This window comes from Somniosus microcephalus, chromosome 8 (assembly GCF_052327205.1).
Source record: "Somniosus microcephalus isolate GS21.2 chromosome 8, FLI_Smic_1.0, whole genome shotgun sequence".
Lineage (NCBI taxonomy): Eukaryota > Metazoa > Chordata > Chondrichthyes > Squaliformes > Somniosidae > Somniosus > Somniosus microcephalus.
In genome coordinates, this window is record NC_140994.1 from 97,796,339 (window position 1) to 97,868,427 (window position 72,089).

A 72,089-nucleotide genomic window follows, 5' to 3' on the forward strand; every position below is an offset into this window, starting at 1 on the left:
CAAACACTCCCAGCCCAGGTTGAACACAGGTTAGATACAGAGTGAAGCTCCCTCTACACTGTTCTATCAAAAATATCCCACAACAGGTACAAAACTGATGAGATACTGTGAAGCTCCCTCAACACTCTTCCATCAAGCACTCCCAGGTCAGGCACAACACTGGTTAGATGCAGTGAAGCTCCCTATACACTGCTCCATCAAACACTCCCAGGACAGGTACAGCACGGATAAGATACAAAGTAAGGCTCTCTCTAGACTGCCCTATCAAACACTCCCAAGGTAGGTACAGCATGGGTTAGATGCAAAGTAAAAGTCTCTCTACACTGTCGCATCCAACTCTTCCAGCCCAGGTACAGCACGGGTTAGATACACAGTAAATCTCCCTCTGCACTGTCCCATCAAACACTCCCAGGGCAGCTGGAGCACGGATTAGATGCAGAGTGAAGCTTCCTCTGCAATGACCCATCAAACACGCACAGGGCAGGTACAGCACGGTTTAGATACACAGTAATGTTCCCTCAACACTGTCCCATCAAACACTCCCAGGGCAGGTACAGCACGGGTTAGATACAGAGTAAAGCTCCCTCTAAGCTGTCAAATTCAAATTCAAATTCAAATCGCTTTATTGGCATGATAAGGTACATCTTATGTTGCCAAAGCATCAAAATACATTTATGGTTGAACACATAAACGCAGTTCTATTCATACAGTGTATAAACAGGTATATCCCTGAGTGTATAAATATACATTCGCCTTGTTTATATATACTCTTTTCTTAGTTTACTGGTTGTCCCTCTGTTCATGGCAAGCTGTAACATAGTGTCCCATCAAACACTCCCAGGGCAGGTACAGCATGGTTTAGATAAAAATTAAACCTACCTCTACACTGTCCCATCAAGCACACCCAGGGCAGGTACAGCACGGGTTAGATACAGAGTAAAGCACCCTCTACACTGTCCCATCAAACACACCCAGCGCAAGTATATCACGGGTTAGATAAAGAGTAAAGCTAGCTCTACACTGTCCAATCAAACGCTCCCAGGACAATTACAACATGGTTTAGATGCAGAGTGAAGCTTCTTCTATAATGCCCCATCAAACACTCACAGGGCAGGTACAGCACAGGTTAGATACAGAGTAAAGTTCCCTCTACACAGTCCCATCAAACATTCCCAGGGCAGGTACAGCACGGTTTAGATACAAATTAAAGATCCCTCTACACTGTGCAATGAAACACTCCCAGGGCAGGTACTGCATGGGTTAGATACAGAGTAAAGCTCCCTCTACACTGTCCCATCAAACACACCCAGTGCCAGTAAATCATGGGTTAGATAAAGAGTAAAGCTACCTCTACACTGTCCAATCAAACACTCCCAGGGCAGCTGCAGCACAGATTAGATGCAGAGTGAAGCTTCCTCTGCAATGCCTCATCAAACACTCACAGGGCAGGTACAGCACGGTTTAGATAGAGAGTAATATTCCCTCAACACTGCCCCATCAAAGACTCCCAGGGCAGGTACAGCATGATTTAGATTAAAGTTAAAGCTACCTCTACACTGTCCCATCAAACACTCCCAGGGCAAGTGCAGCACGGGTCAGAAACAGTGAAGCTCCCTCTGCACTATTCCATCAAACACTCCCAGGGAAGATAAAACACTGCTTAGATACAGTGAAGCTCCATATACACTGCTCCATCAAACACTCCCAGTACAGGTACATGTTGAGTCTGTGTGTCCTAGTTATGCTTATTATAAATCACTGGACACAGACAACAAGAATAACTTTAACAGGTCTTTACTATTCGGAGGTCAGGGCTGAACTGCCCAGCAAATCACTACACTGTGGCGACACGCCACCACTGGATATAATCCGCTCACGACGGCACGGACAGTCTAAGCAGAAGCCCCCAGCCGGGGGCCCTTTCCTCCAGCAACTTGTTTCCCGCAGGGACAGGCTGCCGGGAGCACTTCCTGTCTGGGAAGTATTTAAGTGGATGCGCGGGCTTTTCTAGTTCCTGTTTGCCATGTGGTTAGAATAAAACAGTTGTGTTTTCAATAGCTCTGGTCTCGACTCCCACGTTTGCCGCGGTATCTCAACACTGGTGACCCCGACGCTCAGGACGAATCCTAAGCTAGCATGGCGGATACAAACGTAGTCACGGTTAAATTACCTGACTTTTGGGAGAACCTCGCCGAAGCCTGGTTCGTTCAAGCTGAGTCCAGATTCCGGCTGAAAGGCATTACAGTCGACGCCACGAAGTACGACTACCTCGTCGCCTCGCTCACCTATGCTACAGTCCCCGAGGTTTGGGCAGCGCTGCAGGATCCACCAACGGATGGCAAGTACGAACATCTGAAGGCTGCGCTACTTAAAAAATTTCAAACGTCCTCTTACCAGCGCCACTGCCAACTCCTGGACCTCCCCGGCCTTGGTGACGCTTCACCATCAGACCTGCTCTCCCACATGCTGTCCCTCTCAGACGACAAAAATCCCGGCGCCCTTTTTCGCACGCTTTTCATTCGGCAGCTCCCCGCCAGCATCCGCCCGCTCATTGTGGAGTCTGGCTCCACGGACCTGAATGATATAGCCGAAAAGGCCGACCGGCTGCTCTCTGCACAGGCCGCTCGCGACGTCGCGCCCGACCTCACGGCAATGACCACGCGGTCTTCCCGGCCCGTTAGGCCCGACCGCCCTACCACTCCAGGTCACTGCTACTACCACACCCGTTTTGGCGCTAGGGCTCAATGCTGCACGCCGCCGTGTACCTTCAAAACCCCCCCCGCACCAGCCCCCGCGATGGCCGCGGGGCAGAAGGAGCCCCTACTGTACGTCACTGACGACAGAACCAACCGCCGATTTCTGTGCGACACAGGGGCCCAGCACAGCATCACCCCCGCCTCCGCCCTCGAGATCCAACACGGCACACGGGGTATCACACTGGCTGCAGCCAATGGCTCTGCCATCCGCACATATGGCACCCGCATGGTCACGCTCGACCTCGCGGGCCGCCGCTACCGCTGGGAGTTCCTCACAGCCAAGGTCCTCTGCCCACTCATCGGCGCCGACTTCCTACGCGCCCACGGCCTCCTCATCGACATTCCGAGGCACCGCCTCGTCGACATCAACACTATGGCCCCCATCCCCGGCGCCTTTACCCCGGCCCGTTCGGCCGGCCTGACGACATACTGCCTCGCCAACGCCACGGACGACTACTCGGCACTCCTAGCTGAGTTTCCCGCCCTCACTAACCCGACCTTTTCGGCCAAAGCCGCAAAGCACGGTGTGGAACACTATATCCCCACCACCGGCCCCCCAGTTTCTGCCCATGCCCGCAGACTCAACCCGGCCAAGCTGGAAATCGCGCGGGCTGAGTTCGCCACCATGGAACAACTCGGCATCATCCGCCGCTCCAGCAGCCCTTGGGCCTCGCCCCTCCACATCGCCCCCAAGCCCGGCGGAGGCTGGCGCCCTTGCGGGGACTACCGCCGCCTCAACGACGCCACCACCCCCGATCGATACCCGGTGCCACACATCCAGGACTTCTCGGCCCGACTGGCCGGACGAACCGTCTTTTCCAAAGTCGACCTGGTGCGCGGTTACCACCAAGTCCCCGTACACCCCGCGGACATCCCCAAAACGGCCGTCATCACCCCATTCGGCCTGTTCGAGTTCCTGAGGATGCCCTTCGGCCTCAAGAATGCAGCACAGGCTTTCCAGCGCCTTATGGACTCAGTCCTCCAGGACCTGAACTTCCTATTCGTCTATCTAGACGACATTCTCGTGGCCAGCTCCTCCAAACAGGAACACCTCGAACACCTTCGCATCCTGTTCGGGCGCCTAGCCCAACACGGGCTCATCCTCAGCCCGGCGAAGTGCCAATTCGGCCTCACCGAGATCGATTTTCTCGGTCACCACATCACCCCTGCTGGGGCCGTCCCCCTGCCCAACAAGGTGCAGGCCGTCCAGCAATTTCCCCGCCCCACAACAATCAAGGGCCTCCAAGAGTTCCTCGGGATGGTGAACTTCTACAACAGGTTCATCCCCAGAGCTGCAGCCCTCATGAAGCCCCTATACGACTCCCTCCGAGGAAAATCCAGCAAGATGGACGTAGCCTGGACCACTGACACGGCAGCCGCCTTTGACGCCACCAAAAACGCGCTCGCCGACGCCACTCTGCTCGCGCACCCGAAGGCCGATGCCCGGGTCGCGCTCACCACCGATGCCTCCGACCACGCAGTCGGGGCCGTGTTCGAGCAGTGGGTCAATGGCGCGTGGCAGCCACTTGCCTTCTACAGCCGCCAACTGCGCCCCCCGGAGGTCAAATACTCCACTTTCGACCGCGAGCTTCTCGCGTTCCACCTGTCGGTCCGCCATTTCAGGTTCCTCCTGGAAGGCCGCCACTTCACCGCGTATGTGGACCACAAGCCACTCACGTACGCGATGGCCAAGCACACCGAACCCTGGTCCGCTAGGCAGCAACGCCAGCTCGCGGCCGTGTCCGAGTTTACTACGGACATCCAGCACATCTCCGGTAGAGACAACGTGGTCGCCGACTGCCTTTCCCATCCCACCGTCTGTGCGAATCACCTCGCGGTCGACTACGCACAACTAGCAGTGGCCCAGCTCACAGACCCAGACCTCCTCTCGGCGGCTACCAGCCTGCCAGGGCTACGCCTAGCCAAGGTCGCGCACGGGCCCGAAGCCACGGCAGTCACTTGCGACGTCTCACTCGGCCAACCCAGGCCGGTCGTCCCTGAGACCTGGCGCTGCCGCGTTTTCGACGCGCTCCACGGGCTCTCTCACCCGGGTTCCCGCGCATCCGTGAAACTCCTCTCCAAGCGCTTCGTCTGGCGCGGCCTCAGCAGAGATGTTCGGACTTGGGCCACCTCCTGCCTCGCCTGCCAACGGGCTAAGGTACAGCTGCACACCAAAGCACCCCTGGGAGACTTCGAGGTACCCAGCCGCCGCTTCGACCACGTACACGTCGACATCGTCGGTCCCCTGCCGCCATCGCAAGGCCAAACTTATCTCCTCACGATGGTCGACCGCTACACACGCTGGCCTGAGGCAGTGCCGCTGACCTCCACCACCACAGCCGAAATCGCCAGGGCGTTCGTTAACACCTGGGTTGCGAGGTTCGGCGTACCGGCCGACATAACCTCCGACAGAGGCGCCCAGTTCACCTCCGAACTCTGGACGGCCACAGCACGCAACCTCGGGGTGACGCTCCACCGCACCACGGCGTACCACCCGCAGGCCAACGGGCTTTGTGAACGCTTCCACAGGTCACTCAAGGCCTCACTCCGCGCCGGCCTGCAGGACAGTACCTGGACTGACCGCCTACCGTGGGTGCTACTCGGCCTACGCACCGCGGTGAAGGAAGACCTCCAGTCCTCGGCAGCGGAGTTAGTCTACGGGCAACCGCTGCGCGTCCCAGGCGAATTCCTCCCGGAGCCTAACAAGCCTTGGTCGGCCGAACAGCAGCGGCTCAACTCTTTCTCTTCCGCTCAGCAGTTCGCCCCACTTCCGGTCAACCGACACGGTGAACTCGCACCTCACGTCCCGCCAAATTTACAGCAGGCGCGCTTCGTCTTCGTGCGACACGACGCGCACCGCGGGCCCCTGCGACCCCCGTACGACGGACCGTACGAGGTACTACAAACCGGGGACAAGGTCTTCAAGCTGCGACTCGGCGACAGGGTCGACACAGTCTCCATCGACCGGCTGAAACCAGCACACACAGAACCAAGGGAACAGGTCCCCGTGGCCCAGCCTCCAACTAGAGGCCATCCCCCCGGCAAGCCAGCACAGCCGGCGGCAAACCGCCCGACCCAACCGACTAGACCGGCGACCACTCAGAGCCGCTGCGGCAGAACCATTAGACCACCGTCACGACTCGTCCACTCCTCCTAAGCGGATTCTGGGGGGAGCTCTGTGGCGACACGCCACCACTGGACATAATCCGCTCACGGCGGCACGGACAGTCTAAGCAGAAGCCCCCAGCCGGGGGCCCTTTCCTCCAGCAACTTGTTTCCCGCAGGGACAGGCTGCCGGGAGCACTTCCTGTCTGGGAAGTATTTAAGTGGATGCGCGGGCTTTTCTAGTTCCTGTTTGCCATGTGGTTAGAATAAAACAGTTGTGTTTTCAATAGCTCTGGTCTCGACTCCCACGTTTGCCGCGGTATCTCAACAACACAACGTTTTTATACCGGTGTGGTCACCACCGGTATTACAGTATACAGCAGCCAAGAGAAAGTAGTACATCTCTTAAGGTAGTTCTCTTAAGGTGGAACAGGTTACATACGCCACAATCCTCCCTTTTTAGCTTAACAGTGTATATCCCCATTTAACATAACATAATAACATATATATATACAACTTCATGCAAAACAGTTCAAAGTTTCAGTCTCTGAGGAGGCCTCCTGATCCGAGTTGGATAACGCCTTTCAGGGGTCTCTGATTCTCGTTGCTGGGGTGACTCATCTAGTTGATCTCTTATGGATTGGACATCATCATCAGGTACATTCACTTCTGAGGTAGATGCTTCAGGTTCACTAACTTCTTCCACGGTTGTCTCTGCCGCAACCATGGGTTCGACCCTTGTTCTCGATTCTACCAGTTGGTCAGCATGACGTCGTATTACATTTTCACCAATATCTACCGTGTACATCGGGGTCCTTGCCTGGCCCGAATTGTTCCAGATTGCCATTTCTCATTTTTATAGTCCCGGGCAAACACTGGTTGTCCTATTTTGAAACTCCGAGTGGTCTTGTTATTTATATGCTGGAACTGTTTGTTTTCAACTTCCCTCCGCACATTTGGTTTTAACAAGTCCAACCTGGACCGCAACCTCCTGTTATAGAACATCATGGCAGGACTTTGGTTTGTCACTGCATGAGTGGCGTTTTGATATGCCAGTAGGAAATTGTCCACCTTGTGTTGTAGTGGAATCTGATCTTCGCTCATGGCCTTTATTGCTTTTTTGAACGTTTGTACAAATCTCTCGGCCAACCCGTTTGTAGCCGGATGATACGGGGCAGAGGTATAATGTTTCACCCCATTCTTCTTCATGAATTTCTGGAATTCTTCTGACACGAACTGCGGTCCGTTGTCTGAACATATTTGTTCTGGCAATCCATTTCTTGCAAATATCGTTCTTAGCACCGCGATCGTCTTTTCCGAGGTAGTGGTAGTCATCTTAATCACTTCTGGCCATTTAGAATGTGCGTCCACCGCAATTAAAAACATGGAGTCCATGAATGGACCAGCAAAGTCAATATGTACACGTTGCCATGGGGTTGAAGGCCATTCCCATGGATGCAGCGGTGCAATCGGAGGTGAATTTTGAACTTTTTGGCACCCTGAGCAGCTTTTCGTCAGATCCTCTATCTGTTGGTCGATACCCAGCCACCACACATAAGCCCTAGCAAGGCTTTTCATCTTGACTCCCCCCAGATGACCTTCATGCAGTTCCTTTAGAACTCTCTCTCTTAACTTAGGAGGAATAATCACCCTTGTTCCATACATCAATGTTCCTTGACAGACGGACAGCTGTTCTCGTCTTGCTGAGAATGCCGGTAACAGTGGATCACCATGTGCTGGCCATCCCTTCACTGTCAATTCGTAGACCCGGGACAGTGTCGGGTCGTTCCTGGTTTCTCTTTCAATACTTGCATTGGTGACTGGTAAACATTCAATGATGGTCGAGTGAAATAACTCAACAGGGTCAACCGTCGGTGCCTCCTCCGCTGTAGGTAGTGGCAGGCGCGACAGCCCATCAGCATTACCATGCTGTTTTGTACCTTTGAATTCAATCTGATATTGATGTGCCCCTAGGAAAAGGGACCATCTCTGGAGCCTCTGTGCTGTCATCACCGAAACACCCTTCTTAGGGTTAAAAATGGATACCAACGGCTGGTGGTCTGTCAGTAGCGTAAACTTTTGGCCCTGCAGGTAATGATTAAACTTCTTTACTCCCCACACAAGGCTGAGAGCCTCCCTATCTATCTGAGCATAGTTGCGCTCAGCGGAGGTCAATGATCTGGATGCGAATGCGACTGGTCTTTCCAAGCCATTTGGCAACTTATGTGAGAGCACTGCCCCAATACCATATGGAGAAGCATCACAAGCTAACCGAATAGGCAGCGTTGGGTTGAAGTGAGCCAACACTTCCTTAGAGGTGATCAATGCCTTGCCTTTGTGAAAGGCTCGCTTACAGTCCTCGCTCCACTTCCATGGCACTCCCTTCTGCAAAAGAGCGTTCAGCGGGTGTAGCACCGTGGATAAATTTGGCAGAAACTTATGGTAATAGTTAATCAACCCTAGGAACGACCTCAACTGGGATACATTTTCCGGAGCGGGAGCCTTCACAACAGCTTCGATCTTGTCAGGTGACTTGTGAAGCCCCTCCTGGTCAATGACGTGACCACAGTACGAGATTTGCTTCTGAAAGAACTCACATTTCTGGTGATTAACTCGAAGTCCATATTCTTTCAATCTGTTGAGCACCTGTTCCAAATTTGCAAGGTGTTCCTCATCATCATTTCCTGTAATCAGAATGTCGTCCAGGTAACATTGTGTGCCTGGAATTCCCTGTAATACCTGCTCCATGGCCCTTTGCCAAATCGCTGGAGCCGATGCCACTCCAAAAGCCAGTCTATTATACCGATATAAGCCCTTATGCGTGTTGATCATGAGATACTGGCGTGACGCTTCATCAACTTCCATCTGTAAATACGCCTGCGCCAGGTCTATCTTGGTGAAGTGTTTCCCGCCAGCCAACGAAGCGAAGATATCCTCAATCCGTGGAAGCGGATATTGCACCGTGTGAAGCACCGGATTAACAGTGATCTTGAAATCGCCACAGATGCGAACCTTCCCCGGTTCCCCCGGTTTGTTACTCGATGAACGCTTCATGACGGGAACAATGGGCGTGGTCCATTCACTCTAATCCACCTTTGACAGTACTCCGGACCGTTCTAGTCCTTCCAGCTCAGCTTCCACAGCAGGTCGTATCGCATAAGGTACCGGTCTGGCTTTGAAAAATTTCGGGTTTGCATGTTCTTCAACTTTGATGTTTGCCGTGATTCCTTTCAGTGTTCCCAGTCCCTGCTGGGACACCTCTTTAGCATCGTCCAATATTCTGGACAGTCGTTTAGGTTTGACATCTTTCTTTTTGCCGGAATCTACAGTTAGTGCTTTTAAGGAATGCCAGTCCATATTTATTCTCCTGATCCATTCCCGTCCCAGTAATGGTGGACCTCCCTCAGGTAACACATATAAGTCCATTCCTTGGCTTTCTTTATCCTTGTGGACCACCTTTACCTTTATCTTTCCAATGGGGTATACTCTTTGCCCCGTGTATCTTTTCAATACAATCTCCGTATCCCTTAAGGGAATGTGTGGAAATAACCTTTTGTAATCTTGCTTATTCATGACTGTCAATGCCGATCCAGTGTCCAATTCCATCTTCACTTGGACTCCTGCTATCTGAAGTGTGACCCAGATAGTTTGGTGGTCTGCTGTGTTACCCACATTATGTATTCTTAGACAACCCAGTTCTTTACTGCTGGAGTCTGAATCCGTCTTCTGTTCATCCGAACTGTTCTCTGTCACCTTGTGTACCTTTTTGCACTTTTCCTACGGTGACTTTTTGCTGCTGGTCTTCTTACCTGACCGGCATACTTTAGCTATGTGACCGAGCTTGCCACATTTTCTGCATTCCTGATTTTTGAACCAGCACTGATTCTGATCGTGCGTTGTCCTTCCGCAACGATAACACTTTACTGCACCCAATGCCATTTGATTGGTGCTGAGTTCCGATGACCTTAGTTGCATTTCCGCGGTGCCTCTTGCTGCGGCCTCGTGCGATGCTGCAATGGTGACAGCTTTCTCAAGCGTAAGGTCCTTTTCTTCTAGCAGACGCTTTTGTGTTCCTTCTTTTAATAATCCACACACGAATTTATCTCTCAGAGCATCTACTAGTCCTGTACCAAACTGACAGTACTTTGATAGCTTACGCAGTTCAATTAAGAATTCAGCGTTGCTTTCCTCTTTCAGTTGCGTTCTGCTGTAAAATTTAAATCGTTCCGCTATCATCAGCGGTGTGGGGTTTAAATGTTCTTGCAGGATCGTAACAATTTTCGCGAAAGTCTGATCCGCCGGTTTATCTGGTGTTGTCAGATGCTTCAATAACCCGTACGTCTTCGCCCCCATTGAGTTTAATAATGTTATTGCTTTCTTATCATCTGGTACTTCATTTGCTGTACAATAAACTCCAATGCGTTCTACATACGTGGCCCAATCTTCGACATCGCTATCAAAAGCATTGATGTTACCATGTTTAGGCATCCTTGCAAGTTTCTTTAAATTTTCTTTTTCCCAAAATGGCGGCTTCCCGCGCTTGCCTTCTTCCCCCGCCTACTAAAATGGCGGCTTCCCGCGTTTGGTGGTTTTTCCCGCGCTCGTCTTCTTCCCCCGCCGACTACAATGGCGGCTTCCCGCGTTTGCCTTCTTCCCCCGCTGGCTGCAATGGCGATTGCCGTGCTGCTGCCGTTCTCGCCTCCCCAACGGTTCTCAATTCCCCGACGCTGCTTTTTGCTCCCCCGCGGTTCCCGTGGGCATTCACGCTTCCCCTGCTGTTGCGCCTCTCAGCCCCGCTTGCAGGCCAGTCCTTTACACCGGCTGCGGTTGAGTTCTCCGCGGTTCTCGTGGCCTTAACGCTGCCCCAGTCGCTGCGCCTTTCGGCCCCGATTGCAGCCCGGCCCTTTTCACTGGCCGCGGTCGAGTTCTCCGCCCTTTTTCCTCCGTTTTCCCTCCCCTACTCCACAGCCAATGCAGCCGACTTTCTGCTCGTGTCGCTGATCGGCTTACCCACCACCGTGGTAGAAGGGATGATCACTGCCTGTCGCTGATGGAGGGCTTCGTGGTCAGAATTTTTCTTTTTAACCCGGATTCTCGATGCCTCCCATGCGATGTGGTGCTCAGCAGGATGATGAGGGCGGATGCCTCTTCTCGACGCCCGTTCTGAGGACAAAGCTGCCTTGGATGTAAAACTGCCGCAGGGTAAGATCGGACTCGTCGCCACTGTTTAGTCTGTGTGTCCCAGTTATGCTTATTATAAATCACTGGACACAGACAACAAGAATAACTTTAACAGGTCTTTACTATTCGGAGGTCAGGGCTGAACTGCCCAGCAAATCACTACACAACGTTTTTATAACGGTGTGGTCACCACCGGTATTACAGTATACAGCAGCCAAGAGAAAGTAGTACATCTCTTAAGGTAGTTCTCTTAAGGTGGAACAGGTTACATACACCACAGTACAGCATGTATAATATACAAAGTAAAGCTCTCTCAAACACTCCTAAGGTAAGTACAGCACGGGTTAGATGCAGAGGGAGCTTTAATTTTTATCTAAACCATGCTGTACCTGCCCTGGGAGTGGTTAATGGGACAGTGTAGATGGAGCTTTACTCTGTATCTAACCCATGCAGCACCTGCCCTGGGAGTGTTTCATTGGACAGTGTAGAGGGATCTTTAATTTGTATCTAAACCATGCTGTACCTGCCCTGGGATTGTTTGATGGGACAGTGTAGAGGGAGTTTTACTTGGGATCTGACCCATGCTGTACCTGCCCTGTGAGTGTTTGATGGGGCATTATAGAAGAAGCTTTACTGTGTATCTAACCCGTGCTATACCTGCCCTGGGAGTGTTTGATGGGACAGTGTTGAGGGAACATTACTCTGTATCTAAACCATGCTGTACCTGCCCTGGGAGTGTTTAATGGGACAGTGTAGAAGGAGCTTTACTCTGTGTCTAACCTGTGCTATACCAGCCCTGGGAGTGTTTGATGGGACAGTGTAGAGGGAGCTTTACTCTGTATCTGACCCATGCTGTATCTGCCCTGTGAGTGTTTGATGGGAAATTGTAGAGGCAGCTTCACTCTGCTTCTAAACCGTGCTGTACCTGGCCTGGGAGTGTTTGATGCGACAGTGTAGAGAGTGCTTTTCTTTGTATCTTATACATGCTGTACCTGTCCTGGGGGTGTTTGATGGAGCAGTGTATAGGGAGCTTCACAGTATCTAACCAGTGTGTTATCTTCACTGGGAGTGTTTGATGGAACAGTGTAGAGGGAGCTTTACTCTGTATCTGACCCGTGCTGTACTTGCCCTGGGATTATTTGATGTGACACTGTAGAGGGAGCTTTGCTCTTTATGTAACCTGTGATTTACTTGTGCTGGGCGTGTTTGATGGGACAGTGTAGAGGGAGCTTTAATTTGTATCTAAACCATGCTGTACCTGCCCTGGGAGTGATTGATGGGACAGTGTAGAGGGAGCGTTACTCTGTATCTGACCCATGCTGTACCTGCCCTGGGAGTGGTTAATGGGACAGTGTAGACGGAGCTTTACTCTGTATCTAATCCATGCAGTACCTGCCCTGGGAGTTTTTCATTGGACAGTGTAAAGGGAGCTTTTATTTGGATCTAAACCGTGCTGTACCTGCCCTGGGATTGTTTGATGAGACAGTATAGAGGGAACAATACTCTGTATGTAACCTGTGCTGTACCTGCCCTGTGAGTGTTTGATGGGGCATTATAGAAGAAGCTTCACTCTGCATCTAAACCATGTTGTACCTGCCCTGGGAGTGTTTGATTGGACAGTGTAGAGGTAGCTTTACTCTTTATCTAACCCGTGATCTACTTGCGCTGGGTGTGTTTGATGAGACAGTGTAGAGGGTGCTTTACTCTGTATCTAACCTATGCTGTACCTGCCCTGGGAGTGTTTGATGGGGCAGTGTAGAGGTAGCTTTAATTTTTATCTAAACCGCGCTGTACCTGCCCTGGGAGTGTTTGATGGGATAGCTTAGAGGGAGCTTTACTCTGTATCTAACCCGTGCTGTACCTGCCCTGGGAGTGTTTGATGGGACAGTGTTGAGGGAACATTACTCTGTAATAAAAAATGTCCTAGTAAAGGATCCCCTTGGAATGAGTGACCATAATATGGTTGAATTCCAAATTCAGTTTGAGGGTGAGAGAGTTGGATCTCAAACCAGCGTACTGAACTTAAATAAAGGAGACTATGAAGGTATGAGAGTAGAATTGACTAAAGTGGACTGGGAAAACAGATTAAAGTGTAAAATGGTACAAGAGCAGTGGTCTACATTCAAGGAGATATTTCACATCTTTCAAGATAAATATATTCCACTGAGGAAAAAGGGGAGTAAAAGAAAAGCCAGCCATCCGTGGCTTAGTAAAGTAATAAAGGATAGTATCCGACTGAAAACAAGGGCATATAAAGTAGCCAAATCTAGTGGGAGGATAGTAGATTGGAAGCATTTAAAAGCCAGCAAACAATAACTAAAAGATTAATTAAGAAAGGGAAGATAGATTATGAAAGTAAACTAGCAAAAAATATAAAAACAGATAGCAAGAGTTTCTACAGCTATATAAAAAGAAAAAGGGTGGCTAAAGTGAACGTTGGTCCCTTAGAGGATGAGACCGGGAAACTAGTGGTGGGGAACATGGAGATGGCAAAGACGCTGAACAAATATTTTGTATCAGTCTTTACAGTAGAGGACACTAAAAATATCCCAACACTGGACAAACAGGGGGCAATGGGGGGGGGGGGGAGGAGCTAAAGATGATTAAAATCACTAAGGAGATGGTACTCGGTAAAATAATGGGACTTAAGGCGGATAAATCCCCCGGACCTGATGGCCTACATCCTAGGGTCTTGAGAGAAGTGGCGGTAGGGATTGTGGATGCATTGGTGATTATTTTCCAAAACTCCCTGGACTCAGGAAAGGTCCCGGCAGATTGGAAAACTGCTAATGTAACACCCTTATTTAAGAAGGGAAGTAGACAAAAAGCTGGAAACTATAGACCAGTTAGCCTAACATCTGTGGTTGGCAAAATGTTGGAGTCCATTATTAAGGAAACAGTAACAGAGCATTTGGATAAACATAATTTAATAGGACAGAGTCAGCATGGTTTTATGAAGGGGAAGTCATGTTTGACAAATTTGCTCGAATTCTTTGAGGACATAACATACAGGGTGGATAAAGGGGAACCAGTGGATGTAGTGTATCTGGACTTCCAAAAGGCATTTGACAAGGTTCCACACAAAAGATTACTGATCAAGATAAAAAATCACGGGATTGGGGGTCATATACTGGCATGGGTGGAAGATTGGCTATCTAACAGAAAACAAAGAGTTGAGATAAATGGTTCATTCTCAGGATGGCAATCAGTAACTAGTGGTGTTCCGCAGGGGTCAGTGCTGGGACCCCACCTCTTTACAACCTATATTAACGATTTGGAGGAAGGGACCGAGTGCAACGTATCCAAGTTTGCCGACGATACAAAGATGGGAGGGAAAGCAGTGAGTGAGGAGGACATAAAAAACCTGCAAAAGGACATAGACAGGCTAAATGAGTGGGCAGCGATTTGGCAGATGGAATATAATATTGGAAAGTGTGAGGTTATGCACTTTGGCAGAAAAAATCAAAGAGCAAGTTATTATCTAAATGGAGAGAAACTGCAAAGCGCTACATTACAAAGGGGTCTGGGGGTCCTGGTGCATGAAACACAAAAAGTTAGTATGCAGGTGCAGCAGGTGATCAGGAAGGCCAATGGAATCTTGGCTTTTATTGCAAGGGGGATGGAGTATAAAAACAGGGAGGTCTTGCTGCAGTTATACAGGGTATTGGTGAGGCCACACCTGGAATACTGCGTGCAGTTTTGGTTTCCATATTTAAGAAAAGATATACTTGCTCTCGAGGCGGTTCAGAGAAGGTTCACTCGGTAGATTCCAGAGATGAGGGGGTTGACGTATGAGGAAAGGTTGAGTAGGTTGGGCCTCTACTCATTGGAGTTCAGAAGAATGAGAGGCGATCTTATCGAAACATATAAGATTGTGAGGGGTCTTGATCGGGTGGATGCGGTGAGGATGTTTCCACTGACGGGTGAGACTAGAACTAGGGGGCATAATCTTAGAATAAGGGGCTGCCCTTTCAAAACTGAGATGAGGAGAAACTTCTTCACTCAGAGGGTAGTAAATCTATGGAATTTGCTACCCCAGAGAGCTGTGGAAGCTGCAACATTAAATAAATTTAAAACAGAGATAGACAGTTTCCTAGCAGACAAGGGAATTAGGGGTTACGGGGAGAGGGCAGGGAAGTGGACGTGAGTCTAGATTCGGATCAGCCCTGATCCTATTGAATGGCGGAGCAGGCCCGAGGGGCCTTATGACCTACTCCTGCTCCTACTTCTTATGTTCTTATGTTCTTATGTATCTAAACTGTGCTGTACATGCCCTGTGAGTGTTTGATGGGGCATTGCAGAGGAAGCTTCACTCTGCATCTAATCCGTGCTGCACCTGCCCTGGGAGTATTTGATGGGACAGTGTAGAGGGAGCTTCACTGTGTATCTAACCCATGCTGTACCTGGGCTGGGAGTGTTGGATGCGACAGTGTAGAAAGACTTTTACTCTGCATCTAACCCGTGCCGAACTTACCTTGGGAGTGTTTGATAGGGCAGTGTAGAAAGAGCCTTACTTTGTATCTTATCCGTGCTGTACCTGTCCTGGGACTGTTTGATGGAGCAGTGTATAGGGAGCTTCACTGTATCTAACCAGTGTTGTACCTGACCTGGGAGCGTTTCATTCGACAGTGTAGAGAGACATTCACACTGCATCTAACCCGTGCTGTACTTACATTAGGAGTGTTTGAGAGAGCTTTACTTTGTATATTATACATGCTGTACCAGCCCTGGGAGTGTTTGATGGAGCAGTGTATATGGAGCTTCACTGTATCTTAGCAGTGTTTTATCTTCCCTGGGAGTGTTTGATGGAATAGTGCAGAGGGAGCTTCACTGTTTCTGACCCGTGCTGTATCTGCCCTGGGAGTGTTTAATGGGACAGTGTAGAAGGAGCTTTACTGTGTATCTAACCCGTGCTGTACCTGGGCTGGGAGTGTTGGATGCGACAGTGTAGAAAGACTTTTACTCTGCATCCATCCCATGCTGTACTTATCGTGGGAGTGTTTGATAGGGCAGTGTAGAAAGAGCCTTACTTTGTATCTTATCCGTGCTGTACTTGTCATGGTAGTGTTTGATGGAGCAGTGTATAGGGAGCTTCACTGTATTTAACTGTTATGTATGTGCCTTTAATAGAGAACTGCTTTTATACTATAGTACCGGCAGTGACCACACCTGTATATAAAGACGTAGCAGGCTTCTGTACTTTCAGTTCCAGCATACCATCTGTTCAGTAAACACCTCTCTTATGTTCATTAATAAATTGACATTCTTATTATGAACACAGCTAGCTTGTGCTAGACACTTTTATTGAGCACATGTGGACTAGGTACAGTATCTGTAGAGGCTTCCATCTCGACTGCTGCCTTGTGGGTAGCCTAGTGCCTCATGGGTAATGTAGTCTTAATATAAATACAGCTGGGTAGTGTAGTCTTATACATACAGCTATATACAGCTCTACACAGCTCTACGGCTCCACCTAGTGTCCACTATAGAATGACATGTTATTGATCATTAGATCCCCCTTTCTTTGAGGTTCAACAAAATCAATATCAATCAACTTTCAAGAAAACAATAAAGATAATATCAGTAATACTTTTGTTAGTGCTCTATAAACATAAACATTTTCAAAACAGTCAACACATTTTCAAAGCTTTACATTGTACTCAAAGATTAAGTCTATCAGGCTTTTTTACTTCACGTGTGGATCTTCTCAACACGGGTAAGTCTGATGTGTCTTCATGAGATTGTTCTGGCGGTGAATGACAAGATGCAGTTGCGGCATTGTCATCGATCTGCTCTTGTATAGATCGAGGTCTCCTTGCTATCTTTGCTTGGAGAGGGTTTCAGTGTTTCCTTCACTCTTCATGCCATTACTCTCAATGTAGTCAATGCACTCTCGAAAAACTGCTGGCAGCTGGATCCCATCATACAGCATAGTCCTCTCAGCAGCCTCGGCTAATGGAACACCAAAGATTGGCCTGAGGGGAGAAGGAGTATCCACCGGAACTGCTTCCTGCTCTGGTGCAGGCTCCTTCTTTTTCTTTTTCTCTTTCCACTGCTTAACAACATCTGCTGCGGTTATATCTTTGGACTTTTTCTCCTTGTGTTTTTCCTCTTTGTGCTTTTCTTCCTTTGGCTTCTCTTTGACCTTAAAGTCTTTTTCTTTCTTCTTGGAGAAACTAGGCTTTTTGAAGACATGGATACCCTTTGGCCTTTTCATCCTTGATGGGCTCTCTGCTTCATCACCTGAGTCATCTGGTCTGCTTATGGCACAGTTTATACAGTAGACTCTCTTGGCCAGTTCTAAGTCCTCACAAGCTTTGTCACCCAGTAGTGAATCAAGTCTTTCAGCCACAACAGACAACATGAGATGATGCACTTTGTCTTTGACTGTCACTTTAAGTCTGCATACACCTAAGCTATCTATTTTCTGTCCATTATAGTCCTTCAGTAGTACTGACTTTTTCTGTATTTTGGGCTTTTCTTTCATATTGTTAATGTCACTCATACTGATTAAGTTTGCTTTTGCCCCAGTGTCTAGTTTCAAGGTAACTAATGCTCCATTTACCTGCAGTGGGATCATCCATTTGTCCTCTTTTACTGCATTAACTTTATGTTCAGCATTGTCCATTTCTGAGGGCTGCACATTTTCTGTATCCTTTTTGATATTGTCACATGACACCATTCCTACAAAAAATGTCTCACTTAAATCACTGTCCTCAATTACATTAACTCGTTGCCCTTTCTTAGTTTGTACTTTTGAAAAGCATTGTTTGTCAAAGTGATTCTTTCCATTACACTTTGTGCACATTTTTCCAAACGCTGGGCATTGTCTTAACTGGTGTTTGTAACCACAGCGTTTACAATTAAAAATTTCATCCTCCGATTGCTTTTCATTTCTGTTCTGCCCACGTTTCTTCCCCTTGTAGGACACAGCACCGACAGCAGCATTATCACTCATTACAATCGCATCATTATTGATTGAAAGTCTTCACGTGCTTTCGAGCTAGCTCGCTGGCTTGGCATATTTTCACTGCATTTTCCAAATTTAGTTCGGTTTCTCTCAACAGACGTTCCCTGACTTTTTTATCATGAATACCAAACACAATCTGGTCACGAATCATGGATGATTTCAGCTTAGAGAAATTACATGTCTGTGCTTTCAGTTTCAGATCAGTTATAAAGCTATCAAAAGTCTCATTTTGTTGCTGTGTCTGAGAACGGAAGATGTATCTTTCATAGGTCTCATTCTTTTTGGGAGAGCAATGTGCATCAAATTTTATTAGCACATCTTCTAATTTTTCTCTGTTCCCTCTGGATTAAATACAAATGTATTAAATACCTCTATTGCCTGTGGGCCTGCAACCGTAAGCAGCAACGCTATCTTCCTTGCGTCTGGCTTCGTACCGAATCCGATGCCTGCAATGTGTAGAGTTCGAATTGTTGTTTAAGAGTCTGCCAATTGTAGTCGAGATTTCCTGTGAGTTTCGAACGCTCTGGTGGCTTCAAATTCTCCATTTCGCTTTTTACAATTTTCAGCAGATCTTCACCATCCTGGTACCATCTTATGTTCATTAATAAATAGACATTCTTATTATGAACACAGCTAGCTTTTGCTAGACACTTTTATTGAGCACATGTGGACTAGGTACAGTGTCTGTAGAGGTTTCCATCTTGACTGCTGCCTTGTGGGTAGCCTAGTGCCTCATGGGTAAGTAGTCTTAATATACATACAGCTGGGTAGTGTAGTCTTATATACAGCTCTACACAGCTCTACGGCTCCACCTAGTGTCCACTATAGAATGACATGTTATTGATCATTACAACCTCTTATTACCGTTCTCCTGCAGTCCGTGTGTTATTGATACGCGGATACTACAGCGGCGACGAGCAGGTTCGAACTCACCTGCAGTACTGCATCACCTCACGGGTATCCATCCCTGAAAAGAAGCTTCTTGGAGGTCAAAGCCAGAGCAATAGGCGTCGACCATGGGCAACCGCCCAGTGATCCATCGGAGTTCAGTGAATCGCAGGGGAAGCTGTGGAGAGCTGGGCTTGGCTCCCCAGTCAAGGTGTTCCAGCAAATCGTGCTGGTAGCAGGTAGTGCGCTGACCCTTCCGGACTGCGGCGGGCTTGAGCTCGATCGAGCGGCTCTGCAAGGGGGCCGTGCAATGTCATCGGGAAGGAAAAGAGAGAGAGAGGGTGGAGCGCACAGGGCACGGTCGGTGCTCAAGAGCCGGGCAGCATTAGAGAAAATAAAAGAGAGGAAGGAAAAGAGACGCGCAGTGGACAGCGTCGAAGAAGAATAAAACTAAGGAATTTAACTAACAAAAGAGAGACGCGCCGAAGCCGCGGGGCGCCACCATTACTATTTAGAACACTAGGAGCAGCATTGGCAGCAAGGGGAAGAAGGAAAAGCGTGGGAGGCGCCATTTTAATCCATTGGGGAAGAAGGAAAAGCGCAGGAGGCGCCATTTTAAACCACCCAAGATGCCGAAGAGTGGCAGTATCACTGCTTTCGACAACGAAATAGAAGACTGGACCACGTATGTGGAAAGAATTGAAGTGTACTGCAAGGCAAATGGGGTGGCCGATGAAAAGAAGGCATCAGTATTATTAAATTTGATGGGCGCGAGAACGTACGGCCTATTGCGGAATTTAATTACCCCAGCTAAACCAATGGAGAAAAACTTTGAAGAGATTGTCAATATCTTACAGGAACATCTAAACCCTACACCGCTGCTGATAGCAGAAAGATTCAAGTTCCATAAAAGAAACCAGCACAAAGATGAGAGTAATGCTGACTATCTTACGGAACTATGCAAGTTATCGAAGCACTGCTAATTCGGAGCAGGACTGGCAGATACCTTAAGGGATAAGTTTGTCTGCGGGCTCCAGAGTGAAGGAACCCAGAAACGACTACTTTCGGAAAAGGACCTTACGCTAGAAAAGGCTTTCAGCGTTGCAGTATCCTACGAAGCAGCAGCACGGGGAACTGCAGAAATACAACAGAAACCGCAAGAATATAGCACCAATGAAATGGCATATGGAGCAGAAAAGTGCTATCGCTGCGGCAGAACAAACCATGACCAGAAGGATTGCTGGGCTAAGGACAAAGTATGCAGGCAATGTGGAAAAGTGGGACACATAGCACGAGTCTGCAGGTCGAAAAAGAAAACCAACACTAAAAGAACTACTAAGGAAAAGTACAAGAAAGTACAAAAGATGACGGACAGTAGCTCAGAAGACCAGAAGAGTGATAATGACTCTGGGAGCAGGAGACTAAGTTGTCTAAAGTTACACAACGTGATCGCAAAGGAGGATCACCGAACCATTTGGGTCACCCTCATGATAGCAGGGTCCCAAGTAAAGATGGAATTGGACACAGGATCAGCCCTAACAGTCATGAATCGACGAGACTTCGAGCGGCTATTCTCACACATTCCCTTGAAGGATACGTCCATTGTCTTGAAGACATATATGGGGCAAAAAGTCTACCCCAGAGGAAAAATAAGGGTGCCCGTCAAATACAACGGCAAGGAAACACAGGAACTGTATCTATATATACTACAAGATGGAGGACCACCATTATTGGGACGTGAATGGATCCGAAAAATACAATTGGATTGGCATTCCAGTCAGGCGCTAGCTGTGGCTGACAAAAAGGATGACGACACCACATCTGGACGACTGTCAAAAATTCTAACTGACGCGAAAGAGGTGCTCCAGCAAGGACTTGGGACTCTAAAAGGTGTAACGGCAATGATAAAAATTGAAGATAACGCAAACCCAAAATTTTTTAAGGCCAGACCGATACCGTATGCGATCCGCCCAGCCGTCGAAGCAGAGCTGGAGAGCCTGGAGCATGCGGGTGTGCTGTCCAAGGTGGACTGGAGCGAGTGGGCCACACCCATCATTCCTGTAATGAAGAAATCATTGAGCAGCACGCCTGGGGAGCCGAAGAAGGTTCGCATCTGTGGGGACTTTAAGGTAACTGTGAACCCAGTCCTTCACACAGTACAATATCCACTTCCGCGGATAGAAGATATTTTCGCCTCATTATCTGGAGGGAAATGCTTTACGAAGATTGATCTGGCCCAAGCGTATCTACAAATGGAGGTAGATGAATCATCTAGAAAATACCTCACGATAAACACTCACAAAGGTCTTTACCAGTACAACCGACTGGTATTCGGGGTAGCATCAGCTCCGGCAATTTGGCAGAGAACGATGGAACAAGTCTGCAAGGGATCTCAGGGACCCAGTGTTATTTGGACGACATCCTGGTTACGGGCGGAAATGACAGTGAACACCTTGCCAACCTGGAGCAGGTGCTCACTAGATTACAAGAATATGGGCTACGAGCCAACTGCCCCAAATGTGAGTTTTTCAGGAAACAAATCTCGTATTGTGGCCACGTGATTGATGAAGAGGGGTTACATAAGTCCCCAGACAAGATTGAGGCTGTAGTCAAGGCTCCAGCACCGGAAAATGTGTCACAACTGAGGTCGTTCCTCGGGTTGGTGAACTACTACCATAAGTTCTTGCCAAATTTGTCTACAATTCTGCACCCGCTGAACGCCCTGCTGCAAACTGGAGTAGCATGGAAATGGAGTGATGAGTGTAAGCGTGCCTTTCAGAAATGTAAATGCCTAATCACTTCAAAAGAAGTATTGGCCCACTACAATCCATCACTACCGATTCGGTTGGCATGTGATGCATCTCCCTACGGCATTGGAGCGGTGCTGTCGCACAAATTCCTTGACGGTTCAGAGAGACCAATAGCCTTTGCGTCACGCTCGTTAACTTCAGCCGAGCGTAACTACGCCCAGATTGACAGGGAGGCCCTCAGCCTGGTGTGGGGGGTGAAGAAGTTCAATCACTATCTGCACGGGCAGAAATTCACCTTACTGGCTGATCACCAGCCTCTTGTCTCCATTTTTAACCCAAAGAAGGGCGTTCCGGTGATGACGGCGCAACGGCTGCAAAGATGGTCCCTTTTTCTAGGGGCACATCAATACGACATAGAGTATAAGGGCACGAAACAGCATGGAAACGCTGATGGGCTGTCGCGCCTGCCGCTGCCTACGGTGGAGGAAGCACCTGCAGTGGACCCTGTTGAGATATTCCATTCAACCATAGTCGAATGTCTACCTGTTACAAACTCAAGTATAGAGAAGGAAACCCGAAATGACCCGACACTCTCTCGGGGCTATGATTTGACGGTGAAGGGATGGCCAGCACATGGCGACTCACTGTTGCCAGCATTCTCGCCAAAGAGAGAACAGCTGTCAGTGTGCCGTGGGACCTTGATGTGTGGATCCTGAGTAGTAATTCCACCCAAGTTGAGAGAAAGAGTGCTCAATGAGCTTCATGAGGGTCATCTGGGAGGGGTAAAAATGAAGAGCCTAGCCAGGGCATTTGTGTGGTGGCCGGGAATCGATAAAGAAATCGAGGAAATGACCAAGAGATGCACAGGATGCCAGAAAGTCCAAAACGCTCTACCACAGGCCCCACTACACCCATGGGAGTGGCCCTCATCTCCATGGCAACGGGTACACATTGATTTTGCTGGTCCATTTATGGACTCAATGTTTTTAATCACTGTGGATGCACATTCGAAATGGCCAGAGGTCATCAAAATGTCCTCCACCACCACGGAGAAAACTATTGCAGTCCTACGGACCATCTTCGCCAGGAATGGCTTGCCAGAACAGATTTGCTCCGACAATGGACCACAGTTTGTGTCCGAGGATTTCCGGAGGTTTTTGAGGAATAATGGGGTAAAGCATTACACATCTGCCACATATCATCCAGCCACAAATGGATTGGCTGAGAGGTTTGTTCAAACCTTTAAAAAAGCAATAAAGGCGATGTATAACGACAACATACCACTGCAACACAAGGTGGATAATTTCTTGTTTGCTTACCGAAATGCGACACATGCAGTCACCAACCAAGCTCCAGCCATGATGTTCTTTAACCGCGGGTTAAAATGTCGCCTGGACTTGCTCAAACCAAACATAAGATGAGATGTTGAGAATAAGCAATTCCAGCACATCAATGAAAAGCCAACCAGGAGCTTCAAGATAGGGCAACCAGTCTTGGCCCGCGACTACCGAACAGAAAAATGGCAGCCAGGAATGATATGCACACGGCAGGGACCACTAATGTATACAGTGGACGTTGGAGAGAGCATCGTGAGACACCATGCTGACCAGATTCTAGTGTCACAGGAACAAGTCAAACCCATACCACGGGCATGCGCACCTGGTGATGAACCCGAAGTACAGATTGCGTCTACCTCAGAATCAGTGGTATTGGAAGCTGACGAACCAACCAATGACAATGAGCCAGAATCAACTCCGCCGCAAGAACAGGATACTCGAGAAAGGCGCTATCCAGACAGGATCAGGAAGCCTCCTCAAAGACTGAATTTGTAAATGATTACTTTCAGCTGATGTATATAGTACAAAGAAAATTGTAATTGTAATTAGTTATTATTCAATTGTTAAATGAATGTTATGTACTGTTTATCTAAAAGGGGAGGAATTGTTGTGTGTGTACCTTTAAGAGAGAACTGCTTTTTTACTGTAGTACCGGCAGTGACCACACCTGTATATAAAGCCGTAGCAGGCTTCTGTACTTTCAGTTCCAGCATACCCTCTGTTCAGTAAGCACCTCTTATTACCGTTCTCCTGCAGTCCGTGTGTTATTGATACGCATATGATATAACCAGTGTTGTATCTGACCTGGGAGTGTTTGATTTGACAGTGTAGAGAGACATTCACTCTGCATCTAACCCGTGCTGTACTTACCTTAGGAGTGTTTGAGAGAGCTTTACTTTGTATATTATACATGCTGTTGTAGGAACGTGGGTTCCTAACTAAAAGACTGAGTTCTACTCAGGCGATCAAACAAAACGAACTTTAATGAAACAAACAGGCTTTAACAAGAAACTGCAGGATAACATCGAGTGTAGGTCTGCTCTCTCTGGAGACTCCACGAGGACTGCCCCTGCAGTCCTGTGGCTGACGTCATGACATCATCATGTTTTCCCGCCAGCGGAGGATCACGTGATGAACGGCGTGACGTCATCACGTTTTAGCCGCACTGTTAAAGCAACCACACCCTGTACAGTTAAACAGCATAAATAAAGGTACAGACTCAGACTGTAGCTAACATGTTGTTAAAGGAATTATGTACAAATGATCTGAATCCTTTGGTGGCTCCGCCACATGCGCCCCCCCCAGAATTGTCTTTAACAGCAAATGTGAGACGTCGAGGAGGCCTGACAAGTCTGTCCGAGCGACTTCGGTAACCTTGCAGAGGAAGCTGATGGACGGTGGTCGAGCTGGCGGGCAGTTGTGGTTGAGCTGGCGCGGCGAGTGTGGTCAAGTTGGTGGGCGGCTGTGGTTGATCTGGCACGGCGGCTGCGGGCGGTCGGCCACGTTTCGGCGGTTGAGTGACGCGGTCCAGGTCCAGGTGAGCCGGCTTCAACCAGTCCACCGAAATGTGATCCGGCTTTCCTCCGATGTTGACCGAAAAGGATTTGTCTCCTGATTCGATGACGCAGAAAGGACCAGTGTAAGGGGGCTTGAGCGGATCCCGGTGAGCGTCATGGCAGATAAATACGTACTCGGCATTCTTCAGCTCTGCTGGCACGTGGGAGCTCTGTAAGCTGTGATTTGATGTAAGCACCGGAGTGAAGCATCTGGCCGCTTCCTGGTGGCTGATGAGTTGCTGGGAGGTGGACCATGGCTCTGTGGGAGAAAGGAAGAAATCCCCTGGTACTCGGAGAGGCTGGCCATAAACAAGTTTGGCTGAGGACTTTGGGCACCGTACGAAGACCCAAAAGGACCCATGGGAGTCTGTCCACCCATCCTGCACCTTGAAGACTGGCCCGAAGGGCGGCTTTAAGCGACCTGTGGAATCGCTCGCAAAGGCTGTTCGCCTGTGGATGATAGGCGGTGGTGCGATGAAGTTTGGTGCCGAGCCCCTGAGCTACAGCGTACAAGAGCTCCGAGGAAAATTGTGGCCCACGGTCGGAAGAGATGTCCGCCGGTACCCTGAAACGGGCAACCCAACAGGAGATGAAAGCTCTAGCGACATCTGCCGAAGTGGTGGAAACCAAAGGGATTGCCTCTGACCACCTAGTGGTGCGGTCCACCATGGTGAGGAGATGCGTATAACCATGAGAAGGCGGAAGTGGCCCCACAAGGTCCACATGCACGTGGTCGAAATGACGCTCCGGAACAGCGAACGTAGCCACTGGAGCTTTAATATGACGCTGGACCTTGGCCTTCTGGCAGACCATGCAGGTGTTGGCCCAGTCACAGACATCGAGGTGCATACCCTTCCAGACGAACTTCACCGACATTAGCCATTGTGAAGCCTTCATACCAGGGTGCGACAACCCGTGTATAGCATCAAACACCTTCCGGCGCCATGCGACTGGCACGATAGGTCGGGGAACGCCCATGGAGACGTCGCAAAGGAGCGTGGCGCCTGCGGCCTGGAAATTGATGTCGGTCACTTGGAAACTAGAGGGGACGGTTCTGTATGATTGGACCTCTGGGTCCGAGGCCTGATCCGCAGCCATGTGGGCGTAGTCAATCCCCAGGTGAATCGCATGGACCGTCGCGCGGGAGAGGCAATCCACCACCAGGTTGTCTTTACCAGACACATGTTGAATGTCCGTGGTAAATTCAGAAATAAACGTCAGGTGACGTTGTTGACGGGCGGACCACGGTTCGGCGATCTTGGCCATGGCGAACGTTAGAGGCTTGTGGTCGACAAAAGCCGTGAAGGGACGTCCTTCTAATATGAACTGGAAATGGCGAATGGCTAGGAAGAGGGCCAGTAACTCCCGATCAAAGGTGCTGTATTTTTTTTCATTTTTCCGTAGTTGACGGCTGAAAAATGCCAGCGGTTGCCACGTGCCGTTCACCCACTGCTCCTGCACTGCGCCGATGGCGTAGTCTGACGCGTCTGTGGTAAGGGTGATGGTGGCACCTGGAAGTGGGTGCGCCAGCATGGTTGCGTTGGCCAAAGCGCTCTTGGTGTTGATGAACGCCTGGTCCATCTCGGCCGTCCAGCTGATTGGATCCTTACCGGACTTGCCCTTGAGGGCCCCATACAAAGGCTGCATTAGCTGAACCGCCTTAGGGACGAATCGGTTATAGAAGTTGACCATCCCCAGGAACTCTTGCAGGGCCTTGACGGTTGGCGGGCGCGGGAAAGAGGTAACAGCTTCCACCTTCGTCAGTAAGGGGACGGCACCGTCTGATGTTATGCAGTGTCCCAAGAAATCGATCCGCTGCAGGCCGAACTGGCACTTGGCCGGGTTGATGATTAAACCGTGCTGGCTGAGGTGTGTAAAGAGGGTACGCAAATGGGAGATGTGCTCTTCCTTGCTAGCGCTGGCGATGAGAATGTCGTCAAGGTAGACGAAGGTGAAGCTTAGGTCTCGGAGCACGGAGTCCATTAAGCGCTTGAAAGCCTGTGCCACTTTCTTCAAGCCAAACGGCATCTGCAGGAACTCAAAGAGGCCGAAAGGGGTGATGACTGCAGTTTTCGGGACATCTTGCGGGTGCACGGGAACCTGGTGATACCCCCGGACAAGGTCGACTTTAGAAAAGATAGAATTTCCCGCCAAATGGGCTGAGAAATCCTGAATATACGGGATCGGGTACCGATCACGAGTAGTGGCGTAGTTCAGGCGTCGGTAGTCACCGCATGGCCACCAGCCGCTGCCCGGTTTCGGAACAATGTAGAGAGGTGAAGGCCAGGGACTATTGGACCGGCGAATAATCCCCAGCTGCTCCATCGTGTCGAACTCCGCTTTCGCAGCCGCGAGCTTGCCGGGTTCGAGCCTTCTAGCCCATGCATAAACCGGGGAGCCAGTAGTGGTGATATGATGTTCAACACCATGCTTCGTGGCCAAGGAGGAGAAAGTGGGCCTTGTCAGCTCCGGGAACTCTCCGAGGAGCCGAGTGAAGTCATCCGGAGAAGGGAAAGTGCAGGCGATAGAGCGCGCCACGGTGGTACCGTGGTGGCACGGAATCGAGTGGAAGGTGGCCGCGTTGATCAACCGATGGTGCCGGACATCGACGAGGAGGCCGTTGGCACACAGAAAATCTGGCCCTAGGATGGCTTGCGAGACTGTGGCCGTGACGAATTCCCAATGGAAGCGCTGACCGCCGAAACAGACTTGGACCCGCCGCTTTCGGAAAGTTCGAATTGCTGCGCCATTAGCCGCCACAAGGGAAAAACTGTGGTTCCCAGCTTGCATATTGAGATTCGACGCAGGTAGGATGCTACACTGCGCCCTGGTGTCACAAAGGAAACGTTGACCCGATAGAGAATCGGTGATGTAAAGAAGTTTCCCCGTAGATCTGATGGCCATCGCAACCACGGAGCGCCCGTTAGACCCGGTCCTCCTTCGCCAGGAACGCTGCAGGAGCTTTGTTTTTTTGGGCAGCGAAAAACTGCAGGGAGAGCGGCAGCGTCGTGCTTTCGCACCAAAACGGGCGTGGTAGGTGCACCAGCTCGCTGCAGGAGGAGCTGGAGCCGCGTCTGTGGGGGATGGGCGCCTCGTGGCCGCGCAGCACTGCTGGGTTACTGTGAAAATCTTATCTGCTTCGGCAGCAAGCTCGGCGCAGTCTGCAATCTCGGATCTGGCTAGGGCAGCCTGCACCTGCTCCGGCAGTTGGCAGAGGAATAGCTCCCGGAAGAGGAAGCATTCCGGCTCGGCACCCAAGAGCGTGAGCATTTGGCTCATGAGCTCGGATGGTTTGGAGTCCCCGAGGCCAGGCATAATGAGGAGCCAGCGAGCGCGTTCTGACTTCGAGAGCCCTAAGACCTGTAGCAACCGCGCCTTTAACATATCATACTTGCTGTCAGTAGGGGGGCTACCGAGGAGGCTGAAGATTCGCGAGGCAGTTGCGCTATCGAGGGCGGAGACCACGTAGTAATAACGGGTCTGATCCGCGACGATGTTCCTGATGGCGAACTGGGCTTCAGCCTGGATAAACCACGCGGCTGGTTGTTGCTCCCAGAACTGTGGCAGTTTCAGAGTCACGGCGTTCGTGTTCATGCTGAAGATCTTCCGCGAAAACTGTTCACGAAAGTCGGGGTCACCAATGTAGGAACGTGGGTTCCTAACTAAAAGACTGAGTTCTACTCAGGCGATCAAACAAAACGAACTTTAATGAAACAAACAGGCTTTAACAAGAAACTGCAGGATAACATCGAATGTAGGTCTGTTCTCTCTGGAGGCTCCACGAGGACTGCCCCTGCAGTCCTGTGGCTGACGTCATGATGTCATCACGTTTTCCCGCCAGTGGGGGATCACGTGATGAACGGCGTGACGTCATTACTGTAGTGTATGTACCTTTAAGGGGAGAACTACTTTTTGCAGCTCCTGTATACTGTAGTACCGGCAGTGACCACACCTGTATATAAACCCTGAGCAGGGATCTGTACTGTTAGTTTTTAGAGTAACCCTCATCCAGTAAACACCTGTTGATTGTTCCTCTGCAGTCTCTGTTGATTTATTGAAGGACACCATACATCTAAATTCACGGATTTAACATTGGCGATGAGGTGATTTGAACCTACCTGCAACTCTGCAGAAGAAGGCCGATTCCATCAGTGCGGGCGTCGACCATCCAGAGAGGACTTGAGCAGGCAGAGGAGGCTGTAGAGAGCTTGGCTTGGTTCTCCAGTCGCAACGATCCAGTGCAGCGGGCTGGCAGCAGGTACGGCGCAGACCCTTCCTGGACAGCTGCGGCGGGAGCCGACCGACGGCACAGAAAAAGGCCGAGCAGCGTCGACGGGTAAGAGAGAGGGTAAAGCGCACAGGGTGCAGCTGGGGTTGAAGACCGAGCGGCGTCAACGAGAGAGGGTAAAGTGCACAGGGCGCAGCCGGGGTTGAAGACCGAGCGGCGTCGACGAAAAAAAATAAATAAAAAGAGAGAGAGGGTAAAGCGCACAGGGCGCAGCCGGGGTTCTGGACCAAGCGGCGTCAACGAGAGAGGCACGCAGGAAAATGCGCAGAGCGCGGCCGGTGTTCAAGGGCTGAGCAGCGTCCGCGGGGGAAGAAAGGAAGCGCGGGAGACGCCATTTGAGCCATTTTTAGCCAGTCTAACCACACCCAGGGATGCCGAAGAGTGGCAGTGTCACAGCGTTTGACAATGAAGTCGAAGATTGGGTGACATATATAGAACACATAGAAGTGTACTGCAAGGCGAATGAAGTGCCAGATGCCAGGAAAGCACTGGTATTGTTGAATTCCATGGGTGCAAAAACGTACGGCTTACTGCGAAACCTAGTAACCCCAGAGAAGCCAATGGAAAAGGATTTTGAAAGCATAGTGGCAATCCTACAGGACCACTTAAACCCCACACTGCTGCCGATAGCAGAAAGATTTAAGTTTCACAAAAGGAACCAGCATGAAGACGAAAGTAATGCTGAGTATTTAACGGAACTGCGCAAGCTATCGAAACACTGCCAGTTTGGAACGGGACTAGCAGATACTTTAAGGGACAAGTTTGTGTGTTGGCTTCAAAGTGAAGGAACCCAGAAACAGCTTCTATCAGAAAAGGATCTTACACTGGACAAGGCTTTCAGCATGGCAGTATCAAACGAAGCAGCCGCATGGGGCGCTGCAGAGATACAATGGAGGCTGCAAGAATATGGCACAAATGAAATGTCATACGGAACAGTGAAGTGCTATCGCTGCGGCAGAACAACACACGACCATAAGGATTGTTGGTTCAAGGACCAAGTGTGCAGACAGTGTGGAAAAATAGGACACATAGCAAGAGTTTGCAGGTCGGGAAAGAAAACCAGCAGCAAGAAATCTCCACAGGAGAAGTACAAAAAGGTACATAAGGTGACGGAGAGTAGTTCAGACGAACAGAAAAGTGATACAGACTCTGGAAGCAAGGAGCTGGGTTGTCTGAAACTACATAATGTAATCAAAATGGAGGATCACCAAACTATCTGGGTCACGCTCAAGATAGACGGAGTCCAAGTGAAAATGGAATTGGACACAGGATCAGCCCTAACAGTCATAAACCGAAGGGAGGACAAGCGGCTATTCTCACATATATCCTTGAGAGGTACAGAGATTGTCTTGAAGACGTACACGGGGCAAAAAGTCTACCCCAAAGGAAAAATAAGGTTGAACGTGATATACAACGGCAAGGAAACACCAAAAATTGACCTATATGTATTGCCAGATGGAGGACCACCACTACTAGGACGTGAATGGATCCGGAAGATACAGTTAGATTGGCATGCCATACAAGCACTGACGGTAGATGCCAAAAAGGATGACGACGTCACACCTGGACGACTGTCAAAAATGCTAACTGATGCACAAGAAGTGTTCCAGGAGGGACTCGGAACATTAAAAGGCATAACAGCGACGATCAAAATAGAGGAAAATGCAAGCCCAAAGTTTTTTAAGGCCAGACCGGTGCCTTATGCGATCCGCCCAGCCGTCGAAGCAGAGCGGGAAGGGTTGGAACATTCTGGAGTACAGTCCAAAGTGGACTGGAGTGAGTGGGCTACACCCATCGTTCCTGTAATGAAGAGGTCGTTGAGTAATACGCCTGGGGAACCAAAGAAGGTTCACATCTGTGGGGACTTTAAGGTGACAGTGAACCCAATCCTTCACACGGTACAATATCCGCTTCCGCGGATTGAAGATATTTTCGCCTCGCTATCTGGAGGAAAACGCTTCACTAAGATTGATCTGGCCCAGGCGTACCTGCAAATGGAGGTAGAAGAAGCCTCGAAACAGTACCTCACGATCAACACTCACAAAGGTCTCTACCAATACAACCGGCTGGTGTTCGGGGTCGCATCAGCTCCGGCTATTTGGCAAGGGCAATGGATCAAGTCCTGCAAGGGATTCCAGGGACCCAGTGTTATTTGGACGATATCCTGGTCACGGGCGAAAATGACAGTGATCACCTCACCAACCTGGAGCAGGTGCTCACTAGATTGAAGGAATATGGGCTCTGAGCTAATCGCCACAAATACGAGTTTTTCCAGAAGCAGATCTCGTATTGTGGCCACGTTATTGATGAAGAGGGGTTACATAAGTCCCCTGAAAAGATTGAGGCAGTAGTCAAGGCTCCAGCACCGGAAAATGTGTCACAACTGAGGTCGTTCCTCGAGCTGGTGAACTACTACCATAAGTTCTTGCCGAATTTGTCTACAGTACTACACCCACTGAACACCCTACTGCAAACGGGGGTACCATGGAAGTGGAATGGCGAATGTAAACGAGCTTTCCAGAAGTGCAAAGAATTGATCACATCAAAAGAGGTGTTGGCTCATTTCAACCCAGCACTACCAATTCAGTTGGCGTGTGATGCATCACCCTCTGGTATTGGAGCGGTGCTGTCGCACAAATTCCCAAATGGCTTGGAGAGGCCAGTAGACTTGGCGTCTCGGTCACTAACCTCAACCAAGCATAACTACACCCAGATTGACAGGGAGGCCCTCAGCCTAGTGTGGGGAGTGAAAAAGTTCAACCACTATCTGCACGGGCAGAAGTTCACCTTGCTGACTGACCACCAACCACTTGTCTCCATCTTTAATCCAAAGAAGGGCATTCCGGTGATGACTGCGCAATGGCTACAAAGATGGTCCCTTTTTCTAGGGGCGAACCAATATGAAATAGAGTATAAGGGCACGAAACAGCATGGAAACGCTGATGGGCTATCATGCCTGCCACTGCCTACTGCGGAGGAAGCACCAGCAGTGGACCCTGTCGAAATATTTTATTCGACTATAATTGAACGCTTGCCAGTAACTAACGCGGATATAGAGAAGGAGACCCGAAATGACCCGACACTGTCTCGGGTATATGATTTGACGGTGAAGGGATGGCCAACACATGGCGACATGACACATGTTGCCAGCATTCTCATCCAGTAGAGAACAGCTGTCAGTATGCCAGGGGACCTTGATGTGTGGATCCCGAGCGGTAATTCCACCCAAGTTAAGGGAGAGAGTGCTCAATGAGCTTTACGAAGGCCATCTGGGAGGGGTGAAAATGCAAAGCCTTGCTAGGGCTTATGTGTGGTGGCCGGGGATCGATCAGCAAATCGAGGACCTGACAAAGAGCTGCTCAGGATGCCAGACGGTCCAAAATGCACCACCACATGCCCCTCTACACCCATGGGAGTGGCCCTCCTCTCCATGGCAACGGGTGCATATTGATTTTGCTGGTCCATTCATGGACTCAATGTTCTTAATAGCCGTGGATGCACACTCGAAGTGGCCTGAGGTGATCAAAATGTCCTCCACCACCACGGAGAAAACGATTGCAGTCCTACGGACCATATTTGCCGGGAACGGCTTGCCAGAGCAGATTTGCTCTGATAATGGACCACAGTTTGTGTCTGAAGAGTTTCGGAAATTTATGAGAAGGAATGGGGTAAGGCATTACACATCCACCCCGTATCATCCAGCCACAAATGGCTTGGCTGAGAGGTTCGTACAAACCTTTAAAAAGGCAGTAAGGGCCATGTGCGACGACGACATTCCACTGCAGCATAAGGTGGACAATTTCCTGTTAGCCTACAGAAATGCGACACATGCAGTTACCAACCAGACCCCAGCCATGATGTTATTTAACCGAAGGTTGAGATCTCGTCTGGATTTGCTCAGACCAAATGTACGAAGAAATGTTGAGAATAAGCAATTCCAGCACATCAACGAGAAGCCGACAAGGAGCTTAATGTAGGGCAACCAGTCTTGGCCCGCGACTACCGAACAGAGAAATGGCAACTAGAAACGATATGCACATGGCAGGGGCCACTAATGTACACAGTGGATGTTGGGGAGAACATTGTGAGACGCCATGTCGACCAGATCCTAGCGTCACAGGAACGAGTCAACCCCATGTCTCGCGTACCTGGTGATGAACCCAACATACAGGTAGCATCTACCCCAGAAACAGTAGCATCGGAAGCTGATGAACCAACCGACGACAGGGGGGCAGAATCGCCTCCGCACCAAGAGCAAGACACTCAGGAAAGGCGCTATCCAGAAAGGATCAGGAAGCCGCCCCAAAGACTGAATTTATAAATGGACTATTTTCAGTTAATGTTGCATGTTAAAAGTGTTAATTGTTAAATGAATGTTATGGTACTGTTAATCTAAAAGGGGAGGAATTTAAAAAAAAAAAAATTATTCATTGATGGGATGTGGGCGTCGCTGGCTAGGCCTGCATTTAGTGCCCATCCCTAATTGCCCTTGAGAAGATGGTGGTGAGCCGCCTTCTTGAACCGCTGCAGTCCATATGGTGTAGGTACACCCACAATGCTGTTAGGAAGGGAGTTCCAGGATTTTGGCCCAACGACAGTGAAGGAACGGCGATACAGGTCCAAGTCAGGATGGTGTGTGGCTTGGAGGGGAACTTGTAGGTGGTGATATTCCCATGCGTCTGCTGCCCTTGTCCTTCTAAGTGGTAGAGGTCTCGGGTTTGGAAGGTGCTGTTGAAGGAGCTTTGGCGAGTTGCGGCAGTGCATCTTGTAGATGGTACACACTGCAGCCACAGTGCGCCGGTGGTGGAGGGAGTGAATGTTGAAGGTGGTGGATGGAGTGCCAATCAAGCGGGCTGCTTTATCCTGAATGGTGTCGAGCTTCTTGAGTGTTGTTGGAGCTGCACTCATCCAGGCAAGTGGAGAGTATTCCATCACACTCCTGACTTATGCCTTGTAGATGGTGGAAAGGCTTTGGGGAGTCAGGAGGTGAGACACTCGCTGCAGAATTCCCAGCCTCTGGCCTGCTCTTGTAGCCACAGTATTTATATGGCTGGTCCAGTTCAGTTTCTGATCAATGGTAACTCCCAGGATGTTGATCGTGGGGGATTCAGCGATGGTAATGCCATTGAATGTCAAGGGGAGATGGTTAGAGTCTCGCTTGTTGGAGATAGTCATTGCCTGGCACTTGTGTGGTGCGAATGTTACTTGCAACTTGTCAGCCCAAGTCTGAATGTTGTCCAGGTCTTGCTGCATATGGACACGGACTGCGTCAGTATCTGACGAGTCTCGAATGGTGCTGAACAGTGTGCAATCATCAGCGAGCATCCCCACTTCTGACCTTATGATGGAGGGAAGGTCATTGATGAAACAGCTGAAGATGGTTGGGCCTAGGACACTGCCCTGAGGAACTCCTGCAGTGATGTCATGTGATTGAGATGAATGACCTCCAACAACCACAGCCAACTTCCTTTGTGCTAGGTATGATTCCAACCAATGGAGAGTTTTCCCCTTGATTCCCATTGACTTCAGTTTTGCTAGGACTCCTTGATGCCACACTCGATCAAATGCTGCCTTGATGTCAAGGGCAGTCACTCTCACCTCACCTCTTGAGTTCAGCTCTTTTGTCCATGTTTGGATCAAGGCTGTAATGAGGTCAGGAGCTGAGTGGCCCTGGCGGAACCCAGACTGGGCGTCAGTTAGCAGGTTATTGCCGAGTAAGTGCCGCTTGATAGCACTGTCGACAACACCTTCCATCACTTTGCTGATGATTGAAAGTAGACTGATGGGACGGTAATTGGCCGGGTCGGATTTGTCCTGCTTTTTGTAGACAGGACATACTTGGGCAATTTTCCACATTGCCGGGTAGATGCCAGTGTTGTAGCTGTACTGGAACAGCTTGGCTAGGGGCGCAGCTAGTTCTGGAGCACAAGTCTTCAGTACTATTGCCGGAATGTTGTCAGGGCCCATAGCCTTTGCAGTATCCAGTGTCTTCAGCCGTAGTGTATGTACCTTTAAGGGGAGAACTACTTTTTACAGCTCCTGTATACTGTAGTACCGGCAGTGACCACACCTGTATATAAACCCCGAGCAGGGGTCTGTACTGTTAGTTTTTAGAGTAACCCTCATCCAGTAAGCACCTGTTGATTGTTCCCCTGCAGTCTCTGTTGATTTATTGAAGGACACCATACATCTAAATTCACGGATTTAACAATCACGTTTTAGCAGCCCTTTTAAAGCAACCACACTCTGTACAGTTAAACAGCATAAAAAAAGGTACAGACTCAGACTGTAGCTAACATGTTGTTAAAGGAATTATGTACAACCGATCTGAGTCCTTTGGTGGCTCCGCCACACTGTACTTGTCCTGGGAGTGTTTGATGGAGCAGTGTATATGGAGCTTCACTGTATCTTAGCAGTGTTTTATCTTCCCTGGGAGTGTTTGATGGAATAGTCCAGAGGGAGCTTCACAGTTTCTGACCCATGCTGTACCTGCCCTGGGAGTGTTTAATGGGACAGTGTAGAAGGAGCTTTATTCTGTGTCTAACCCGTGCTATACCAGCCCTGGGAGTGTTTGCAGGGATAATGTAGAGGGAGATTTACTCTGTATGTGCCACGTGCTATACTTGCCGTAGGAGTGCTTGATGGGACAGTGTAGAGGGAGCTTTAATTTGTATCTAAACCGTGCTGTACCTGCCCTGGGAGTGTTTGATGGGACAGTGTAGAGGGAGCGTTACTCTGTATCTGACCCATGCTGTACCTGCCCTGGGAGTGGTTAATGGAACAGTGTAGATGGAGCTTTACTCTGTATCTAAACCGTGCAGTACCTGCCCTGGGAGTGTTTCATTGGACAGTGTAGAGGGAGCTTTAATTTGTATCTAAATGTTGCTGTACCTGCCCTGGGATTGTTTGATGGGACAGTGTAGAGGGAGCTTTACACTTATCTAACCCATGCTGTTCCTGCCCTAGGAGTTGAATGGAACAGTGTAGAGGGAGCTTTACTCTGTATCTGACCCATGCTGTATCTGCCCTGTGAGTGTTTGATGGGGAATTGTAGAGGGAGCTTCACTCTGCTTCTAAACCGTGCTGTACCTGCCCTGGGAGTGTTTGATGGAGCAGTGTATAGGGAGCTTCACTGTATCTAACCAGTGTGTTATCTTCACTGGGAGTGTTTGATGGAACTGTGTAGAGGGAGCTTTACTCTGTATCTGACCCGTGCTGTACTTGCCCTGGAAGTGTTTGATGGGAAAGTGTAGAGGGAGCTTTACTCTTTATGTAACCTGTGATTTACTTGCACTGGGCGTGTTTGATGGGACAGTGTAGAGGAAGCTTTAATTTGTACCTAAACCGTGCTGTACCTGCCCTGGGAGTGTTTGATGGGACAGTGTAGAGGGAGCATTACTCTGTATCTGACCCATGCTGTACCTGCCCTGGGAGTGGTTAATGGGACAGTGTAGATGGAGCTTTACTCTGTATCTAACCCATGCAGTACCTGCCCTGGGAGTGTTTCATTGGTGTTAGATCCGTGGTTCAGTGGATAAATAATTACACGGATGCTGTAAATAAACAAATAACAGGTCTTTACTGGAGAAGGGTAATCTCTAGACTGGGGTACAGAGGCATGCACACAGCTTATATACCGGTGTGGTTACTGCCGGTACTACAGTATACAGGAGCTGTAAAAAGTAGTTCTGGCTTAAAGCACACACACTACAATTCCTCCCTTTTTAGATTAATAATACCCCCTTAATATTCAAATAACAATTACATTTTTACATGTACATTCAATAACAAAAGTCCATTTATAGATTCAGTCTTTGGGGCGGCTTCCTGACCCTTTCGGGATAGCACCTTTCCGAAGGTTCTTGCTCTTGGTGCAGAGGCGATTCTGACCCCCTTTCATCGGGTAGTTCATTGGGTTCCACTGCTACTGGGTCTGAAGTAGATGCTATCGTTATGTCGGGTTCATCCCCAGGTACTCGAGACATGGGGTTGAAGCATTCCTGTGATGCTAAGATCTGATCGACATGGTGTCTCACAATGTTCTCCCCGACATCTACTGTGTTCATTAATGGCCCCTGCCTTGTACATATCGTTCCGGGTTGCCACTTCTCTGTTCGATAGTCCCGGGCCAAGACTGGTTGCCCTACATTGAAGCTCCTTGTCGGCTTCTCGTTGATGTGCTGAAATTGTTTGTCCTCAACATTTCTTCGCACATTTGGTCTGAGCAAGTCCAGATGAGATCTCAACCTTCGGTTAAAGAACATCATGGCCGGTGTCTGGTTGGTAACTGCATGTGTCGCGTTTTGGTAGGCTAATAAGAAATTGTCCATCGCACATGGCCTTTATCGCCTTCTTAAAGGTTTGTACGAACCTCTCAGCCAATCCATTGGTGGCTGGATGATACAGGGCGGATGTGTAATGCCTTACCCCATTCCTTTTCATGAATTTTTGGAACTCGTCGGACACAAACTGTGGTCCATTATCAGAGCAGATCTGCTCTGGCAAACCGTTTCTGGCAAATATGGTCCGTAGGACTTCAATCGTTTTCTCTGTAGTGGTTGAAGACATCTTTATCACCTCAGGCCACTTTGAATGAGCATCCACTGCTATTAAGAACATTGAGTCCATGAATGGACCAGCGAAATCAATGTGCACCCATTGCCATGGAGAGGAGGGCCACTCCCATGGGTGTAGAGGGGCATGTGGTGGTGCATTTTGGACCTTCTGGCATCCTAAGCAGCTCTTAGTTAGGTCTTCGATTTGTTGATCGATTCCCGGCCACCACACATAAGCCCTAGCTAGGCTTTTCATTTTCACTCCCCCCAGATGACCTTCATGTAGCTCATTTAGCACTCTCTCCCTTAACTTGTGTGGAATCACCACTCTGGATCCACACATCACTGTCCCCTGGCATACTGACAGCTGTTCTCTTCTGGATGAGAATGCTAGCAACAGTGAGTCACCATGTGTTGGCCAGCCCCTCACCGTTAATTCATATACCCGTTGTAATGATCAATAACATGTCATTCTATAGTGGACACTAGGTGGAGCCATAGAGCTGTGTAGAGCTGTATATAGCTGGATGTATATAAGACTACACTACCCAGTTGTACGTATATTAAGACTACATTACCCATGAGGCACTAGGCTACCCACATGGCAGCAGTCAAGATGGATGCCTCTACAGATACTGTACCTAGTCCACATGTGCTCATAAAAGTGTCTAGCAAAAGCTAGCTGTGTTCATGATAAGAATGTCTATTTATTAATGAACATAAGATGGTACCAGGATGGTAAAGATCTGCTAAAAATTGTGAAAAGCGACATGGAGAATTTGAAGCCACCAGAGCGTTTGAAACTCACAGGAAATATCGACTACAATTGGCAGACTTTTAAACAACAATTCGAACTCTACATTGCAGCCATCGGATTCGGTACGAAGCCAGACGCAAGGGAGATAGCGTTGCTGCTTACGGTTGCAGGCCCACAGGCAATAGAGGTATTTAATACATTTGTATTTAATCCAGAGGAGAACAGAGAAAAATTAGAAGATGTGCTAAAAAAATTTGATGCACATTGCTCTCCCAAAAAGAATGAGACCTATGAAAGATACATCTTCTGTTCTCGGACACAGCAGCAAAATAAGACTTTTGATAGCTTTATAACTGATCTGAAACTGAAAGCACAGACATGTAATTTCTCTGCGCTCAAAGCATCCATGATTCGTGACCAGATTGTGTTTGGTATTCATGATAAAAAAGCCAGGGAACGTTTGTTGAGAGAAACCGAACTAAATTTGGAAAATGCGGTGAAAATATGCCAAGCCAGCGAGCTAGCTCGAAAGCACGCAAATACTTTCAGTGAAGTCAATAATGATGCGATTGTAATGAGTGATAATGCTGCTGTCGGTTCTGTGTCCTACAAGGGGAAGAAACGTGGGCAGAACAGAAATGAAAAGCAATCGGAGGATGACATTTTTAATTGTAAATGCTGTGCTTACAAATACCAGTTAAGACAATGCCCAGCGCTTGGAAAAATGTGCACAAAGTGTAATGGAAAGAATCACTTTGACAAACAATGCTTTTCAAAAGTAAAAACTAAGAAAGGGCAACGAGTTAATGTAATTGAGGACACTGATTTAAGTGAGACATTTTTTGTAGGAATGGTGTCATGTGACAATATCAAAAAGGATAAAGAAATGTGCAGCCCTCAGAAATGGACAATGCTGAACATAAAGTTAATGCAGTAAAAGAGGACAAATGGATGATCCCACTGCAGGTAAATGGAGCATTAGTTACCTTGAAACTAGACACTGGGGCAAAAGCAAACTTAATCAGTATGAGTGACATTAACAATGGGGCAGTAATTCAGGTCGGTGGCTTGCCGCGCGTGCAAGCCCCCGATATGCACTTACCCGACGCGCCTGCCGTTCACCTCCAGGGACGCCTGGAATTCCATTTTGAAACAGAAGAATCCCGGGCAGCGTTTGACATCACGCCGCCCAGGAGTGCAGCCAGCGCGAAGCCTGCAGTGTGCTGTGCAAGTGAGACGCGCCCCTTAAGGTCTCATTGTAGTAGGACACGCCCCCAATCTCTCCAAGCAGCTGCAGAGGACTTTGTAGTTACACAGCTGCAGGGAAAGTAAGTTATCTGCTATTTTATGAATGTTTTGTGAACTTTTATAAAATGTTAAAAACGTTTACATTATTTTGAAGAATCTGAAGTAGTTTTGAACAGAATTAAAGTAATTTAAAGACTTTTAAAAGCCCTAAAAGAATTTTTTTTATTCCATTTATTTATTTAGCAATGTCGTCGTCATACGTGTCTTCACACTGTTCCCTTTGGGGAACTGTATGAAGTGGTGGAAGGATTTATGGCCGTGATTAACGCTCATTCCTTGACCGTAACCATCTTTGAACCAGCCATTAGGGTGGTTAGTCCTATGGCGGGAGGGTTTTATGGGCTCCCACAAGCTATACAAGGAGGGGGGGCCACCCACACCCACGGACGCAAATATCCCGCTGGATGTCAACCCAGAATTTAAAGCCGGAGCTCCGACTCCACTTGCCGGGACTGTGTGGAGCGGGGTTCGAAACCCTACCCCGTCTGGCCCAGCGGCGGGGATCCTACCACTACGCCAAAGGCCCAATCCGATTAGCAACGTGAAATGGCTGGAATGAGCACAATTCACGGCATTAAAAGAACTCACAATTGAACTGATGATGACCTCAGCAATCTCCTCAACGAGGTGGAGGCGCAGCGTCTGCTCATCATTGGTAATGAGAAGTCAAAGGCGCCGCAAAAAGGACAGATGATAGCTTGGTCTTTCAAGTGGCAGCATAGGGCTCCAGCCACGGGGAGGGAAAAGGCGCAGGGAACGTATGGGTGTCACCTTTTGCGCGGAGTGGGCCTTTTGCGTAGCGGTAAGCATCCCCGCCGCTGGGCCAGAAGGAGTAGGGTTTCGAACCCCGCTCCAGACAGTCCCGGCAAGTGGAGTCGGAGCTCCAACTATAAATTCTGGGTGGACATCCAGCGGGATACTTGCGTCTGCGGGTGTGGGTGGCCCCCCCCCTCAGATGGGTTGTGGGAGCCCGTAAAACCCTCACGCCATAGGACTAACCACCCTAATGGCTGGTATGAAGATGGTTATGGTCACGGAAGGAGTGTTAACGTGGCCAGAAATCCTTCCACCACTTCATACAGTTCCCGAAAGGGAACAGTGTGAGGATACGTACGACGATGACCTCTTGCGCAATGCACCTCCTTGGACCCTCAGTCGCAGATGCGAGGGGGCAAATCGTGCAATTGTTAAATTTTTCATTTTATTGACATGTAAAATGTTGGCCCAGTAATTCCGTTCCAAACGCGTGAGTACGGTCGGGGTACTTACGCGTCTGGCCGGAGGAAATGCCAGTTTTCAGCATGCACAGCGCATGCGGGGAAAACCGGCATTTCCTGTCCTCTGAACAAAGGGGTTCAGAGGCAGAACGCGTGCGACTGTACAGGCAGCGCGTGCGCAGTAAAATTCGCCGCTTTCATTCATGCTTTCAGTGAGGTCAAGTCCTTACAACTTACACATGAAAAAAGCATGAGTACAGTTGCTCCAGAGGCTGCGGAGGAAGATATTTCTTATCGTGGAGCTTCTGAAAGGCAATATTTTTGTTTGGGAAAGGGAGGAAAGTTATTTTAAGAAATGCTGAGGTAAGGTTTAAAGTTTATTTTTGTTTTTTAAAACGGGTTTTCAGTACTGTAGGTAGAAGGATCAAATGTGGCTATGTGAAGTGAATTTGCTGTGTTTATTAAATGTAAAAATGACTCCAACATTTTTAAGAAAGAAACTTTTCATCAGTAATATACTCTTTTAAGTAATTATGTATGTATGTCTGTATATATTCCTTTGCGTGTATGTATATATTCCTTTACTTATGTGTATGAATGTATGTATTTAATTATAACTTTCAGAGAAAGTAACTTATTGGAAAATCATAATTAAAATTATACATTCATACACATAAGTAAAGGAATATAAAACATACATACATATACGTAAAGGAATATATGCGGACATACATACATAATTACTTATTATTGATGAAAAGTTTCTTTCTTAAAAGTGTTGGAAATGTTACATTACTCATTTTTGAACACTCATTTTCACATTCAATTCACACAGCCACAATTGCTCCTTTTACCTACCGTACTGAAAACCCGTTTAAAAAAAAAAATTTAAAATTTAAAACTTACCTCAGCATTTCTTAAAATAACATTCCTCCCTTTCCCAAACAAAAATATTGCCTTTCAGAAGCTCCACGATAAAATATATCTTCCTCCGCAGCCTTGGAGCAACTTTACACATGCTTTTTTCAAGTGTAACTTGTAAGGACTTACCCTCACTGAATCCATGAATGAAATCGACGAAGTTCACTGCGCAAGCGCTGCCTGTGCAGTCGCACGCGCTGTGCCTCTGAACCCCTTCGTTCAGAGGACTGGAAATGCCGGTTTTCTCCACATGCGCTGTGCATGCTGAACGCCGGCATTTCCTCCGGCCAGACGCGTGAGTACACCGACCGTACTCACGCGTTCAGAGAGGAATTACTGGGCCAATATGAAAGAAGAACCCAAAATACAGAAAAAGTCAGCACTACTGAAGGACTATAATTGACAGAAAATAGATATCTTAGGTGTATGCAGAATTAAAGTGACAGTCAAAGACAAAGTGCATCATCTCATGTTTTCTGTTGTGGCTGAAAGACTTGATTCACTACTGGGTGACAAAGCTTGTGAGCACTTAGAACTGGTCAAGAGAGTCTACCGTATAAACTGTGCCATAAGCAGACCAGATGACTCGGTGGATTCTGTAGTGAATAATTTCCAGGATGTGTTCAAAGGATTTGGAGTTCTACCATTCACTTACAAGATCCAGCTAAAGGAGGATGCTCAGCCAGTGGTACATGCTCCACGAAGAGTTCCAGCACCCCTGCGTGACTGGCTCAAGAATGAACTGGACAGAATGACCACACTAGGAGTCATCAGGAAAGTCGAAGAGCCAACAGACTGGGTTAACTCCATGGTATGTGTAAAGAAAAAGAACAATGATCTAAGAATATGCATGGATCCAAAGGACTTAAATGCAAACATAAAACGTGAACACTACCAGATTCCCAAGCGAGAAGAAATCACCAGTGAAATGTTAGGTGCCAGATACTTTACAAAGCTCGATGCCTCACAAGGATTTTGGCAACTAAAACTGGATGAAGAGAGCATCAAATACTGTACCTTCAACACACCATTTGGCAGGTATTGTTTCCTCAGAATGCCTTTCGGGATAATATCTGCATCTGAAATCTTTCATAGAGTGATGGAACACATAATTGAAGGTCTGGAAGGAGTTCGGGTCTATGTTGATGACATCATCATCTGGGGCTCCACACTGAAAGAACACAATGAGAGACTGACTAAAGTGCTACAGAGCATACACCAGAATGGACTGAAGCTCAACAAAGCCAAGTGTCAGTTTGGCGTCCAGGAAGTCACTTTCCTAGGAGATAATCTATCTGGTAAAGGAATAGAGCCAGATATGGAAAAAGTAAACGCCATACTCAAAATGCCCCGACCCACTGACAAAAAAGGAGTGCTACGCATCATGGGGATGATAAACTTCATTGGAAAGTTCATTCCTAACTTGTCAGCCAAGACAGCCTGTCTGCGAGACCTGCTACATAAAACAAATGAGTTCACATGGACAGAAAGACTTGAACAAGAGTGGATAAACCTCAAAACAGTGCTGACAACCACACCTGTACTCATCTTCTTTGACCCAACAAAAAGAATCAAAGTGTCAACGGATGCATCAAAAGTTTGCCTAGGTGCGGTCTTGCTACACGCAGAGGGTGAAGATTGGAAGCCTGTTGCCTATGCCTCCAGGTCTATGACTGATACTGAGTGTCGATACGCCCAGATCGAAAAGGAATGTCTAGGCTTGGTAGTTGGACTAGAAAAGTTTTATGGCTACATATATGGACTTCCCACCTTCACAGTTGAGACAGACCACAGCCCTCTGGTTGCCATCATAAAAAAAAAACCTGAATGAAATGCCTCCAAGGATTCAACGACTCATGATGAAGCTGCAAAGATATGACTTTGAACTGATCTACACACCAGGCAAATACATAGTGTTAGCAGATGCACTATCCCGAGCACCCACAATGAGTCATGTGAGCTCTACTGAAGAAGACGTGGATGTTCATGTGAGTATGGTCACTGCTGCGCTGCCCATGTCAGACACAAAATCAAAGCAAATAGCAGAAGAAACAGAAAAATATACAGTATTACAAACAGTAATAGAGAACATTCATCATGGTTGGCCAAAAGGTTCCTGTCCAAAATATTTTCACATCAGGTCAGAATTGAGTGTCGCAAGTGGACTATTACTAAAACAGAACAGAATAGTCATTCCACAGGCTCTACGTCAAGACATGCTCAAAAGGATTCATGAGGGATACCTCGGAATTGAAAAATGCAAAAGGAGAGCAAGAGACACTGTTTATTGGCCTGGCATAAATAAGGACATCGAAAACATGATAGGCAAATGTGAGACATGTCAGAAACACCAAAACAAACAAGCAAAGGAACCAATGATAGTAGCTGACATACCAACAGCACCATGGCAAAAGGTTGGTATGGACCTTTTTCATTTAAATGGTAAAGACTATCTAATAGTGATTGACTACTATTCTAACTATCCTGAGATGGCGCTGCTCTCAAGCACCACAGCAAGCAGTGTCATAATGCATGTGAAATCCATCTTCGCCAGACATGGAATTCCCAGGATTGCCATTAGCGACAATGGTCCGTGCTTCAACTGTAAGGAGTGGCAACAGTTTGCAGCACATTATCACTTTCAGCACATCACATCCAGTCCTTTGTATGCTCAGTCAAATGGTAAGACAGAGAAAGGTGTTCAAGTTCTCAATCAGCTACTGAAGAAAGCGACAGAAAGCAAGTCTGATCCTTATCTCGCCCTGCTGAGCTACCGAGCCTCACCTTTAGACTGTGGTTCTTCACCTGCTGAACTACTGATGGGTCGCAAGTTGCGCACCATGCTACCATGCTGTGCAAACGAACAGCAAAGTGAGGAACTGAGATAGAGACTTCAACTGTTAAAGCTGAAACAGAAATCATATTACGACAAGTCATCCAAAACTCTAAAACCATTGACAAAGGATGATGTTGTCAGGATTGAGGATCCAGATGCATGGAACAGGAAAGCTACAGTTCTTGAGGAAGTAGGACCAAGGTCATACACTGTTAGAACTGAGGAAGGACAGATTCTCAGGAGGAACCGCCGTTCCCTCCTCAAAACACAAGAGACTATTCAAGAGCAGATTGATGACAATGCCGCAACTGCATCTTGTCATTCACAGCCAGGACAATCTCATGAAGACACATCAGACTTACCCGTGTTGAGAAGATCCACATGTGAAGTAAAAAAGCCTGATAGACTTAATCTTTGAGTACAATGTAAAGCTTTGAAAATGTGTTGACTGTTTTGAAAATGTTTATGTTTACAGAGCACTAACAAAAGTGTTACTGATATTATCTTTATTGCTTTCTTGAAAGTTGATTGATATTGATTTTGTTAAACCTCAAAGAAAGGGGATGTAATGATCAATAACATGTCATTCTATAGTGGACACTAGGTGGAGCCATAGAGCTGTGTAGAGCTGTATATAGCTGGGTGTATATAAGACTACACTACCCAGCTGTATATATATTAAGACTACATTACCCTTGAGGCACTAGGCTACCCACAAGGCAGCAGTCAAGATGGATGCCTCTACAGATACTGTACCTAGTCCACATGTGCTCAATAAAAGTGACTAGCAAAAGCTAGCTGTGTTCATAATAAGAATGTCTATTTATTAATGAACATAAGGCCTGTGACAGCGTCGGATCATTGCGGGTCTCCTTCTCTATATCCGCGTTTGTTACTGGCAATCGTTCAATTATCGACGAATAAAATATCTCGATGGGGCCCACTGCTGGTGCTTCCTCCACAGTAGGCAGTGGCAGGCGCGATAGCCCATCAGCGTTCCCATGCTGTCTCGTGCCTTTATATTCTATTTCATATTGATTCGTCCCTAGAAACAGGGACCATCTTTGTAACCGCTGTGCAGTCATTACTGGGGCGCCCTTCTTAGGATTAAAGATGGAGACAAGTGGTTGGTGGTCAGTCAGCAAGGTGAACTTCTGTCCATGCAGATAGTGGTTGAATTTTTTTACTCCCCATACTAGGCTGAGGGCCTCCCTGTCAATCTGGGCGTAGTTGCGCTCGGCTGAGGTTAGTGACCGAGACGCAAAGGCTACTGGCCTCTCCAACCCGTCTGGGAATTTGTGCGACAGCACCGCTCCAATCCCATAGGGTGATGCATCACATGCCAAACGAATTGATAGTGCTGGGTTGAAATGGGCCAACACCTCTTTTGATGTGATCAATTCTTTACACTTCTGGAAAGCTCGTCTCCGTTCGTCATCCCACTTCCATGGTACCCCTGTTTGCAGTAGGGTGTTCAGTGGGTGTAATACCTTGGACAAATTTGGTAAGAACTTGTGGTAATAGTTTACCAGCCCGAGGAACGACCTCAGTTGTGACACATTTTCCGGTGCTGGAGCCTTGACTACTGCCTCAATCTTGTCAGGGGACTTATGTAACCCCTCTTCATCGATGACGTGGCCACAATACGAGATCTGTTTCTGGAAAAACTCACACTTGTGGCGATTAGCTCGTAGCCCATACTCCTTTAATCTGGTGAGCACCTTCTCCAAGTTAGCAAGATGATCACCTTCATTTTCGCCCGTGACCAAGATGTCGTCCAAATAACATTGGGTCCCTGGAATCCCTTGCAGAACCTGATCCATCGCCCTTTGCCAGATAGCCGGTACCGAGGCTACTCCAAACACCAGCCGGTTGTATTGATAGACACCTTTATGAGTGTTGATCGTAAGGTAATGTTTTGAAGTTTCTTCTACCTCCATTTGCAAGTACGCCTGGGCTAGATCAATTTTGGTGAAGCGTTTACCACCAGATGGCGAGGCAAAAATATCCTCAAATCGTGGAAGCGGATATTGCACCTTGTGAAGGACTGGGTTCACTGTCACCTTAAAATCCCCAAAGATGCGGACCTTCTTTGGTTCCCCAGGCGTATTACTCAACGACCTCTTCATTACAGGAACGATGGGTGTAGCCCACTCGCTCCAGTCCACTTTGGACAGTACTCCTGAACGTTCCAACCCTTCCAGCTATGCTTCAACCACTGGTCTGATTGCACAAGGCACTGGTCTGGCCTTCAGAAACTTTGGGCTTGCATTATCCTCTATTTTAATTGTTGCTGTTATTCCTTTTAGTGTTCCTAGTCCCTCCTGGAACACTTCTTTTGCGTCAGTTAGCATTTTTGACAGTCGTCCAGGTGTGACGTCGTCATCCTTTTTGGTCTCCACCTTCAGTGCCTGTATGGAATGCCAATCTAAATGTATCTTCCGGATCCATTCACGTCCTAGCAGTGGTGGTCCTGCATTTGGCAATAAATATATATCCATTTTAGGTATTTCCTGGCGTTTATATGTCACTTTCACCCTTATTTTTAAGAACATAAGAACATAAGAAGTAGGAGCAGGAGTAGGCCAATCGGCCCCTCGAGCCTGCTCCACCATTCAATAAGATCATGGCTGATCTGATCCTAACCGCCAATCCACTATCACAGAACCATCTCCTGAATCTAACAGAATTAGACACATGAAATAGGAGCAGGATCAGGCTACACGGCCCCTGGGCCCACTCCGCTACCCATAGGGCCATGACCGATCCGAACCTAGACTCATGTCCAAATTCCTGCCCGCTCCCCGTAACCCTTAATTCCCTTTACTTCTAGGAAACTGTCTATTTCTGTTTTAAATTTATGTAATGATGTAGCTTCTACAGCTTTTTGGGGCAGCATATTCCATGGACCTACCACCCTCTGAGTGAAGTAGTTCCTCCTCATCTCAGTTTTGAAAGAGCAGCCCCTTATTCTAAGACTATACCCCCTAGTTCTAGTTTCACCCATCATCGGGAACATCTTCCCCGCATCCACCCAATCCAACCCCTTCACAATCTTATATGTTTCAATAAGATCGCCTCTCATTCTTCTGAACTCCAATGAGTAGAGTCCGAATCCACTCAACCTCTCCTCATATGTCCATCCCCTCATCCCCGGGATTAACCGAGTGAACCTTTTTTGTACTGACTCGAGAGCAAGTATGTCCTTTCTTAAGTATGGACACCAAAACTGTACGCAGTATTCCAGGTGCGGTCTCACCAATACCTTGTACAACTGAAGCAATACCTCCCTATTTTTATATTCTATCCCCCTAGCAATGAAAGCCAACATTCCATTGGCCTTCTTAATCACTTGCTGCACCTGCATGCTAACCTTTTGAGTTTCGTGCACCAGGACCCCAAATCCCTTTGTGCTTCAGTACTTTCAAGTTTCTTGCCATTAAGATAATAACTTGCTCTACGATTTTTCCTGCCATAGTGCATAACCTCACACTTTCCAGTATTGTATTCCATCTGCCAAATCTCTGCCCACTTACTTAGCCTGTCAATGTCCCCTTGCAGGTTTTTTATGTCCTCCTCACTCACTACTTTCCCTCCCATCTTAGTATCATCTGCAAACTTTGATATGTTACACTCGGTCCCCTCCTCCAAATCGTTAATATAGATTGTAAAGAGTTGGGGACCCAGCACTGACCCCTGTGGAACACCACTAGTTACTGATTGCCAGTCTGAGAATGAACCATTTATCCCAACTCTCTGCCTTCTGTTAGATAGCCAATCCTCTATCCATGCCAGAATATTACCCCCAATCCCGTGATTTTTTATCTTAAGCAATAATCTTTTGTGTGGCACCTTGTCAAATGCCTTTTGGAAGTCTAAATACACTATGTCCACTGGTTCCCCTTTATCCACCCTATATGTTACTTCCTCAAAGAACTCCAGCAAATTTGTCAAACATGACTTCCCCTTCATAAAACCATGCTGACTTTGTCCTATTAAATTATGATTATCCAAATGTCCTGTTACTGTCTCCTTAATAATGGACTCCAAAATTTTACCTACCACAGATGTTAGGCTAACCGGTCTAGTTTCCAGCCTTCTGTCTACTGCCCTTTTTAAATAAGGGTGTTACATTAGCAGTTTTCCAGTCTGCCGGGACCTTTGCCGAGTCCAGGGAGTTTTGGAAAATTATTACCAATGCATCCACAATCCCTACCGCCACTTCCCTCAAGACCCTAGGATGTAAGCCATCAGGTCCAGGTGATTTATCTGCCTTGAGTCCCATTATTTTACTGAGTACCACTTCCTTAGTGATTTTGATCGTGTTTAGCTCCTCCCCCCCATTTAACCCCCTGTTTGTCCAGTGTTGGGATATTCTTAGTGTCTTCTACTGTAAAGACTGATATAAAATATTCATTCAGTGTTTTGGCCATCTCCATATTTCCCATCATTAATTTCCCGGTCTCATCCTCTAAGGGACCAACATTTACTTTAGCCACCCTTTTTCTTTTTATATAACTATAAAAACTCTTACTATCTGTTTTTATATTTTTTGCTAATTTACTTTCATAATCTATCTTCCCTGTCTTAATCAATCTTTTTGTTATTTTTTGCTGTCTTTTAAAGTTTTCCCAATCCTCTATACTCCCACTAGATTTGGCTACCTTATATGTCCTTGTTTTTAGTCGAATACTATCCTTAATTTCTTTACTTAGCCACGGATGGCTGTCTTTTCTTTTACACCCTTTTCTTCTCAGTAGAATATATATTTTTTGGAAGTTGTAAAATAACTCCTTAAATGTACACCACTGATCATGTATCGTCTTACCCTTTAATCTCTTTTCCCAATACACTCCACTCAATTCCGCTCTCAGACCTTCATAGTCTCCTTTATTCAAGCTTAGCACACTTGTTTGAGATCCAACCTTCTCACCCTCTAATTGAATATGGAATTCAACCATGTTATGGTCACTCATTCCAAGGGGATCCTTTACTAGGACATTTTAAATTAATCCTGTCTCGTTACACAACACCAGATCTAAGGTTGCTTGCCCCCTGGTCGGTTCAGTTACATACTGCTCAAGAAACCCATCCCTAATACACTCAATGAACTCATCCTCAAGGCAGCCCTGCCCAATTTGATTTGTCCAATTAATATGATAGTTAAAATCCCCCATAATTATAGATGTTCCCTTATTACAAGCCTCAACTATTTCCTGATTGATACTCCGTCCAACAGAGTTGCCACTGTTCGGAGGCCTATAGACTACGCCCACTAGTGTTTTTTTCCCCTTATTATTCCTTACCTCCACCCAAACTGTTTCATTATCCTGATCTTTTGACCCAATATCATTTCTCTGTATTACAGTGATTCCTTCCTTTATTAACATAGCCACCCCACCTCCCCTTCCTTCCTGCCTGTCCTTCCTGATCGTTAAATAACCTGGTATGTTTAATTCCCAGGCATTGTCACCCTGCAGCCATGTTTCTGTAATGGCCACAAGATCATACCCATATGTAGTTATTTGTGCCATTAACTCGTCTATTTTGTTACGAATGCTACGTGCATTCAGATAGAGAACTTTCAAAGATGTTTTGTGACACTTAGTTCCTGCTTTTGCCCTTTTTATTACTTTACCTTTTACTCCATACCTTCTGCCCCTTCCTGACACGCTCTGGTTTTTAATTTCCCCACTGCTACCTAAGTCTATGACCTTCTCTGTTGTCATTTTTATTATTTGCTCTCTAGGAACCTCCCCCCCACTAGTTAGTTTAAAGCCCTCTCTACAGCCCTAGTTATATGAGCCGCCAGGGCTCTAGACCCAGCACTGGCCAAGTGATGCCCATCCCAACGGAACAGCTCCCTCCTGCCCCAGTACTGGTGCCAGCGTCCCAGGAAGCAAAACCCATTTCTCCCACACCAGTCTTTGGGGTAGACTTTTTGCCCTGTATACGTCTTCAAGACAATCTCTGTAGCTTTCAAGGGTATGTGTGAAAATAGCCACTTGTAGTCTCTTTGATTTATGACTGTTGGAGCTGACCCTGTGTCCAATTCCATTTCCACTTGGACTCCATCTATCTTGAGTGTAAACCAGATAGTCTGGTGATCCTCCATTTCGGTTACATTATGTAGTTTCAGACAACCCGGCTCCTTGCTTCCGGAGTCTGTGTCACTTTTCTGTTCGTCTGAACCACTGTCCATCACCTGGTGTACCTTTTTGTACTTCTCCTGTGGAGATTTCTTACAGTTGGTTTTCTTCCCAGACCTGCAGACTCTTGCTATGTGTCCTGCTTTCCCACACTGTCTGCACACTTGGTCCTTGAACCAACAATCTTTCTGGTCATGTGTTCTTCTGCCGCAGCAATAGCACTTCCCTGTTCCATAGGTCATTTAGTTGGTGCCATATTCTTGCGGTCTCCGTTGTATCTCTGCAGCGCCCCTTGCGGCTGCTTCGTGTGATACTGCCATACTGAAAGCTTTGTCCAGCGTAAGGTCCTTTTCTGATAGAAGCCGTTTCTGGGTTCCTTCACTTTGTAGCCCACACACAAACTTGTCCCTTAACATGTCTGCTAATCCCGCTCCAAACTGGCAGTATTTCGATAGCTTGCGCAGTTCCGTTAGGTACTCAGCATTGCTTTCGTCTTTGTGTTGGTTCCTTTTATGGAACTTAAATCGTTCTGCTATCAGCAGCGGTGTGGGGTTTAAGTGGTCCTGTAGGATTTCTACTATGCTTTCAGAATTCTTGTTTACCGGCTTCTCTGGGGTTATTAGATTTTGCAGTAACCCATAAGTTTTTGCACCCATGGAAATTAACAGAACCAGTGCTTTATTAGCATCTGGCACTTCATTCGCCCTGCAGTACACCTCAATACGTTTCACATATGTCGCCCAATCTTCGACTTCATTGTCGAACGTAGAGATACTGCCACTCTTTGGCATCCTTGGTTGTGCGTTAACTATCACCAATGGCGCCTCCCGCGCTTCCCCTTCTTCTCCGCTGGCACAAATTGGCGTCTCCCACGCTTTCATTCCTTCCCGCGCTCGCTCGTCTTCTCCGCTGCGGCTTCACAAAATGGCGTCTCCCGCGCTCTTCCTTCTTCTCCGCGGCTCAATGGCGCCTCCCGCGCTCTCCCTGCTTCTCCGCGGCTCAATGGTGTCTCCCGCGCTCTCCCTGCTTCTCCGCGGCTCAATGGCGTCTCCCCTTGCTTCGCCCTGCGGACCCTGATCAGCCCGTGATCCCTGGCTGTGCTCTGCGCGTTCTTCTCTTGATATTTGTCGACGCCGCTCAGTCTAGAACCCGGCTGTTTCTTACCCTCTCTCTCTCCGGTTTGCAGTATTTTCCCTCGACACCGCTCGCTGATCAACCCCCGGCTGCGCCCTGCTCTCTTCACCCTCTTCTTACCCCGTCAACGCTGCTCGGCTCTCTCTCTCTGCCGTCGGTCAGCTCCAGCCACCGCTGCTTGGGAAGGGTCTGCTCTCGACCTGTCGTCGGTCTCTTACTGCTCATTGTGGCTGGGGAACCAAACCCGGCTCTCCACAGCCTCCCCGGCGAAGTTGGATCTCTGCCTGACTGCTGGGCGGTTGCTCGTGGTCGACGCCCATGTTCCTGGACTCGACTATTTTTTTGTTTTTTTTTGTTTTATGTTGCAGTTAGATTCGCATCGACACTCGTCGCCACTGTTAGATCCGTGGTTCAGTGGATAAATAATTACACGGATGCTGTACATAAACAAATAACAGGTCTTTACTGGAGATGGGTAATCTCTAGACTCGGGTACAGAGGCATGCGCACAGCTTATATACCGGTGTGGTTACTGCCGGTACTACAGTATACAGGAGCTGTAAAAAGTAGTTCTGACTTAAAGCACATACACTACAATTGGACAGTGTTAAGGGAGCTTTAATTTGTATCTAAACCACGCTGTACCTGCCCTGGGATTCTTTGATGAGACAGTTTAGAGGGAGTTTTACTTGGGATCTGACCCGTGCTGTATCTGTGCTGCGAGTGTTTGATGGGACAGTGTAGAGGGAACTTTACTCTGTATCTAACCTGTGCTGTACCTGCACTGTGAGTGTTTGATGGGGCATTGTAGAAGAAGCTTCACTCTGCATCTAAACCATGCTGTACCTGCCCTGGGAGTGTTTGATTGGACAGTGTAGAGGTAGCTTTACTCTTTATCTTACCCGTGCTCTACTTGCGCTGGGTGTGTTTGATGGGACAGTGTAGAGGGTGCTTTACTCTGTATCTAACCTGTGCTGCACCTGCCCTGGGAGTGTTTGATGGGACAGTGTAGAGGGAGCATTACTGTATATCTAACCCTTGCTGTACCTGGGCTGCGAGTGTTGGATGCAACAGTGTAGAGAGACTTTTACTCTGCATCTAACCCGTGCTGTACTTACCTTGGGAGTGTTTGATAGGGCAGTGTAGAAAGAGCCTTACTTTGTATCTTATCCGTGCTGTACCTGTCCTGGGAATGTTTGATGGAGCAGTGCATAAGGAGCTTCACTGTATCTAACCAGTGTTGTACCTGACCTGGGAGTGTTGGATTCGACAGTGTAGAGAGACATTCACTCTGCATCTAACCCGTGCTGTACTTACCATAGGAGTGTTTGAGAGAGCATTACTGTGTATATTATACATGCTGTACCTGTCCTGGGAGTGTTTGATGGAGCAGTGTAGAGGGAGATTTACTCTGTATGTGCCATGTGCTGTACTTGCCCTGGAAGTGCTTGATGGGACAGTGTAGAGGGAGTTTTACTCTTTATGTAACCTGTGATTTACTTGCATGGGCGTGTTTGATGGGACAGTGTAGAGGGAGCTTTAATTTGTATCTAAACGGTGCTGTACCTGCCCTGGGAGTGTTTGATGGGACAGTGTAGAGGGAGCTTTACTCTGTATCTAACCCGTGCAGTACCTGCCCTGGGAGTGTTTCATTGGACAGTGCAGACGGAGCTTTAATTTGTATCTAAACCATGCTGTACCTGCCCTGGGATTGTTTGATGGGACAGTGTAGAGGGAGCTTTACTCTGTATCTGACCCATGCTGTATCTGCCCTATGAGTGTTTGATGGGGAATTGTAGAGACAGCTTCACTCTGCTTCTAAACTGTGCTGTACCTGGCCTGGGAGTGTTTGATGTGACAGTGTGGAGAGTGCTTTACTTTGTATCTTATACATGTTGTACTTGTCCTGGGAGTGTTTGATGGAGTAGTGTATAGGGAGCTTCACTGTATCTAACCAGTGTTTTATCATCACTGGGTGTGTTTGATGGAACAGTGTAGAGGGAGCTTTACTCTGTATCTGACCCGTGCTGTACTTGCCCTGGGAGTGTTTGATGGTACAGTGTAGAGGGTGCTTTACTCTGTATCTAATCCGTGCTGTACCTGCCTGGGAGTGTTTGATGGGACATCTGTAAGGTTCTCAAAATTAATAAAAGGGACCCTGTGTTGGAGGAAAATTTAAAATGGCACCGTAGTGCCTGCTGAAATACTTGACATTTATTGACATTTTGCAGACACTGGCATAACAGACAGCTGACTTGATCTGCTTGCACCAACTTGTGATATCACTTGTACAGACGTAAGACAGGAACGGCTAGTCAACTGTTGGGGTAAAACTGTAAGAGCGAAAAATTATGTTTAGGAAGAACAAGGGAGGTAAAGGGTGTTTAAGGGCAGGGTTACACAACTGGCAGGACATAGGTATCACTGTGAGAATAGGGTTGCGAAATACCAACATGTCACATGAAAGAAGCTAGTTAACAGTAATATAATTAAGTTGTTTGTGAAAGAAGCTAGCTAACGGTATAATAATATAATTAGCTTGTTTTTGACAGAATGTGATTAAGGGTTGCTAAGGTATCGGATTGGCCATGGGAAAAATGTTATAGTAGAATTTATGTGTCCGCACTAGTAGGGGGCCGACAGTGTAACATGCTAGTGGACACTGGCGCATCTATGTCTATAACCGATTTACCTTTACCCATCACAAAAACTAAAATTTATTTGACCGGATTAGGGGGAACAAAGACCCCCGCCTTTTTAAGTACAGTACAAGTGGTCAAATTAGATGGCCATTTGATCCCGATGAGATTTTATGTGTGTAAAAATAATGAAGGAACTATAATGGGAAATGACCTTATGAGGGAATATAAAATCCTGATTGACTGTCATAAAGGAAAATTGATCTGGCCTAGACAGGATGGAAGTAAAACTGAAGTAAACCAATATGCTGCAAATTGCACTAAAATAGCAACTGCTAAACCTCTTTTCCGGGATTGGAAATTAGAAACTGGTAATTTTGGAACAATATGTAATGCCGTAAAAGGCGTATGGGCAGAGGATAAATTAGATACCAGAAAAGTAAGAATGGGACCAATTAAAATCCCTGGACCAGAGCATAAACCGCATAGACAATACCCAATAAATGGTGTCGAGCTGAGGAAAGTTGGATTAAGGAAGAAGCTTTGGAACAGACAGAAGAGGTCTTCTATGTAGATGGATCCCGCAAATATATTAACGGCTTACCTAGAACAGGCTGGGCAATAGTGGACAATACTCTTAAAACAGTAAAATCCGGGCGATTAGAAGGAGGACTATCCGCACAGGTTGCGGAGATAGTCGCCCTAACCAAAGCCCTTGAATTAGCAGAAGGAAAAACTGTCAATATTTATACAGATAGCCGGTACGCCTTTGGGGTAGTACACGACTATATGACAGCCTGGGGAAGACGTGGATTTGTAACCAGTACTGGGGAACCTATTAAACATCAACAACGAATAAGAGCCTTATTAGATGCGGCGGCAAAACCAAGTAAGGTAGCCGTTATAAAAATAAAGGCACACCAGAAGGCCCCAGAACAGGGTAACCCTGACTGGCTAAATCAACAGGGTAATCAGGCGGCCGATTTGGCGGCCAAGGCAGCTCTAGGAATTAGAGGAAGAGGAAGACAGTTATCCCGTAGGGAGCGTACAAATGGAAGAAATTGAAATACAGAAATTACAGAAAGATACCCTGCCAATAGAAAAGGATGAATGGAAACAGGAAAGGGACGAGGAGCTGAAATTACAAATGCTCCCGGAGGTTCCACCCGCTGGATCTAAGGTAATGTTAAAAAGCTTACCTGGAAAACCGGGATTTGCCCCAAAATGGCCTGGACCCTATGAGGTTATAATCAGTGGAGACATCTGTGCCTGTCTGGACATAAGGGGTGTAGGAAAGTGGAAACATTGGACCCAATTAAAAGTCTATAACCCATAAATTGTTCCCGAGAGAAAAAAAACATGGAATTTAAACCTACAGATTGAATACTGCAAGCAAAAGGTGACAGCCTCAAAACAACATGAGGCTGTTAAGTGTTTTATGTATAGTTGCATTCATTGGTATTGTCACGGAAGGTATACTTAACTCCCGCAAGAAAAGGGAGCTGCATGTAAATACGTTTTTATATATGTCATATAAGTATGCCAAACTGAGTGGGATAGATACCTGTTGGGTATGTAGCCATACTCCCACTCATGCGAAAGGAGGGATACCCTTGCGACCAATACCCTTGAACCTCACAGATATGGCAGAATGGATAATTAATAAAAATCATACGAAACAGAAAAATACCACCTTATCCACCTTCGGAAAAACATGGGAACAGAGATGGACTAGCCTAAGGAATGAGTTCCGGGGGGGGAGGATATTCGTTAGAAAATTTTAAAGAATGGTATAAGCCAACATATGATTATACGAAAGAGCCCCCCTTTTTAGTCCTTACCAATACGTCAGGAAAGGGCCAGCTGATCGGGGAGATATGTTGGGAGCGCGGTACAGAACAGACTGAAGGGATCAGAATTGATGTGGGAAAAAGTTATTGTATACAAAATTTTACCACATATAATGCAGGAAATTCCATGGCAAGCTGGTGGTTCAATACCACCAATTTGATGAATTTGACCAATAATAAACCATGGAATGGGACCAGGCGAACAGATACTGACAACCAGATGGGTTTTACCGTCTTCCGCGCCAACATAAACCCCGAACAACCGGGACAGATAATGACAGCCTATAATGGGACATATTTCATATGCGGTCATAGAGCATACCCCTGGCTACCAGAGAATTAGGCAGGATCATGCTATTTGGGGTATGTAGTACCATACGTACACCACATAAAGGAATTGAAAGACAACCACAAGCATAGTCGTACTAAAAGAGAACTTCCCACCTGGCAGGTGGTACTAGGAGCTATGTTCCCCACGGCTGGAATAGTGTTTACTTCTCAAGGAATATGGTTATTGGCAACCATAATTGAGGGAGAAGCCAATGACACGGCTGAATCCCTGAGAGAGATGAGTGCCGAAATGGTAGCCCTAAGAACTGTTGCCCTACAAAACAGAATGGCACTAGATTACCTACTAGCTGCACAGGGAGGTACATGTGCCATGATCGGAGCAGAATGCTGTACATACATCCCAGACAGATCTGAAAATATTACCAACCTAGCGGACCATATTCAAAAACAAGTAGCTTTGCTCCATCAATCCAATATTGGAGGCGGATGGTTTGATTGGTTACTGGGAGGATCAGGCTGGAGTGCTTGGCTAATGCAAATGATATTGATCATAGTTGTGATATGTATACTGCTGTGCTGTGCAATGAGTATCATTAAAATGTGCTGTCAAACTGCTGTGAAAGCTGTGTTGCCAGTAGCTTCTGTCGAAGAATACACCGACCTCCTGCCCAGAAATACGGGTGAAGAAGAAGAAACGTATGATGACGTGGCCGGAACGGCCGGTTCTCACGAGATGAGTCAGTGGTTGTAAACCAACCCTGTGAAGAAACGAAGAACGATGGTCATCTGGGAGCAAGAGGATCGTGCTCCAGGACCAAAAGGAGGGGCTGTTGGAGGAAAATTTAAAATGGCACCGTAGTGCCTGCTGAAATACTTGACATTTATTGACATTTTTCAGACACTGGCATAACAGACAGCTGACTTGATCTGCTTGCACCAACTTGTGATATCACTTGTACAGACGTAAGACAGGAACGGCTAGTCAACTGTTGGGGTAAAACTGTAAGAGCGAAAAATTATGTTTAGGAAGAACAAGGGAGGTAAAGGGTGTTTAAGGGCGGGGTTATGCAACTGGCAGGACATAGGTATCACTGTGAGAATAGGGTTGCGAAATACCAACATGTCACATGAAAGAAGCTAGCTAACAGTAATATAATTAAGTTGTTTGTGAAAGAAGCTAGCTAACGGTATAATAATATAATTAACTTGTTTTTGACAGAATGTGATTAAGGGTTGCTAAGGTATCGGATTGGCCAAAGTTGAAGGATGCTAAAGTACCAGATTGGCCAAGGAATTAATGTAATAACTGCTGATATGGTACCTTTCCTGTTTTTAAACTGTATAAAAGAAGCTCGGCTACTATTGTAAAACTGAAAAGCTGGCAGCTGAGACCGCGGGGTCTACTGTTCTTCTTCTCCCAGAGCGCTCTGTACATTAAACTGTGCATTTTTACTTCTCTCAAACTATTTGGTTGTGTGAGTTTATTCACATAAGTCTAAGTTGGGTAACGCGTCGACCTCGTATATCACTTGGCTCGCTCAGGCTCCAATTAGACCCTAACACCCTGTATGGACAATTTTAAAAGGGTACCCTAAAGATGGCGTCCGCACCTCGTGACCAAAAGCCTGTAAGATTTTAAAAGCTTGGACTCTGTAGCACAGAGCAGGCTGTTTAGGGAAATCAAAACTTAAAATGCATTTCTGTGAAAAGGACTTTGTATTTAAAAAGCCAGCCAGCTAGGCAAACATTGAATATGCATTTTGTCAGATCAAAACAGATCAACCCAGTCAGGCCTCAGCATAAGGCCATTAGTTTGTCCGCATAAATAATCGGAAACAGCTTAAGGAAGCCACCAAAGCTGCACAGGCCGATTAAAATGCATTAATGACAATACAGCCCGGACATCGGGTCCATTAGGTGCGATCAACGGCCATCTAAAGCCAGTTAACTTAGATTGGTATAATCATTTAAAACAGCCCGCCAAAAGTTGGACAATAGACTGACCTGATTTGGCACGCAGATAAGGGTTTTCAATGGGAGTATAATTATAGGCCCATTGGTAGCCACGTTGTCTTGCTGGCTTGTTCGCGCTCTCCCTTCCTCCTGCGCTTGCCACCTAGCCACTGCCCGTGGCTTCCCCAAATCCATCAGGGACGTCGGCACAGCATCAGGCGAACATGGGCAGACCAGGCCAGGCCGTGCCAGGCGACGAGACGAGACAAGACGAGACGAGACGAGATGAGATGAGGTGAAATCAGACGAGATGATTACGAAGAAGATTGAAGAACGCTTCGAATAATCGGGCCTTCAATCCAGTCTGACCCATGCTGTACCTGACCCATGTGTGTTTGATGGGGCATTGTAGAGGAAGCTTCACTCTGCATCTAAACTGTGCTGTACCTGGCCTGGGAGTATTTGATGCGACAAAGTAGAGAGACATTTACCCTGCATCTGAGCCATGCTGTACGTACCTTAGGAGTGTTTGATAGGGCAGTGTAGAGAGAGCTTTATTTTGCATCTTATACATGCTGTACCTGTCCTGGGATTGTTTGATGGAGCAGTGAATAGGGAGCTTCACTGTATCTGACCAGTGTTTTATCTTCTCTGGGAGTGTTTGATGGAACTGTGTAGAGGGAGCTTCACTGTATATGACCTGTGCTGTACCTGCCCTGGGCGTGTTTAATGGGACAGAGTAGAAGGAGCATTACTCTGTATCTAACCTGTGCTGTACCTGCCCTGGGAGTGTTTGATGGGACAGTGTAGAGGAAGATTTACTCTGTATCTAACCTGGGCTGTACCTGCCCGGGTAGTGTATGATGGGACAGTGTAGAAGGAGCATTACTCTGTATCTAACCTGTGCTGTACCTGCCCTGGGAGTGTTTGATGGGAGAGTGTAGCGAGAGCTTTACTCTGTATCTAACCCGTGCTGTACTTGCCCTGGGAGTGTTTGAATGGACAGTGTAGAGAGAGCTTTACTCTGTATCTAACCCATGCTGTACCTGCCCTGGGAGTGTTTGATGGGACAGTGTAGAGGGAGCATTACTCTGTATCTAACCTGTGCTGTACCTGTCCTGGGAGTGTTTGATGGGACAGTGAAGAGGGAAATTTACTCTGTATCTAACCTGTGCTGTACCTGCCCTATGAGTGTTTGATGGGGTATTGAAAGGGTTAAAAGCAAATCCTCGCAGTGTTTAAAATGCAAAGCAAACAAATTACAAAGGAAAGAGAAAGGGGTTATGTGCAAAATCACTAAGAGCTGAGGAGAAGCCAGGTGGCTAGATAAAATGTCTGCCCAGCTCAAGGACTTTATACAATGGAGCCTTACAAGAATAAGATAAAGCATAGCCACCAGGTTACACACAGCTAATGCTGAAGTGTGAGAAAGATTTAAGAAAGTGTCAGCTAGACTTAGAAGTAGTAATATAAAGAAATAAAATGGCTTCACAGAATTGGCAGTCGGCTTATTTTATATATATATATTAGTAGTTGTTCTGAGTTTGGGAAAGGTAGGAAAAAGCAACATTAGCCTAGTACATGGTCTGGCAGCCTGCAGAACCAGATGTCATAACACAGGTGGCAGAGATAAGAAATAGAACAGAAAGAATGGGCTCAGTTACAAACGAGTTGTTGATACTGTAACCTATGACCTGCAGCCCAGTATTGCAGACCAAGAAGGGTCACGAGGGCCTAACCGCCAGAATCATTGCAGGGGAAGATTAATTAGCTATTGTATTGAAGGGGTTAAATTGAACACTCTCAATATTCGGACAGCCGAGGTGACCACTAATTAAGTGATGCTAGCAAAATTAAACTCAGAACAAAGGAGTGGGGTCATGTGAAAGTGAATAAGATAAGAAATATCACAATAAAAATTGACTTACGTAAAGAGGCGAAACTAAACAAAGAACAATGTGAGAAGCTTCGCAAAACCAAGATAAGGCGCAGTTGTGGGACCAGACAGAATATGTACGTTTTGCGTAAGCGATAAGGAATATGCTGCTTTAGCTAAAAATTGTAGACACAGCAGAATATGGGGGTCATGGGAATTTGACCTGTAACCAAAGGCATAGTAAGATGTAACTAACCTTTATTAATAATGAAAAGAATCCATTTGTGATCAGGTGATTATTGTAATACAATGTGATCAGGTGATTATTGTAATACAATGTGATTGGATGAAAATAGAATAAAAAGCTGTACCAACCAAGAGAGAACGAGAAGGTGCTCACACAGACCGCGGGGCCTGAGACGCTTCTGCCAGAGCTCTGATAATAAACTTCATCTTTTTACTTTTACACGGTTTAGATGTGAATTTATTTTCACCACAACAAATTGGCGCAACAAATAGGGTACTTCGGAGCTGGAAGACTGCCTGTACCAGTGAACGGGGCGAGTAGTCAAATCTTGACCGTCCAGAAATTGGATCACTCGGAAGGGCGGTGTGACAGCGACGCAGTACCAAAAGAATCTGGTATCCGTGACGGGTGAGAGATGCAGTTTAAATAGTGGATAAGTTTAAATAGTGGATAAGTTTAAATAGTGGTTAAGTTGATTGAAATCTGATGTGTTATTTCGGAATGTAAATGGCTCGAGGACCCATACTGAGCCGGAATTAAGAGGGCAATTGGGCCCCACGTGAAGGCCAGAATTAGTTGGGAATCCGAGACAGACTAAAAGTCTCTGCTGTGTTGCATGACGTGACGTATGGTAATAATGTATTAACGGCTGCAAGTGAAATCACCTCTGAGAGCGAGATTAATGTATTAACGGCGACAAGTGAAAAATAATCACCTCTGACAGCGAGATAGTTACAAGTCAGGACCGCCATCACTAGTCACAGAATCACAGAAACCCCACAGTGCAGATAGAGGCCATTTCGGCCCATCGAGCCTGCACCGACACATATCCCACCCGATCCCCGTAACCCCACGTATTTAATCCCCCTAACACTAAGGGTCAATTTATCATAGCCAATCAACCTAACCCGCACATCTTTGGACTGTGGGAGGAAACCGGAGCACCCGGAGGAAACCCACGCAAACATGGGGAGAATGTGCAAACTCCACACAGACAGTCACCCGAGTCCAGATTCGAACCCAGGTCCCTGGCGCTGTGAGGCAACAGTGCTAACCACTATGCCACCGTGCTGGTGGATGATAGGTAGACCTCTGAGAACGAGTTACTAGGGGGGACCGGAACGCGGTAAAGTAGTATCAAAAAATAATACATTATGGCAGAAGGTGGCGGCCCAGAGTGGGGACCGCCGGGATCATTGAGTTGGCTCTATGCTGACGATCAGAAAGGTTTGATAGATAAGATGAAAAAGGATGGATGGGATCCGTCTAAGGTACCAGTGTACCAACGAGAATGGTGGGAGACACAAAAGGGAAGTAAGACAAAGAAAGTTTTATTGGTACACCAATTAGTAACGGTCATTCAAAAGACCAAGGAAATTAAAACGAAAATCTACAGGAGCAGGTGGCAAAATTAGAGGAAAAAAAATTGGCAAAACTAAAGGATAAACAAGGAGAAAGAAGATAGGGACACCGATGGAAAAAGAGGAAAAAAAAGAGAAACTTAAAGTTTTACTGACATGAAAGTTATTAACATTTGTGCTGAGACAAATAAAACACAAGATTTCCTGAGTGAAAGGAACCTTAAAAAATGCTGGAATTTCAGTTTGTGTGAAAGTTTTCCTGACTATGAATGTTTAAGAAGTTACAGTATTTCCTTTGTCTGAAAGTCTGTCTTTAAAATAAAGATTCTGTTATGTGTGGTTTAGCTCCACCCACTTCTCTGTGTTAAAAGCGTTTAAATCTTTTGTCTTGTCTTGGATTTTGGAAGTTTTAAGAATGTGCAAATAAGATTGCGCTCCAAGAATTGGAAAAAACCTTTGAACTAATTTAAGTTAAGCTGGTGTGTAAAAACTGAGAAGAGCAACAAAAAGTTTGTATAACGAAAGATTAAGTTTCAGTCTAAGATTTAACCTTGGAGCCGCGGTTGCTATGGTGAAATCTTCTAAAGCAGTTTGATTTGATAAGAAAATATGACGTAATTTACTGTTTTCTGCAAGAATGTGCTATTTTGTTTTGTTTGTCTGTTCATAGTTTTACAAAAGATAAGCTTCTGCCTTAAAGTTACAGTTGCCAATGTGCTTGGAAGAAAATTAATTTGAATGTTTACAAGATCTGGATTAAATTGGAGTTATGAGGTTAATTAACCTATTAAAACCAGACTTTCATTGTGGCCACGTTGAAATTTTGGTTGGTGTAAATTTGTGTAGACCGCATTGAATAAGATAACTCCGCTCCGCAAGAACATCCGATAGTTGCAGAGTTCCTTACAAAGACTTAATTAGCTTGTGAACTTTGCTCAATCCCATCTTTTTTTCACTGTCCATATTACCTCCGTGTTCGTGTTTAATTAAAGTGTGAAAACACAATTGTCTTTCGATCAGGAAAGTGCTTTTTTTTTGATTTACGTGAATTGACGCAGTTGCATGCATTTGATAATGTTTTGCTCCACCTTCTTAAAAACCTGCAAAGGAGTTAACCCTTTCCACTGACAGCTGTTTAAGTTCACCAAGCAACAACTTTCATATGAAATCTAAAGATATTGGACATTATTAAATTTAAGTTTCTTAATTTTAAGTTATTATTTCACCACAGTGACAGAGGGAAAATTAAGATTTGATAAATTAACCCCTTGGGCTCTAAGCAGAGTCACAATGGATTCCCTTCTTTCTTCTGTTATATGGAAGTTACCTTGTAAACTAATTGCAGCACTTCTGTCTCTAATGTTAAAAACACTGTTTAAGCTACCTCGCCTGAGAATCACTTGTTTCTGAAATTGGAAATGGAAGAGATTAATGCAGGGCTAGTTACTGCTAAAACTCAGCTTGAAATCAAGCAGGCTGAAGTGGCCAGATTACAGGCAGAGGGCCAAGAGCTCAGGTCAAAGCTTAAATAGCAGCAAGTAAGACCTTGAAGAAGTATTCAGCCATTAGACGACTACAATCTTTCGATAAGATACCTGAAAGCCCGAGAAAGGCTTGTATCGGATGGCGTGGGTGGCATGATATTGAGATACCGGTATGAGTGTGCAAATGTGATTTGTTACATATGAGGTAATTGCCATCCAGGAATGTATGGTGAATTTGCTCTGAAGAACGGGTCTCAGACATGCTCAGTTACTTGACAACAGCAAGACATGAAATGGTTAATGTGGCTCAGGAGAGCGAGACAACTTTTAAAGCATACTCCATCGAGAAACTATCTAATTAATGAAACAATCAGAATAGAGTTAAACACACGGGCACCTGTTAGAGGGATTGAAATTAAAGTTGAAGTGGAGAGTTGCATGGAATCTAGATTGGGACAATTGAGGGCCAAGGAGAAATCATGTTTAGTAAGAATTATCCATAAGATGGATACGAGCAAAAGAGAGATCTGGAGAATCTTTTAAATCCATGATTTGTTGATTCGATGTTGAACTGTAATTTATTTGATATGATTGTAAGACTGAATTTAACTATGACTGTAATAATTGTGTTTTGTAGGTAACAGAGCGTGGGAAAAACCAGTACGAATCCAGTATGAGGTGATTTTAGTGGTGCCTCCTGTGTCACTACTACTGCAATTACCATGCTTTACGGGTCTAACAGGACCTGTCCCATAAACCAACACATTTTTAAGTATGAGCTACACAATTATGTGGCACAATTCGGATACTCAGATATGACATTCCCGTTGTTTGTGGGTTTCAGTGAGCTCATGATGCGACTGAACTCCTCCCTAAAGCATTTTTATGTTTTGGAGCAAGACAACTCGAGAATAGATATTGAAATTGACAGCATAGGGGACAACTCACATTGATGAGATGTTGGGCTTAATACATCAGCACACCCTTAGGTTTGTATTATTTCACATGCTCTGGTAGTTATCCAACTTATAATGATAGTGTATTTGATATATGTAACGTGTGTAGTAAGACTTTGATACATAAGCCAATTGGGTACTCATGCCCATGACTGACAAGCACTAACAAATTAATTGAGCACACCAAAAGAGAAGATCCGAAGCGATGTAGAGGAGACCCCAGGCGGGGTAACATCAAGAAAGAGAGAAGAAACAGAGGATACCCCAGGCGGGGCAGAATTGGAACACTGGAACAGTGAATTGAATTTGAGTAAGGGGTCAGAGGTTGCTCCTTCTCCTCAAAGGAATGGACTGTAAGGAAGGGAGAAATCTTCAAGACTCCCTACTAACTAACGCCCAAGTTGAGAGAGCAATAAGAGCTGGTTAAATTAGTCAAGAGCCGATTGTGAGAAGTCAATAAAGAAATAGCTATTAGATTCAAAGATGGGTTTTAATTCTTAGACCAAGGACTGACAACAGGCAAGCGGAAAAAGATAGCATAAATGCCAGCAAGGTCGAATATCAAACATCAAAAGACAAATAGAAATGATAAGGACTTATTATTGTCATTATAGTCGTAGTATTATTTTGTGTTATAATGACGGTTCTGAAAGCATGCTGTAGGGCAGCTGCGTCCCGAAAAGTGCCGGTTGCTATGTTAAGTATGTGTATTGTATTGAACAATTAACACAAAGACTTAAACGTATAACTCAAACAGGTCTTTACTGGTTGGAGGTAGGGACTACATGTAGGTCTTTACTTCATGCCCACAGCTGGGAACTGAGGGGAGATCAGTACCCACAGTACTATTTATACCCCTATGGCCAGGAGTGGTACTGCGTATCACTACGCCCTACAAGTAGTGCAGTCCTGTCCATAGGTTTAAAGTAGCACACATATTACATACACAACATTCCTCCCTTCTTAGCTTTACAGTTATCTCCCCATTTAACATAACGTAGTAACATATATACATATATAACTTCAGGTTTACATAACAGAATAACATAGATACATAGATAACTTCATGTCAAAACAGATCACAGATTCAGTCTCTGCGGAAAACAGTTCACAGATTCAATCTCTGCGGAAAATAGTTCACAGATTCAGTCTCTGTGGTGTAGTCGGTTCACGTTGCTGGAGTGACTCATTCAATAGTCCTTCCATGTATTTAACAGCTTGAACTTCCGAACTGATTTGGCTCCGTTCGGAGGGACCACGTGTGTGATCTGGTAGGGGTGATAATGGTTCAGATGGTTATCATCTTCTGCTTCGTCTTTTCCTTTTCTGCTTCTTAGAGACTCTCTGGGCTCCCCTGTCAGCTGCCAGCTGTAGCGCCACCATCTCCCTATGTTCCTTAGACTTTAAGTGATTCATCCTGATTTCTGCACTTTGGGAGTTTTCATCACAAGCTGGGCAGACCAGGTCACTATAATATTCAGTGTCACTCAATAGGTCATGGTAATATTCGGTGTCGTCCTGATCTAGGCCAGCGAGAGGGTCTTCTATTTCCTCCATACCCAGCTGGGCGTTAGCCAGCTTTTGTTCCAAGTCCAGACATCTTTCCTGAAGAGACTTCTTCGTGCGTACCTCTTCATCCAGCTTTTTCTGGGCTTTCAGCAAGTCGTTTACTAATGACCTCATTTGAGATTTTACTACTTCAACTTCTTTTGGAGATTGATTGATCGGACTATTCAATCCCTCTACCGGAGCAGCTGTTTCAGCGGTCTGTTGTTCTACGTTGACGTGAGTCAGCGTACTTTTGGCATCCAAGGGCTGCTCTGTTGCAGTCATCTCAGTCTGTGTTGCCACCTCAGCTCTTCCAATAACCTTTGAGAGCTCCGAACCCCTTTCGTTTGAATATTGAAGTTCGTGTTCAAGTTTTTCCCATTTCAGAGTCCTGTCCTTCAGCATGTGCAGGAGTTGGCTGACCGTTAACTCCTCTGACATCAGACGTTTTGTGTGCTCCTGCTCCATTTTCTCCATCAGCTGCTTCTGTTGTCTTTCCAGATGTTCCCACTCTATATCAAAGAACTCTTTCGTCGCATTCATCTCTTGCTCAAAACGGCGAATCATTTGTTCTAATTGTTGTTGCAGTTTGAAATGGAGTTGAGTTTGAGCCCGGTGTCCCTCAGAAATGTGCATGTCAGTAGACTGGACAGACTCAGAATTCTCTATCTCAGTGGAATTCTGTGCTGAAACTTTGTCTTTTGCACACGGGTTGGTCTTACCATCATCAGTTCCAGAGTCTGGGTTGATTATGTTCACCGAGTTCTCACTCGTTATTGTTTGTAGGAAATGCCAGTTGATATTCATTTTCCTAATCCACTCCCGTCCTAGTAGTGGAGGACCTCCTTCAGATGGCACATATAAGTCCATTATTTGACTTTCTTCGCCCTTGTGGACCACTGTGACCTCAATTTTCCCGATGGGGTACACTCTTTGCCCCGTGTATGTTTTCAATATGAGCTCCGTATCCTGTAGGGGAATATGTTGGAATAACCTTCCATAATCTTTCTTATTTATGACCGTCAATGCCGATCCAGTGTCCAATTCCAGTTTTACTTGGACTCCTTCTATCTGAAGAGTGACCCAAATTGTCTGGAGGTCTGCACCCTTACCAACGTTGAGCACCCTTAAGCTAGCCAGTTCAATACTGCTTAAGCCAGCCAGTTCATTACTGCTAGCGTCTGAATCGGACTCCTGTTCGGCCACCTTGTGTACTTTTGCGTATTTTCCTTGCGGTGACTTCTTGTTGCTGGTCTTCTTCCCTGACCTGCATACTCTAGCTATGTGTCCAAGCCTACCACAAGTTCTACATTCTTGGTTTTTAAACCAACACTGGTTCTGATCATGCGTTGTCTTTCCACAACGATAACATTTGCCAGAACTCACACCCAATTTGTGTGCACTGAGCTCCGGCGACCGTAGCTGCATTACTGCCGTGCCTCTCGCTGCGGCTTCATGTGCTGCTGCCATAGTGACCGCCTTCTCAAGCGTCAGCTCATTCTCCTCGAGCAGTCGCTTTTGTGTATCCTGTTTAAATAAACCACACACAAATTTGTCTCATAGTGCATCTGTCAGTCCCGTTCCAAACTGGCAATATTTCGCTAATTTATGCAATTCCAGCAAATATTCAGCATTGCTTTCATGCTGTAGCTGCCTTCTGTCATAAAATTTAAATCGTTCCGCTAGCATCAGCGGCGTGGGGTTTAGATGATCTTTCAGGACAGTAACAATCTCATCGAACGTCTTATCCGCCGGTTCATCTGGTGATAACAGGTGTTTCAATTGTCCGTATGTCTTCGCACCCATTAAATTTAATAATGTTGGAGCTTTATCTTGGTCACGAAATTTATTGGCCTTACAATAATTTTTTACTCTTTCAACATATATGGCCCAATCTTCGAGGTCACTATCAAAGGTGCTAATATTCCCGTGTTTTCGCATTGTAGATTTGCAATTTCTCAGGTTTTATTTTCTTTACTTGTTATCAAAGATGGCGGCTTCCCGCTCTTGCCGTCGTCCTCCGCCCACAAAATGGCGGTTTTCCCGCGCTTGGCGGTCTTCACCCGTCCCCCGACGCCATCTCCCTTCAGCCCCCGAGTGTGGCCCTTATCTTCGCCGCGATCGCCCGAGTGCAGCCCTTATCAGCGGATGCGATCGCTGGATCGCGAAGTGGCTCCCGACCGAAGCGGCTCTCGGCCCTTATCTTCTGTGCGATCGATAGCACCTTGAGCTTCTGCAGCCGCCGCGCCTTTCAGTCCGAGTGCGGCCCTTATCTTTGGTCCCGATCGCTGGCCCGCGCTGCGCCTCGCACTTGAAAGCGGCCCGGCCTTATCTCCGATCGTGATCGATGGCCCTTATCTCCTCCGACTTCCCCAGCCCTGTCTTTGCAGCCAACGCTGCACGGCTTACCCCACCACCTAGGTTGAACAAGGAAACTGCAGAAAGACTTCTGTCAGTCGCTGGAAGCTGTCAGGATGGCTGCTGCACTCCAGTGCTCAGTCGCTGATGGAGGCTTCAGAGTCCTAAAGCCTGTCGCTTCTAGTGGGGTGGTGAGGTTTGAAACCTCTCTTCAACTGCCGCAGGCTAAGAACCTGACTCGTCGCCAGTGTTAAGTATGTGTATTGTATTGAACAATTAACACAAAGACTTAAACGTATAACTCAAACAGGTCTTTACTGGTTGGAGGTAGGGACTACACGTAAGTCTTTACTTCATGCCCAAAGGCGGGAACTGAGGGGAGATCAGTACCCACAGTACTATTTATACCCCTATGGCCAGGAGTGGTACTGCGTATCACTACGCCCTACAAGTAGTGCAGTCCTGTCCATAGGTTTAAAGTAGCACACACATTACATACACAACATGCTCGAGTTGATATAATCAATATTGAGCCAGAAACCGAACAGTTAATGCGGGATAATGAACTGATAGAGATAGGAACATACATGTAATGTTCTTTGTTCATTTTCACAGACTACCACGCCTAGCACAACAAGATAGACAGAGGGGAAAGACAAACTTAGGTACTAAGTTTAAGCCATCAGTATAGGAGTAATCCCGGGGATGATAAAAGTGGAAGAGAAGTTGGTATCCCTAGCCAAAGTTTAAATTTGGTGTGGGACCAACAGGAGGGATTGAAAGGGTTAAAAGCAAATCCTCTCAGTGTTTAAAATGCAAAGCAAACAAATTACAAAGGAAAGAGAAAGGGGTTATGTGCAAAATCACTAAGAGCTGAGGAGAAGCCAAGTGGCTAGCTAAAATGTCTGCCCAGCTCAAGGACTTTATACAATGGAGCCTTACAAGAATAAGATAAGGCATAGCCACCAGGCTACACACAGCTAATGCTGAAGTGTGAGAAAGATTTAAGAAAGTGTCAGCTAGACTTAGAAGTAGTAATATAAAGAAATAAAATGGCTTCACAGAATTGGCAGTCGGCTTATTTTATATATATATATTAGTAGTTGTTCTGAGTTTGGGAAAGGTAGGAAAAAGCAACATTAGCCTAGTACATGGTCTGGCAGCCTGCAGAACCAGACGTCATAACACAGGTGGCAGAGATAAGAAATAGAACAGAAAGAATGGGCTCAGTTACAAACGAGTTGTTGATACTGTAACCTAAGACCTGCAGCCCAGTATTGCAGACCAAGAAGGGTCACGAGGGCCTAACCGCCAGAATCATTGCAGGGGAGGATTAATTAGCTATTGTATTGAAGGGGTTAAATTGAACCCTCTCAGAATTCGGACAGCCGAGGTGACCACTAATTAAGTGATGCTAGCAAAATTAAACTCAGAACAAAGGAGTGGGGTCATGTGAAAGTGAATAAGATAAGAAATATCACAATAAAAATTGACTTACGTAAAGAGGCGAAACTAAACAAAGGACAATGTGAGAAGCTTCGCAAAACCAAGATAAGACGCAGTTGTGGGACCAGACAGAATATGTACGTTTTGCGTAAGCGATAAGGAATATGCTGCTTTAGCTAAAAATTGTAGACACAGCATGTGCTGTCTCTCGGTAGCAATTTATGATAGTTTTCCAGTTAATTCAGGGGTTTGAGTAAGTTGAGTCGATTCCCATTGTGTGCTGCCACCTAGTGGCTATTTGGTACCTAGCAACTGCAGTAAAAGTGCAGTAAAGTGCTGTAAAGCACAGTAAGTGCAGTAAAGTAAACTACAGACCTACAGCGGCACATGCTCTGGGAAGTTGTATTGTTCCCATGCCTGAGTCTTGGATATTAATTGTCTGTAAGTACTTGAGAATGTTATAGATGATTAGTGTACACTGTATGTTGCAGAAAATGTTTAGTTTGTAACTTTTCTCTGTAAGCAAACTTACACAGCTAGCCGTGAAGTGCTCACTCTCTGTCTAGCTGGTTAACTAGTAGCTGTATTTTGATGCACTATGTACAGGGCTAATTTAAAGAGAATGCCTTCCAGTTTGCTAAATGTATATTCACAGTAAGCTGTGTTTCCACGTGTTTGGTAATTTACATGCCAAATGTACTGTGTTGCTCAGGCGTACCTAAATTTGTGTAGGAATATCAGTTATGTGTTTGTATACTAATGTGTGCTTCCATTTCTGTGTTGTATTTCAGTTTTACAATAAGAATCTTTCAGTAAAGCTTTACAAGAAAAGTCAAGCCTTGTGATTTTTATGGGAAGATATCAAGTTGTTAGCTATCTGTCTAGCTCTGCATAGGAACGTGCTGCGAAGGCAGAAAAGTAAAAAGACAACAGCACAGCGGGCTCAAGCACAAGAACATACCACTCAGCTACCATGAGTCTACGCTCAGGAAGACAATATACCATAGAGGACGTCGACCAGCCAATCGAGAAGCATGAGCCTCTCCGAGCAAACGATGCCAAGTCACAGTCCTCTAAAGCATTCTCTAGATCATCTCGGCGGTCCAGCAGACCGTCGTCATCGACAGCTTCTGCAGCCGCCAAAGCACGTGCCAAGGCAAAAGCTGCCCAGGCTCAATTGTCCTTCGCTGAAAACGAAGTTAGTGTGATGAAGCAGAGAGCTGACCTCGACGCCAGTCTCCACATTCTCCAAAGCCAGAGAGCTGCCGCTGCCGCTAAAGCTGAAGCCGCAGCTTATGAAGAAGGTGAGGAGAACGAAGGCAGGGAGCCCAGCCATGAAGCATATGTTCTAGAACAGCCCCTCAGTCCAGTGCAACGTACAAGTGAGTATGTCCAACAACACTCCAAATTGTTCTCCAAGGAAACATCCAGCTATCTCGATGCAGAACCAGCTACTCACCACAGTAGCAAACAGCCTGTTTTTGGAGACACTGAGCTTAAAGGAGAAGAAACAAGCAAGACTTACCTGCAGAGACCTCCACAGCACTCGGCCAATCCAGCCAAGCAGTCCTCACCCGAGCCACAAGGTGCACAAGACCTCGCTAGGTACCTTATCCGCCGAGAATTGTTAAGTTCAGGCCTTCTAGAATTTGATGACCGTCCTGAAAATTATTGGTCATGGAAAGCGTCCTTCCTGAGTACCACCAAGGACTTGAATCTGTCAGCCAGAGAAGAACTAGACTTGATGACAAAGTGGCTCGGAGCTGAGTCGTCAGAACAGGCGAAGAGAATTCGCTCAGCGCACGTCCGCAATCCCACAGCAGGCCTCAACCTGGTTTGGCAACGTCTCGAAGACTGTTATGGGACACCAGAAGTCATTGAACACGCACTGCTCAAGAAGATTAAGGACTTTCCGAAGCTAACCAACAAAGATAATGTCGAGCTCCGAGAACTGGGCGACATTCTCCTCGAACTGGAGTGTGCCAAGGGAGAAGGTTACCTGACCGGCCTCTCGTATTTGGATACAGCTCGTGGGGTAAACCCAATAGTGGAAAAGCTCCCCTACAACCTTCAAGAGAAATGGATAGCTAAGGGATCCAAGTACAAGGAGGACAATGGAGTGGCATTTCCCCCCTTCTCTCTCTTCTCCAGGTTCGTTCAACAACAGGCAAAGGTGAGGAATGATCCAAGTTTCACTTTCTCCACCTCCAGCAGTTACGCTCCTTCGAGAACAGAGAAACCCACAAAGTACAGCAATAAAGCCTCTGTGAGCGTGCACAAAACAGACGTTCCAGCCGAACCCTCAATCAACCAATCCAGTTCTGCTGGGAATAAAGTGGATGACCCAGATCGCCAGTGTCCAATACACAAGA